We start from the raw sequence: 72,089 nt of genomic DNA on the forward strand, positions 1-72,089 counted from the left end.
AATATTTCCAAGGAAAATGGGATTTACATGGTCTATTCCAAAAGTAATAAGAATGATTTTTTTGTGCAGTGCTGAAGGTCCAGGAAAGGGAAGTGGGGGTGGAGGCAGGTGGAGTGGGAACCCTGGCATGCAGTTTGACATTCCTCATTTGAGTCCAAGCTTTTTTAGAATTTGTCAAAGTGCATAGTGATCTTTGTGTCTTGTCACAGATGGAAATGTTAAAGAGTTTGGAGCAGGATCCTTCAACTTCAAGACTTGAGAATAATGTGGCTGTTTGTATGAAGGCTGCTCTGAGTGCTTCCCCAGAAATCATATAGCCCTGACTTGGTTTCATGTGATTTCTTTTCCCAAGCTCAAAACCCACCACAAAGGGCATAATTTTGAGACAGTTGAAAACATCCAAGTAGCTGTGACAAGGGCTTTAAACAACATCACAGGTGAAGTCTTCCTCCACTGCTATGAAGAGTGGCAGAAACACTAAAATTGCTGAACAGTATTTGATCCCAAGAGTATAGACTCTAATTGCATGTGAATAAAACTTTTAAAAATCATTCTCATTAATTTTGGGACAGATCACATATGTTCATTTAAGCATTAACAGCATTTTCTATAAATATCCTATTTGCAATGCATTTAAGCCATGATAGATTTTGAAATGAATCTGGAAAGTATATAAACTTCAACACATGTTTGGGAATGGAAAGAATTTGGCCAGCAATCTGTTTTCGTAATGCCTATGTGGTTCTGAAATGGATGTGATAGAACATTGAAGTATTATGTAAACAATAAGGGCTAGTAAGGGCAAGTTAGTAGTCAGTGTATCAATGGTGAAGGATTGTAAAATATCTGGTTTAATAAACAGTGCAGCAAAAAGGAATGACACTCAGAAAACTAACTGAGAAAGAAGGGCAAATTATTCAATTGTATGTATGTGCAAGAAAGAGGGAGCGACTAAAATGGGAAAGGTAAATGATGACATTAAAATGGGAAAGGTAGGTGGTGACATGTCACATATGTTTACAAAAACATGCATATCAAAGTCTTCCAATGTACATTTGATTGTGCCTGTCTTTTCGGCATTTGTCATGGTAGTTTTCTAGTAAATACCTCTATCCTGTTCTAGTAAACACCCCTATACTAAGCTTGTTACCAGCATGCCATTTTTAAGATGCATGAATTTAGACGCTGTTTACAACTTTGCATGAGCTAAAGCTACTAAAAAGAGAACGGTGTGCCTCTTTTTCATATGATAATATATGAATTTGGCTCTAGCTCTGGCTGCCACAGTTATTTATGGCAGGAAGTTTATGATAATAAAACCTTCAGATGCTTACAAATGGACTAGTATTCATATGATAGACTTTGAGAACCAGTAGGCATTTGCAATGCAATTTTTCAGTATTAAGGATACAGTCATCCAGAGTCTATGCTTTTGGAAACTGCTAAAATTCCAAAAGTTTTCTAGAACTATGGTGTTACTTCATAATTGGTAGCAGCAATGAGCTGAATATGATTGGATATGAAAGTGATGACCCAAGCCCTAGTATATGGCAAAATCAAGAACCACCATGTCTATTGCTAATGGTCAATTCACCTGAAGATACTGTAATACTACAATTCAGTCCAGTTGGATAGAAGACATTTAGGATGAGACCAGAGTTGCGATCCAGAACCTTAAAGAAATAACTACTACTAAAGCCTCATTGGGCCATTTGGCTATCTTTTTACAACTCCAGTCTAAGCATATTTTTAAGTAGGTCTTTGTGAGTTCAATGAGATTTTGTCCAAATATGGACAGAACAACCCTATGCATAACAGAGGAAGTAGACTTATAGTATAGAATTAATACATCATTTTAATTGCTATGGCAAAATGCTATGCTGCAGTTGGAGACCACTGCAACATGGAAGTGTGTGTGTGTGTGTGGGGGGGGGGCATTTAGGGTGGACACAGTTCAGTGCCACTGGATGGTAAGGACCTTCCAGTCATCATGGTGGCTGGGAGAGTCGCTCTGTGAACTCTTCTCAGACCTGATTTGGCCCAAATTAAGGGTGAGTGTAAATATGCATGAGAGTATTACAAATCCTCCCCTCTGCATGGAGCAACAGCATTTATAACAATGAGGATGATTCACAGAACAACACACCACATTCTTCATTTCCAGTTCTACATTCACAGAAAAAAATAGAACTGTAAGGTAACTGTTAAAACGTAGGTACACCACAAAATTAGTGAAGTTACTCTTTGTTAAGTTGTACTGTAATTCAATTAACAATTTCTTCTTGAAAAAGAAAAACCACTGCCCTTCGGGCAGAGAGTTTCATCTATGCTGACGAACGTGCGATCACCACTCAAGCAAGGAGCTTTGAAATGGTTGAACAGAAGCCCTCTGAAGCTTTAGGTGCTCTTACTATCTATTACAGGGGAAGCCAGCTGATTTCTAATCAATTTAAACTGCAGATGTGTGCTTTTCATCTTAAGAACAGGCAAGCAACTCGAGTTAGAAATAAGATCATACAAAAGCTGACTGGCACAACCAGAGGCAGGCGAATGGTGTGGGCCACATGAAGCGGCTGCTTGTGGAGCAGACCAACAGGGGGCACCATCACCGCCTGGATTGTTCTTCACCCTGCTGGCACTCTTCTATGCCCTGCTGGCATGGGCGATGGGACAGGAAGTATGCACGCACACCACACAGCAGAGCTTAGAAGATCGATCGCACAGGCTTCTGAGGCAGCAGGCAGACGTCCGCGCGAGCTTGCCCTGCTGCACGTGCACACAGGAGCGCTTCCCGTGTGGGCACGTGCAAGCCTCACCTGCCTATGGCCTGGCTGACTGATCACTCTGAGCCCACCATCTGGTAAGTAAACTGGAAAAAGAACTGATGGTGATACCCAAAAACATGTAAAGTATGGGCAGAGCAGGCGAAGGACATGCAGCGAAGCAGAGCCAGGGAAGGAAGGAAGGAAGGAAGGAAGGAAGGAAGGAAGGAAGGAAGGAAGGAAGGAGGAAGCAAGCCCAGTGTTTCAAAGTTGACTTCCCACTTTGGAGTTGTTTTGGTGAGGGATTGGGAGGGTGGAGGGGGAGAGAGGGGAGGTTTAGCCTTAGCCGGTATGTTTGTTTTGTAATATCAAGGCAGAATAACCCAAAATATCTGCTTTGAACTGGGTTATCTGAGACCACACTGCCATATAATCCAGTTCAAAGCAGATAATGTGCATTATCTGCCTTGATATTCTGGGTTATATGGCACACAGCCATATAATCCAGAATATCAAGGCAGAAAATCTCACAATATCTGCTTTGAACTGGGTTATCTAGGGTCCTCTCTCTGGCCCCTTCCACACATAGATGAATAAAATCCCACATTTTCTGCTTTGAGCTGGAATATCTGGAAATGTAGACTCAGATAATCCAGTTCAAAGCAGATATTCTGGTATACAGGGCTCTGGAAGGGTCCTCCCTCTGGCCGCTTCCACACATAGCGGAATAAAATCCCACATTTTCAGCTTTGAGCTGGAATATCTGGCAGTGTGGACTCAGTTCAAAGCAGATATTGTGGGTTATATGGCTGTGTGCAAGGGCGCTCTCTGCCTCCTTGTCATGTTGCTCAACTGACCCATGATTTGCATTTCTGCCTGCTGTAGCATGCAGAAGGAATGCCCAGCTTGCCAAAGTTTATATGCCACTTAGGGCCCTTCCAGACAGGACCTATATCCCAGGATCCAATCACAAATTTTGTGTTTATCCCAGATTAGCTGGCAGTGCGGACTCATATAATCCAGTTTAACATCAAAAGCCTGGGATGGGATCCTGGAATGTGAACTATTTTCACACCCTGCTCCTTTGGATCTTTAATAATAATAATAATAATAATAATAATAATAATAATAATAATAATAATAATAATAATAATTTGTGTGTTGTCATGACCAGAATCAACGCTTTTATTTTTCAGTGATTGGTTTGGGGGGGGGGGGGCAAAATTTCTGTTCGCCTACACTTGAAAATTACCTTGGACCTCCTCTGGGCACAACCTGGGGATCACAACCAGATACAGTGAAGAAATCTGCCCTTGGGCTTTGCTACTCTGCTGCTGAGTACACATGCCCAGTTAGGAATACATCTCACCATGTCAAAATAATGGATGTGGTTTTTAATGAAACATGCCACATTATCACAGGATGTCTACATCCTACACCGGTATTTTAGCTGGCATTGCACTACCTGACATCCGTCAGGAAGCAGCAGCCAGCAATGAAAGGACCAAGGCATCACTATCTCCTGCCCAACCTCTGTTCAGATAACAGCCAGCATGCCAACAACTTAAATCAAGAAACAGCTTCCTAAGATCTACAGAGATACTGGTAAGAACACCTCAGCAAGCAAAAGTCTAAAAGTGGCAGGTAAAAATCTGGAACCTCAATCAGTGGCTGATACTAGATTAGAAACTCTCCCCTGGGCACACAGAAGATTGGGTGACTTGGAAGGTGCTGAACAGACTATGCTTTGGCACTATGAGATCCAGAGTGAATCTTAAGAAATGGGGCTATAAAGTGGAGTCCACAACATGCAAGTGTGGAGAAAAGCAAACCACGGACCACTTGCTACAATGCAATCTGAACCCTGCCACATGCACAATGGAGGACCTTCTTACAGTGACACCAGAGGCACTTGAAGTGGCCAGCTTCTGGTTAAAGGAAATATAGCATAATGCCAAGTTTTTAACTTTGTGGGTTTTTTATACATTATAGGTGTATTCTCAGTTTGCTTTTGACATGATAAATACCTAAATATTGTAAAAGGAATTAATCATAAATTGCTTGCTATTTGTAATTTATAATTGTATTTCTAATCTCTACCCTCAAAAAATGAAGTTAGGTTAACTTCTTAGGCAGCTGGATAGATAGGCCAATTGGCTGTTCTGGAGAGCACTGTGCATCTAATGTGCTCTGACTGACAGGTTTTTTTTTACTAGTGGTATTATTGTTGTTCTTATCAATATGATTTTTTCTGTACTTAAAAAATTGGAATTATCATTCAACAGATGGCAAGTGCCATTTTTCATGATTTGCCATGCTTCAGGATATGTTGAATGTGTATAGTTGTGAAATAAATTCTGCCAATATTTTGGACCGGTCCCAGTAAGTAGGAGGAACAATGGTTGGAGTTTTGTGCCCCAGTATAATGCAGTAGTAGGGGATGGGGGGTTAGGGTCACTGTTGAAATGAGCTCCTCTGCATTAGTAAAATACACCAGGGATAGGAGTCTGTGTGGCTTGCCTCTTTTATTCTGGGTACGATAATACAACTGATGCTATGAAGCTATTGGTTCTTTCATTGACATTTTATATTAAGCATGCCTCCAATAATAATTGCATAAGAAATGAATGCTCTGTAAAGTGAATCTTCTTTTGCCCAGTGAACCAAATTTCATATTTAGCTAGGGTAAATTGTTTAGCAATATTTTTCCAGCCCAAATAGTGCAGTTTGCATACTTGTATTTATCCATAAACACCAAATGCACAAATATTTAGATTACTTTACTTGGAGAGAGTGTTTGGGGTGCTGTTTCTAACATTACCATGACTTTATGAAAAATTTGCAATTGTTTCAGTGACAAATGTAACTCAGGAGTGGAGAAAGAAGGGGAGAGCAAATGAACAATCCCTTTAGAATAAGACTGTTTTATGAATCTGGAAAATAACAAGTAATCATTGCTTGTTATAGTTTTTTGACAGCTTAAGTATAAAAAAAATCAATTACTGTGAAACTAGTATCCAGATTAATGCTGAAAATAAACTTGCTTCTAAGGGTACTTTCTAAAAAGAACATTGATTTTTTATTGTTGGAGGGAGGCTTGCTATATTTAATTTCTTTTATTGATTTTCCCCCTTAAGCCCTATATTCAATGCATGTGAGATACAATGCAATTTCTTATACGGAAGCTATGCCTGGTTCCAGACTTGTGAATTAATTTTACATGAGTGAGAGCAGTGCTTAGTAATTTGCTGAGTATTTCAGAGCAAAGCTAGTAATTTTCCCCTTTATTATTTATAAATATCAAGAGGTCCAGAATTGGCCAGGCTGGTGTGGGTTCAAATGAGAGGGCCTTGCAGTAATTTCTAATACCATGACACTTCAGCACCTCATGTCTTATTCCTCATGTACTTTGAATGCCAATGACTGGAAGGAAAATTAGCAATGCAGAAGAAAGTAGCCTGCTATTCTTTTCAAACTCTGAGGTTCTGAACAATACTATTTAAACACACACACACACATACATTTGCGCACACAAGCATTAAAAATTTAACAGAACATTGCAATTAAAACCACAAATACTTAATGCTAGGGTCTGAAGACCATATTGTTCTTGGAAAGAAATTACATGAAATGATCTGCATCTAGCTGCAGCTATGAGTGGAATTTTAATGACTCCTGTGTCAGCAAAATGAAAGCAATGTCCTTGTGGTAAGAGAAATGCAAAGGTTTTCCATCAAACAAATTTAAAATACATTAATGCTGTGACAAAGCAGGGAGGGAATGAAATGTCTGAAGCACTCTGCCTAATGGTCTGGCTTTTTAAATGTTGCTCATATTAGGTAGGGGGATTTATAACCGGCCGATATCACTCTCCTTGTCTAACTAAAGCTAACTGTGGAGGGTGTACTTTGCACCGTTGCTGCCTTGTTTCCATATGTAACTCAGGTGATGGGGTTGTTCAACAGTTAACCACTAACCCGACACTGCTGAAATGGGATGCCTGGAGGCAGAAAAGCAAAATCTCACATCTGAACGAACTGGATGGTTGGAGCCAATTTACTCCAGAAAGCAAACATCATACTCCATCTCGCTCAAACTGAAGCCAGGCTTTACCATTTCAGAAGCGATTTGGGGGCTTAATAAAGATGTCACCACTGTGTCTGGGATGGCCTGATTACTTTGGAGCTGTGATCTAATCACTTAACTGGCTCAAAATGGGGCAGTGGGTGGCAGTGTTTTCCTGTCTTCCCAAAATGGCAAGTGAAGAAATAGAGGAATCTGTGCAGGAAAAAATATCTTAAATAGTAACAGTGTTTATTAGTAGAGTAGCCTTCCTTAATATTGGAGTGTGTTACTCAAAGAGAGCAGGGATGTTCTTTCTATGGCTTTGAATGACAGAAATGTGAAAAATTGTGATTCACAACAAACAAAGGGTAGTCTTTTAGCCAGCCTTATATAGAAAACAGACTGGGTAGTACCATATTACATTTTTTTTTTTGCTATATGATTTTTTTCTTCTATAAAACCATTACAATCGTCAGCATGTTTATGCTTTAATAAAGCCTATTAAGTCCTAATTAACAGTACAAATCCTAAGCATGTCTACTGAGAAAAAGCCCTATTGAGTTTAAGGAGGCCCCATATACACTACCATATAATGTGTTCCGTCCCCCAGGACGATGGTTTGCCTTACCTATTGGTCGTTTGTTTGTTTTCCCTCCTTTACATTTTGTTTGAGCCTCTGGCTGCAAAGGCCTAGGAAAAGTGGCTTGGAATCTGCAAGAGCTGGCTGCAGTTTTCTTTGCAGTGATTGGTCAAAGAGTGCAACATCTTAGGACCGCCCTTTTTACCAGGGTCTAGTCTCCATTTTAGAGCTTCATTCTGGCTATAGTCTTCCAACGTGCTGGAGCTGTGCAAGGCTAACTGGGACAAATCATCCTCAAAACCAGGCCAATCTAAGCCTATCCAAATTAGATAAGTATTGAATTATATTGATCTGGAATAGGAAATCTAGTTAGAGGAGCAAAGTTATTCCATCGCTTCTAGAACTAATCTTTGCTGTAAAGATAGGGAAGGAAAGAGTTTCTCCTTCTAATATAGGCAGCGTGATTAGGGTATAGTGGTTTTATAATCACTTTTGCCTTCTGGAACCAGGGATAATTCTGCAACTAAAACCTATGGAAATTTGTTTCATTTTCTGCAACTTTAAGATCTGTGCCAGGTTTACAACCTTGTATGAATAAACATCCTTTTTTGAAGTTATCCAGACTCAGTCGTTCAATATCTATAGGACAGCTTATAGGGATTTGCAGTTCGCCCGGATAAAGGACAGCACGTTTCAGTTTTATAGCTTTTTATTGTCCGGCGGACGGCACAGTTTTGAGGTCGATCAGCGGTTTTTCCGCTTCAGCTAGCTTGCACGGCTTTATAGTTTTTTATAGTTTAGGAAGTTTTAGTATAGGCTGCGGCTTTTCCGCCTGAGCTCAGTCTGCATACCTAAAGACTCTACCAGCGTCTGAGGCAGTGGAGCCCGCTCTCAGACCTGAAGGAGTCAAATAGTGGGGCTCTATTTCCTTGCTATTTGGCTCGCGTGTGCGCACGTAGCCCAGTGGCTTTCTGGGTTTGCACAGGCTGTGCAGTTCCCAGCAACGTCCAGGGCTCCCTCGGCGGTAGACCTCGAGCCGCGGAGCACCAGCGACAGTTCTTTGGCTGGCTCTGAGGCGTGGAGCCCACCAGAACCAGGCTAGAACCTGGACAGGCCTGGCAACGCTGCTGTGAGTTCGGCCGGAGCACTCAACCGGCTTTGACAGCCTCTTCATCAGGAGTTCGGCCGGAGCACTCGGCCGGCTTTGACCTGCCTCATGGTCCGGCGGTGGTGACCTGCCTCATCGTCCTGCGGTGGTGACCTGCCTCATTGACCTGCGGCGGTGACCTGCCTCATCGTCCTGCGGTGGTGACCTGCCTCATCGTCCTGCGGTGGTGACCTGCCTCATCGTCCTGCGGTGGTGACCTGCCTCATCGTCCTGCGGTGGTGACCTGCTTCATCGACCTGCGGTGGTGACCTCCCTTCACAGCGGGGAGGAGGCGTCTCTTCTCTCCTCCTTTCCAAAGCCAGCCTCGGTGCTCCTTCGGCGGCAGGCCTCGAGCCGCAGAGCACGAGGTGCTTGAAAATTTGGCGAAGTCGCCATTTTGGCAGTTTACGTCACTCGGGCAAGGGAGGTATCAAGTGGCAAGTTGCTGTCAGTTGACATTTTGCAGCTTGCCCACCAAAGTCTGGCGCCAAAGGTCACAATCTTTGTAAAGTATAGTTACTTAGTGATATATATTGCTATGGTTAAGTGCTGTGAATTGTATTATATATTGAATTTGCTTTTATTGTAAATTTACTTGCAGGTATATTGCATTTGCCTTTGTTGTAAATTTACTTGCTATTAAGAATACATAATGTCTATGCAATTTCAAGATGATACAGATGGTATACCTCCTTCTGAGGCTGAAAGTAGGAATGAAAGGCCCCAAAGGATAAAGCACCCTTCAGCCAAGATGCTAGCCCATCTAATAGATGAAAAGGAGCTCCTCCATGTGAGGTTAGGTTCGGCATGGGAGCGAATTGTAACATTAATGGACAGAATAGAGAGCTTGGGTATCACAAGGGTGCCAGCCATATTACAGACAGACCTCGAAGAAGCCTTCGGTCTTTGGAGGGGTTTAGTGTCTAAGATAGTCCAGGTCCTCGAGCGCATTAACGCCAAGGATTCAGAGTTAGAAATAGGGAGTGTTTTAGCTGACACTAATGAGAAAGAAAATAGGGTGAGGGCAATCCTAGCTTCCTTATGCAGCCATGAGACCAATCTTTTGAAATCACCTGCTGTGGCACTTAGTCTTAAGTCCAACCGCTCTAGCCAGGTATCTAAACTAAGGGAGCGTGCATCGTCTAAACACAGCCACTCTAGCAAGTCTCCTGCTGCTGGGAGTGCCATCTCTTCCCTAGCTGCCTTGCACATTAAGGAGGCTGCACGTCTGGAGCTAAAGAGCAAGGTAGCGGGGGCGGAGGCTGATGCTAAGGCAGCTGATCTCACCCTTCCCTTTAAAGAAGAAGAGCAACGACTGCAAATAGAACAGGCCCGTAGACAAAGCGAAATGCAAATGGAACAGGCCCGTAGACAAAGCGAAATGCAAATAGAACAGGCTCGTATAGAGATGCTTAGAATAAAGATGGATGCCGCAGCCAAAAGGGTAAGGGCTGAGACTTTGGCCAAGGCCCTAATTGAGCCACTCACAGAAGAAAATGTAAGCCAGTTACCAATACAGGATCCTTCTGCCAAAGTGTTTGCGCACCTTGGCAGCATGAACAGCCAGTTTTCGGATGAGGAACAGGGAGACTTCTCTCCTTACCCAGAGCAGGGCCCCAAAGTCACTTTTGAATTTCCTGCAGAGCAGACCGTCATAGCGGGGAGCTCACCCTTGCTCGAGCTACCTGTGCCTCCTGCTAAAACCCTAGGTCAGTCAATCAGGGCCTCAAGGCCGAGTGCTAGTTGGCCCCTACAGACAGCTGCACAGGGAACCATCGATTCGTCAGTGGTCGATGTCATCCCTCCAAGAGGCCAAAGGTTGACGCAAGGTACACGGTGGGAGTCCACTCCACAACAGCAAACTCCTCAATTGTTCCCTTCGACGCCGGAGTCCCAGCTTGTCTCCATCATCAGAAGCCCCAGAAGAGATCTTAAGGACAAGGGTGTCGAAAAGTTTTCGGACAAGCCTGAGGAATTTCTTCTCTGGAAGGCCACCTTCCAGAGAGCAATCAGAGACTTAAAGTTATTGCCTGAGGAAGAACTGACTCTTCTGGCTGCATGGTTGGGCCCAGCCTCATCCTCACAAGTTAAGAAGATCTACGCAGCCCACGTAGCCGATCCCGACAAAGCCCTGGAAAAGGCCTGGGCCAGGTTGCAGCAGAGGTATGGGGCCAGTACAGAGATTGAAGCATCTCTTATGGACAAGCTCCAAAGGTTCCCAGCTTTAAAACTCAAAGACTTCAAACTCTTGTGGGACCTCAGCGATCTCCTTGCGGAATTAGAGTCGGCCAAGGAGAATCCAGAACTGCCCGGTTTGAAGTGCCTCGATCAGCACCTGTCCCAGAGGCAGATCTTGACCAAGCTGCCCTTCACTTTGCAAGAACGCTGGGGACAGGAGGTCTTCAACTACAAGGAGGCCCACTCCCAGGCATACCCTCCATTTTCTCATTTGGTCCAGTTCATCACCAGGGCAGCCAGAGAAAGGAATGATCCACAGACGGGCCTCCCCACCTTATACCAAGGGACCCAGCCAGAGAAGGCACCTGAAGTGGACAAGAAACCACCTAGAGAGGCCAATAGACCTGTCAGCGTAAAGGCAGTCGAAACTCAACACAAGACTGACGAACCCAGGTCGGAGGTAAAAGAGTTGCTTTGCCCTATTCACCAAAAGCCTCACAGCTTGGCCAACTGCAGGGAGTTTAGTAGAAAGACATACAAAGAAAGGCAACAGCTAGTTCAAAAGCAGGGAATCTGCTTTAGATGCTGCGGAGCAACTCCACACTTTGCATCCAACTGCAAAGAAAACATCAAGTGTGAGAAATGCAACAGCCTCAAGCATTGCACCGCAATGCACAACTCCAATATCATCTCCCACCCCAAAGAGAACGCTTCACCAAAAGAAAAGTCAGCAGTCGAAGACACCGACAAGCCAGCCGTACCAGAGATGCAGGTGGAGGTTTCAGCAGTCGCCTGCACAGAACTATGCTCTGACTCGCACCAGTACAGAGTTTGTCATCCTATCTGCCTAGCGGATGTATATTCAGCCAAGAGCCCTTGGCTTAGAAAGAGACTCTATGTGGCCCTGGATTCACAGAGCGACGCCTCCCTGGCTACTCCAGAGTTCTTCCGCATGTTTGACCTTAAAACCAAGATGGTCGATTACACCATGACTACATGTGCAGGAAAAAAGAAGTTGCAGGGTCGCATAGCATCTGGCTTTGTTGTCTCCTCTTGCGACCAGAAGAGACAGTTCAGGTTGCCAGACCTGATTGAGTGTTCCTCCATCCCTCGGAACAAAAAACAAATTGTAACTAGAGAAGTTGTGGAGGCTCATCCACATTTGCGACGGTTAAAGAATGCTATACCAGCCTTTCGGCCAGATGTGGACATTGCCCTTTTGCTTGGCTCGGACTGCCCGAGCTTGTTCTGTGTGAACGACCAAGTTAAAGGACCTCCAGGTGCACCTATCGCGCAACAATTGCCATTAGGCTGGACAGTCATAGGCCCAGTGTGCATAAACAAGATGCACCCACCATCGTCGTTGGACTCCAAGCAAGCACAGGTGCTTAAAGGTGGACGTCCTACACTTGTGCGCAGTTGCCTAAGTCACATCTCAGTCTACTGCCAAGCAATAACTCCAGAGTATTCCTCCATCTTCAAAGTCTCTAAGAGAGACGAAGCCACAGCGCTCTCGAAAGATGAGCAAAGGTTTTCGGACATTATGAATGCTCAAGTCTCACGAAGTGCAGAGGTGAAAGTTTGCAAGATGACCACAGAAATCAAGATGGGCCAAAGATCTTGCCTGGAACCACACCGTTTTGAACGTTTTTCGGAGTGGCACAGTCTTCTTAGAGCAGTTGCTAGGCTTATACATCGCTTAGTCTGCAAAGATAGTCAGCCTTTGCAAGTTCAGGACATGTTGAAGGCTAAGGGAGTAATATTCAGGTCAGTTCAGAGGCATGAGTTTAGTCTAGAAATAGCCAGGTTAGAACAAGGGATTGATACCCCCAGCCGGAGTTTCTTGCGTGAGCTGAACCCATTTCTGGATAAAGAGGGCATTTTAAGAGTGGGAGGGAGGTTAGCTAAGGCTAAACTCAAAGTGTGTATAAAGAACCCCATCATTGTACCCCCCAATAGCCATATTGCTTTGTTGTTGGTTCGTCACTACCATGAGAAAATCCATCATCAAGGTAGAACTCTGACTGAGGCGACCCTTAGAAATGAAGGCCTGTGGGTGGTAAATGCTAAAAGTTTGGTCAGCAGTGTTATTTTTAAGTGTGTCAAATGTCGGCGACTCAGACGTAACTGTCAGAGTCAGCTGATGGCTGAGTTACCTCAGGACAGGACTTTGACAGACCCCCCCTTTCCCATGTGGGAATCGATGTGTTTGGTCCTTGGGAGGTTGTCACTAGGAAAACCAGGGGTGGTGTTGTAAATAACAAAAGATGTGCGGTTTTGTTTACTTGTTTGTCAGTACGAGCTGTCCATATAGAAGTCATAGAAGGGATGGACACTTCATCATTTTTAAATGCATTGAAAAGGTTCATAGCCCTCAGAGGGCCAATTAAGTCAATTCGATCGGACTGTGGCACCAATTTTGCATGTGCAGACCTTAGCCAACCACTTCTGGAAGAGGTGGAAGGCCGAATACTTAAGCCAGCTTCCAACCAGAAGACTCTGGCAAACCCCAGAGGACAATTTCAAGGTGGGAAACCTTGTGTTGCTAAAGGACAAAGACTTGCCCCGCTATGCCTGGCCTATGGGCATTACACTAAAGACCTTTCCTTGCCCTGACGGTAAGGTTAGAAAAGTTCAGGTAAAGACTCATAGTAAGGACAAAATGTCTGTCCTGGACAGACCAACCAGCAATCTCGTGTTGCCTGTCCAAAGTGTGTAAGTTTTATACTGTTTTATTGTTGTGTATACAAAGGTGTTTGTATGTTTTTGATTGGTAAATTCCCACATCCTGGGAATTTAGCGGGGAGTGTTCCGTCCCCCAGGACGATGGTTTGCCTTACCTATTGGTCGTTTGTTTGTTTTCCCTCCTTTACATTTTGTTTGAGCCTCTGGCTGCAAAGGCCTAGGAAAAGTGGCTTGGAATCTGCAAGAGCTGGCTGCAGTTTTCTTTGCAGTGATTGGTCAAAGAGTGCAACATCTTAGGACCGCCCTTTTTACCAGGGTCTAGTCTCCATTTTAGAGCTTCATTCTGGCTATAGTCTTCCAACGTGCTGGAGCTGTGCAAGGCTAACTGGGACAAATCATCCTCAAAACCAGGCCAATCTAAGCCTATCCAAATTAGATAAGTATTGAATTATATTGATCTGGAATAGGAAATCTAGTTAGAGGAGCAAAGTTATTCCATCGCTTCTAGAACTAATCTTTGCTGTAAAGATAGGGAAGGAAAGAGTTTCTCCTTCTAATATAGGCAGCGTGATTAGGGTATAGTGGTTTTATAATCACTTTTGCCTTCTGGAACCAGGGATAATTCTGCAACTAAAACCTATGGAAATTTGTTTCATTTTCTGCAACTTTAAGATCTGTGCCAGGTTTACAACCTTGTATGAATAAACATCCTTTTTTGAAGTTATCCAGACTCAGTCGTTCAATATCTATAGGACAGCTTATAGGGATTTGCAGTTCGCCCGGATAAAGGACAGCACGTTTCAGTTTTATAGCTTTTTATTGTCCGGCGGACGGCACATAATGCAATTTCAAACTGCATTATATAACAGTGTGGTTGCGGCCTGAGACTAATTTCCATGTTCACAGTGGTGAGCTGTGACATAGAACCATAGAGTTGGAAGAGACCTCATGGGCCATCCAGTCCAGCCTGCTGCTAAGAAGCAGGAAAATCCCATTCAAAGCACCCCTGACAGATGGCCATCCAACCTCTGCTTAAAAGCCTCCAAAGAAGGAGCCTCCACCACACTCTAGTGCTGAACAGCTCTCACAGTGAGGAAGTTCTTTCTAATGTTCAGGTGGAATCTCCTTTCCATCATGGGTTTATATTTGGAAATGTTGTTTAATTAATTGGAATATGAGGTGAGTAGATGTTGGGAGAGGAGAGAGAATGGAGTGTTGAAGTGAATGCTGATTGGTGGAATGTTAAAGGAGATTTGCTTAAGGTGGGTGAATAAGATTTGGTGACTGTTGATTGGGAGTTCAGTTTGAGTGGAGAGTTCCACTTGCCTAGGGTAAGTAAGGAAGTAATTGGAAAAAAAGTTTGACAGTGGGTTCAGGTAGACTATTTTTTTCATGTAAGAAGAGACTTGAGAAACTGCAAGTTGCTTTTGGTGTGAGAGAATTGGCCATCTACAAGGACGTTGCCCAGGGGATGTCTGGATGTTTTGCCATCTGGAGGGAGGCTTCTCTTGTGTCTCCACATAGGAAGCTGGTGCTGAGAGATGGAAGCTCAGTCCAATCCCTGGATCTGAACTGCCGACCTTTCAGCCAGCAGTCCTGCCAGCACAAGCATTTAACCCATTGCGCTACCAGGGTCTTCTAGACTAGAGTTGAACTGACAGATCAACGGTTCAAAGTTAGCTTGAATGAAGTGTGTGAGAAAGTTTGTGGTGCTGTAAACATAACAAATAATTTATTTCATGTCAGGAATGACTTGAGAAACTGCAAGTCACTTCTGGTGTAAGAGAATTGGACATCCAGATGTTTTGATGTTTTTACCATCCTGGGAGGCTTCTCTCATAACCCCGCATGGAGCTGGAACTTATAGAGGGAGCTCATCTACACTCTTCCCAGGGTGGATTCGAATCAGCAACCTTCAGGTCGGCAACCTAACTTTCAAGTCATAATTCCACTTAGACATGTTTACCTTCTGTAAACAAAGATTTGTTTTTGATTGAAGTCTGTGATGGTAGCATTGACCAGGCATGCTGTTTCTTAGGGACTGGAGTTGCATACATCTGGAAATGTACCTCAAAGGAATTTTGGTTGTCCCCATAGTTGGTGCCACAGAGATGAAACATGAGGTGACTGAAGTGAGCACCAAGGAAGTCTTTAGATTTGGTGAGTTAAAGGGTAGAAACCCCACATTGGGTCACAGTGGAGAATTTGCCTGAGAGGAAACCTCACAGTTGGTGGGTTATAAATTGAAGCTCCCATCTGGTCAACTTCAAACTGTATTGAGGACTCACTTTTTCCAAGGCAATCCTTTTAAAATGGAAGCTGGGGGGGGGGGGGGGGGATCATAGCTTGTTTTTCAGACCAATTCTGTTTCCAGGAGATCTAGATTTGCTGAGTTAAACAATTATTTGAAACTTAGAGTATATCAGCTGTTACAAACCCATCCTCTGAAATTCTGGGATTTGTAGTTTGGTGACTTTCTACATGTGAGCTTAAATGCTGTAGCTCTACAATGTTTAAAGTATCTTAAAAATTCCAGGTAACGGTTCCCATGGAAATGAACCATGGCAGTCAAATATGTTTGAATTTGCTATAATTGTGTATAATTTAAAGTAATTTTGGTTGCAAGTCTATGCTCATTTATTTCATAATAACACAAGGATATTTACTTCTGAGTAGACCTTAGAAAGGTAATAGTTAGTTTTCAGAGTACTCACATTTTCTGTAGTATTGTTTTTACTGTGGTATTGTTTTATGTATTGATGATGTGAAATATGTTTGCCCTTGATACTGATGTATCTTCATTTATTGTACAATATATATTGTTACATTCCAAGTGCTTTGCAAGCCACTCCAAGTCCCTTTTGGGAGATGGTGGTGGGGTACAAATAAAGCTTTATTTATTATTATGATTATAAAACAGAAAAGGGGAGAGGAGGAAGAGGAAGAAATGATTTTGTCTGCATAGAAAAATACTATTTCTTATGCAGACAATGACTGTATTAGAAGAGGGAATTAAGTAAATTTTGTGAAGATTAAATTCCAACGTGACAATCTCAATCCAGGATTCCCCTCACATTTCTCAACAATTAAAAAAAATCATTTTCCAAACATTTTTAATATTTTAGAATATTCTTTCCATCCCTAGTAGACATACATGGCATTGAGTGGGCAGTGTCTTTATAAATGTTTGATTACATAATCTTAGACATGTCTACACTGATTTCAGTCCAACCAAGCAAATGAAAATGTATCTCTATCCCTAGGTAAATGTACATAGGAGTGAAACTATAAATGCTAGTTACAAATATTTAAATGAAATGGCAATCTCCATGCAAAATAAACTTGTCAATAATTCTAAAGTATTTTGTAAACTGATATATTTCCTAGATTATAAACAAGTAAATATTGGCTATATATTCAGGAATAGTATCATAATTGCACACATGAAATTTTAAAAAATAAATCTGTCATATGCTACTATTACAGATATAGGCAGTTGTAAATAATCACATTAACTTGGTTTAATTGGAGTCTAAGTAATGAGATTACAGTGTTCTTTTGAAAAAATAGAAAGAACTAAATATGGAAGAAACTGATAGAAATTAATGGTTCAAATTATAAATGGAGCACGCTGTTGTAAATCAGAGCATTTAAGTTCGATATAAAACCCTTTGCTTTGCCAAAAAATACTTTCTAAATATTATCCTTGCATTCTTTCAAGAACACCTCAACTCTCCCAAGGTTGTTGGATGTTTTCAAGGTGCTCCCATCATATTTTAACCTCCTTTGGTCAAAATATTCATATGAGGAACTCTTTTGGCCTTGTGATAAGTTCCTTATATGCTAGTGCTTTACCAAATATCAGAATTGAACTATATTTCTACTAGGGCATTTTTACATCTGTTATCCCCTCAGACACTGAAAGCATTTTCATATGACTCCTTAACATACATGCAGAAACTCTGGTGGATTCTGGGTTGATGGGATGGCTATGTGTTTATTTTGAATTTGAAAAAAAAAGATATTCATGATAATGAAACCATTTGGGGAATACAATTCCACTTCATGGAAAACTTCATTAAAGGTCAGGAGAAAAGGTAGAACAGATTCATTATCAGGGTTGTTGTATGTCTTTCGGGCTGTGTGGCCATGTTCCAGAAGCATTCTCTCCTGGCATTTCACCCACATCTATGGCAGGCATCCTCAGAGGTTGTGAGGTATGGATAAACTAAGTAAGGAAAGGAAAGAATATATATAACTGTGTAGAGTCTGGGGTGTGGCAAGGGTCCTTTGTCACTGGGAGCCAGCATTAATGTTTCCTTTCCTTACTTAGTTTATCCATACCTCACAACCTCTGAGGATGCCTGCCATAGATGTGGGCAAAACGTCAGGAGAGAATGCTTCTGGAACATGGCCACACAGCCCGAAAGACATACAACAACCCTGTGATCCCGGCCATGAAAGCCTTCGACAACACAGATTCATTATCCTCTGACATGAAAGCTATGAACATTACCAGACACCATTGCCCTTATGGATCCAGATGGATTCCTGATGTCTCTTGGGGATGTCACTTTCTACAATGGGGAGATGGCCAGGGCAATAGACATGATCTCTCCGGAGTGGCCCCTCGCAATGCACAGAGCCAAACTAGCGCCCTGGTTCTCCAGGGAGTTGGCAGAGAAAAAATAGTCAGAGAAAAAAATTCAGAGGTCAAGGTGGCTCTGAATGAGATTGAGAGATCAGCAGCTCAAAAATTAGACAACTGTTAATGGGATACTGCACAAACTGGTTTTATAGAAGAATGCTGAGAAGAAAGCCATTGCAGAAACTAATTCACACCAAGGGCCAGTCAGAGTTTGCAAATAAAGGATGCAGGAGAAACAGAAAACATGTGAACAAAAGATCTATGGTCTGACAAGACCAAAAAATTAACTTTTTGGACTTACCACAAAGTGATATGTTCAATAGTAGCAGCCTTCATACCATTGTCTGTAAATACAATCTTGAGCAATAAATGTATTAATGATAACTCAACTAATTAAACTATTTCAATTATTAGTTTTCATTAAACATTTCCCAATGTTTAATGTTTAATATTAGCAAATTAATTCCCAAACATTCCAAGCGCTGTGTTTGTGTCATAATGTTGGACCTCCACACTCCTGACTATCTTGTGTACATTACATTTTAACAATTGCAATTAAATCCATTTCAGTTTCAGGGCTTCTGATGTGGAAGTATGGCTCTCAATCAGTCCAACCTGAGAGTGCATCCATACAGCCTCCAAAATGCACGCCCTCTTGTGTTTTCACCTGGGGAGTCCAAACGAGGCCTCAGGTAAAAACGAATTCCTTTGATATAAAGCAGAAAAACCCTGCTTTGTCCCAAAGTAATTTGCAACTGTGATCTTTCCAGCTGTGGGCAATGTCTGGACTGCCCCCTCAGGCAGGCAGTCTGCACAGCCCTCTCGCATTTCCTGGACTTCATGAGCCTGGAATACCTGAGAGAGCTCTAACGCCCTCCCCAACCCCCCCCCCCCCCCCCAGAAAAGACTTTAAAAAGAAAATAACGTAACTGGCCGGCATTTCCCTGCTGCTGGCCCTCTCCTGGCATGCAGAAATGGTGTGCCAGGAGAAGGGGAGAGGTGGAAAATCTCTTCTGACCCCTTCTCCTGGTACATCATTTCTATGTGCCAGGAGAGCTCCAGCAGCACAGTAATGCTGGCCAGGTAAGTTATTTTCTTTTTTTAAGGCTTTTTTTTTGGGGGGGGGGGGGGTTCTTTTGTGTCCAGATACCCTGCTGGAAGGTTGAGCTTTCTGGGGCATGTGCAGACTGCAATGTGGGCCCAATCGGGTTTTTAAAACTCGATTGGGCCTACATTAAAGTGCTGTCTGGAACTGCCCTGAGATACGGAATACTTTAAAAAAAAGTCTAATACAAAACTTGTACTCACTACACATCTTAAGAGATAGATTGGCTTTTCATTCAGGAAAAACCACACGATGGATGAAGTGCTCAACATTGCCATTCCATTGCCTTTTTGCATGAGTCAGTTTTGAATGTGAGGAAAGTCAACTTCGAGAAACAATGTCTATAGAGTGAAAATGCTTTATTTCTCAGTAGGTATCTATGTGCTGATGAGAGGCACAAAGCACAGAAATATTGTTAAGATACATCTATTTTACTATCTCAAAGACAAAACATATTTCATTTTATGAAATAGTGCATACATTATCCAAGAAAAATATAAAAAATAAGAAATTATGGCAAAAGTACATCTGCCTCTCAAGTATGGTGGCCATACTTAACCATTTATTTCTGTATAATAGAAGGTATACACATATGCATACAATCATATCCCTATATGTGTCCATTTATTCAACAATCAACTCAGAAGACTTTAACCTCTCTGAAATCCATTTCCATGCATTCATTCCACTAAAATAGAGGAATTTCTAAGATTGATGTCTTTGGGTGCAATCTATCACATGCCACTGTTTCATAGCCTTCGTTATTGAAATGAATGGATACAGCAAAGCTTCAGCGCCCTGTGGATTAAATCCCTTCACACTTCAGTCTGAAAAGTCATTGAGATCAGATCAGATCCACCTTAGGAAACAAATGTATTCGTGCCTTTCTCTCTTGGCATGAAGACAAACTACAACAGGGTTTTGTTTTGTTTTGTTTAAAAGATCCACAAAGATTAGTAAGACAAAGTTGATTAAGCCAAAGAAAGAACAAACCTGAAGAGCAAGTTCTTTAAAGCCAACAATGACAATGGCAAAAGACTGTTAACAGTCTTTGAAGCTGCAGTCAACAATCTCTGAAATCTCGTTTCCCACACCTGCTTTAAAGTCAGGACAGCAGCACGAAACAGCCTGACATGCTGGCTACAATCTTACATTCATTTGCCGGAGAGCAAACCTGATTCAGCTCTATGGGATTTCATTCTATATAGTCATGGATAGTACTGCTAGATGTCAAAGTGTGGCTAGAGTAATGAGAAGAAACAGGGATTCCAGAGTGGGATGGCATCTATGAACCTCCAATTGTTCTGCCCCACTGTTCTCAGCCAGCAATGATGAGGAGTTATGAGAGTTAGTCCAAAAAGATCCAGCAGGTGAGATTTGTATATCCCGTTATGAGTGAAATAAATTGTTTGAATCAGTCTCATTGTGCTACCAGTACGCTGATGACACTCAGCTTATGTTGAAGATGGAAGGCCGACCGGACTCTGTACCCAATAACTTTCATCAATGCCTTGAGGCTGTTACTGGATGGCTGCATGCCAGTAGATTGAGGGTGAATCCAGCAAAAATGGAGATCTTATGGCTGGGTCAACCGGGCAGTGGGATATCCAGTTGCCTACCCTGGATGGCGAGGCGCTATGCCCGTCATCATTGCTAAAGAGTCTGGGAGTCCTTTTGGACCCTCTGCTGATGATGGAAGCCCAGGTCTCCGCCATTAGTAGAACCGCCTTCTTTCACCTGCGGCAGGCTAGACAGCTGGCCCTCTATCTGTCAAGGGATGACCTGGCTACAGTGATCCAGGCCACAGTCACCTCAAGACTGGACTACTGTAATGCCCTCTACATTAGCCTTCCTTTGTTGGTGATCCGGAAGCTCAAATTGGTACAAAATGCAGCTGCTCGACTTCTTGCAGGAGTCCCAATGAGATGTCATATAACACCAATCCTACTACAGCTGCACTGGTTACCAATTGAGCACTGAATCATTTGCAAAGTGATGGTGCTTACCTTTAAGGCCTTACATGGTCTAGAGCCAATGTACCTGAGGGTCTGCCTCACCCCCTACCAACCCCAGAGATCCCTCCGTTCGGAGGACCTAGATCTATTGGAAGTTCCCAGTTTTAAGACCTTGCGTCTAACAGCATCTAGATGTAGAGCTTTTACATCAGTGGCGCCATCACTCTGGAACACTCTGCCGCCTGAAATTTGTGCCTTGTGGGACTTATCAGTCTTCCGCAGGGCATGTAAGACACACCTGTTTTGGCAGGCTTTTGATCTCTGCTATTGCTGTTTTTAAATTGCTTAGTTTTTAGCTGTTTATGTAAGCCACTCCAAACCCTGGGGGAGTGTTTTTAAGATTTTTTTAAAAGGTATTTTAAAGATGTTTTTGAATGGTTAGATTTTAGCCTTTCTTGTAAGCCGCCCTGAGCCCTAGGGGAGTGGCGGCATATAAGTTTAAATAATAAATAAATAAATAAATTGTGGGATGTCTGAAGATGCTCTGCTAAAATGGGCATTAGAGCTAATTGATGAAATGTAAAATCTTTTAAATTGATTACAGCTAGCATAATCTCATTGAATTGGAGTCCACCATATATGTGTTCAGAAAACAATTACTTTGGTCGTTTAAGTAATGCTAGCAGGGGCAAAAGAGGCACCAAATCCTATCTGACAGTAAGAGCTGTTTGGCAGTGGAATATGCTGCCTCAGAGAGTGGTGGAGTCTCCTTCTCTGGAGACTTTTAGGAGTGCTGTCAGGAGTGCTTTGATTGTGTGTTCCTCCATAGAAGGGAGTTGGATTGGATAGCCCTTGTGGTCTCTTCCAACTCTGTGATCCTATGATTCTATTGTTAGCACTGGTTAATACCAGGCTGGGAGTCCACCAATGAATACCAGGTTATACAGTATTTCAGAGACAGGTACTGGCAAACAAACTCTGAGAATTTCTTGTCTAAGAGATTCCTATAAAATTCATGGTGCAACCATATGTTAACAGGTAAACTTGGAGACACATACTCTTCATCACAGCAGTGTTGTAAGATACCTCTACATATGCACAAGGAAAAGCTTAGTTTGGTTTGCATTTTAATATAACCAAGCTCAAATGGCACATCTCACAAAACAAGTAAAGCACAACACAGTAATATTTCATTTTTGTGCTTCTGGACATTGTGATGTCATTCTCCACACTGCACAAAAATCAGTACAAAAAATATCCATTAGGAAAAGTTATATGCAAAAATGTGTACATTGAGGTAAAACCATACAAAACATGTGCGCACACACACACACATATATGGAATCCACTTGCAAAAAGAGGAGTATTAATGGAAATACCTGCATAATCTCTCACATTTCACCCAGAGATCTGGTATATACCCATGAAGAGATTAATGTTCTGCCAGTGGTCTTATTGGATCTGGCTATTTATTGGTTATTTGTGCAGCATAACTCAATTTTCAAATATCTGATTTCAATAGATTCAGCATTCTTTCTGAATGTATGCTTGTTGCCCCTGCACAAACTTATTAGGAGACAAAACACACTCTGCCTCAGAAATTTGCAAATTGGTATGGCTTATGGTATATCTGATTTGCAAAAGTACCATAGTTGATCTGCATATACACACATACATACAAAACTATGTACAGTGATACCTTGAGCGAAATTTGTTCTGTCCCTGAGCTCTTAACTCAAATTGCTCAAAGGGTTAGAAGGCCTGATCATCAAGTTTGCAGATGACACCAAACTGGGAGGGATAGCTAAAACTCCAGAAGACCGGAACAAAATCCAAAACGATCTTGACAGATTAGAGAGATGGGCCGAAACTAACAAAATGAAGTTCAGCAGGCACAAATACAAGATACTTCGCTTAGGCAGAAAAAATGAAATGTAAAGATACAGAATGGGGGACGCCTGGCTCGACAGCAGTATGTGTGAAAAGGATCTTGGAGTCCTCGTGGACAACAAGTTAAACATGAGCCTACAATGTGATGAGGCGGTGAAAAAAGGCAATGGGATTTTGACCTGCATAAATAGGAGTATAGCGTCTAGATCCAGTGAAGTCATGCTACCCCTCTATTCTGCCTTGGTCAGACCACACCTGGAATACTGTGTCCAATTCTGGGCACCGCAGTTGAAGGGAGATTTTGACAAGTTAGAAAGTGTCCAGAGGAGGGCGACTAAAATGGTTAAGGGTCTGGAGAAAAAGCCCTATGAGGAACGGCTGAAAGAACTGAGCGTGTTTAGCCTGCAGAAGAAAAGGCTGCTCTGTTCCCATGAGAATGCCAGAGTTTTCTCCTAAGAGGAATGGGGGGGGGGGGGGGTAGGAGCCAGTTATACATTGGAGCATCTACAACTTCACTGCAAGAATGTGAAAGAAAGACAGATTTTCTTTTCCCAGAGGCTTCAATATAAGCAGAGGAAAAGCAAGTGAATGAGGAATGATGTCATGGGAGGGAATTGAGATTTTTAAGTGGGCTTCAAACATACAGTTTTTTGTGAGAAAAACATTGCATCCGAGTGGATATAACTGCTAAGTGTTGGGGGGATGGGGGGACGGGGGGGGGGGGGTGTTGGTGGCCCAGAATTGATTAATTGCATTTCAGTGGAAAAATTCACCTTGCACCAAGTGTCAAAGTTTCTGGATTGTGTGTCTTCATGCTTTCTTGGTTAAGTTTCATGTTTCTGGATTATAATTCCTTTTTAGGTCTTCATGTTTGCTTTTTTTGGTCTGTATTGTGCTCTGTTTTGTTCTCAAATTCTAGAAATTATTTCAATCAAGTGTATGGATTTTGCCTTGTTTCCTGTATTGCCTCAAAGTGCAGCTCCAAGTTTTTGCATTCCTATGATTTGATTCATGAAACTGAATGCCAATTATACTCAGCAGCTATGGAGTTTCTAAATTTGTCTTTTGGAATCTGGACTATATTTTTGTTGTGCTTTTTCTTATCTTTTATATTTTTTCTTAATAAACTTCACTTAGTGGATTCTCTTGTCCCTGCATGGTGTCTGGGTGAAATGGTGTCCCACGGCTGGGGTGAACCCCCCCCCCCATTTTTGTTACATGCTTTTCAATAAGAAAATGGACTTTATCAATAACAAATAATGGCACAATAACAAGATCAACTTTAAAATGACAGAAGCACAAAGCAAAGAAGCAGAATTATCCTTTTCTTCATACTGTACTCATTTCAATTTCCTTCTCTCTTGCTTTCCCTCCCTCCCTCTCTTCATGAAGTCAAACATACCAGGAATAAAAACTACACAAAATCAACAAACCTAAAGTTCCTCAAAGTAGACAACGACAAAGCAGACAGCAATCTCCCAAAGTGAACAAAAACATGAGGCACTAAGCCATGAGGCATAGAGGCTGCTCCCGTGAAGCCCTAAAGTCCTGTACATTCACACTAGTGCTCCCTCTGGAACTAGCTCTTAACTCACAATGCTGCTCTTATGTCAAAGCTTACTTACTTACTTAGGCGATCCCTCGTTGTTCGAGGACGATAGTCTTCCAACCTTGGTATCTTGGGTGTGTGTTCTTAGGTGGCTGAAGAGACCGATTCTTGACCCGCATATTCTCCCGCAGTGAGGACATCGGTTTCCAGGTGGAAGGCGGTCCCGGTTGGGGTTAGCTTGACGCTCCTTCCTCTTGGCACGTTTTTCCCTTAAGCTCTCCGTTCGTGCCTCTTCGAACTCCGCAGCACTGCTGGTCACAGCTGACCTCCAATTGGAGTGCTCAAGGGCCAGGGCTTCCCAGTTCTCAGTGTCTATGCCACAGTTTTTTAAGGTCGGCTTTGAGCCCATCTTTAAATCTCTTTTCCTGCCCACCAACATTCCGTTTCCCATTCTTGAGTTTGGAGTAGAGGAGCTGCTTTGGGAGACGGTGATCGGGCATTCGGACAACGTGGCCAGTCCAGCGGAGTTGATGGTGTAGGAGCATCGCTTCAATGCTGGTGGTCTTTGCTTCCTCAAGCACGCTAGCATTTGTCCGCCTGTCTTCCCAAGAGATTTGCAGGATTTTCCTGAGGCAATGCTGATGAAGATGGAAAATAAGGTGGGGGCAATAACACATCCCTGCTTGACACCTGATTCCACCTTAAATGGGTCACTTTGGGAGCCGTTGCTGTCCAAGACTGTTGCCATCATGTCATCATGGAGGAGCCGCAGGATGTTCACAAATTTGTCAGGGCACCCGATTTTTTGGAGGATGGTCCAGAGAGCGCTGCGGTTCACTGTGTCGACTGCCTTTGCAAGGTCAATGAATGCCATGTACAGAGGTTGGTTTTGTTCCCTGCATTTTTCTTGGAGCTGTCGAGCAGTGAAGATCATGTCCACTGTTCCTCTGGAGGGGCGGAAGCCATTCTGGGATTCTGGGAGGGTGTCTTCTGAGACAGGGAGAAGGCGGTTTGCAAGGATTCTTGCAAGGATTTTCCCGGCAGAGGTTAGAAGGGAGATACCACGATAGTTCCCGCAGTGTGTTCTGTCCCCCTTCTTGAAAAGGGTGATGATGGTTGCATCCTTGAAGTCTGCTGGGATTTTCTCGGTCATCCACACCTTTTCAATGAGCTGGTGGAGTTGTTGTATCAGCTCAGGTCCACCCTCTTTGAAGATTTCAGCAGGAATCCCATCAGGTCCGCTGGCTTTGTTGTTTTTTTGTTGGCTGATGGCATTGCTGACTTCTTCCAAACTAGGCAGTGCTGCAAGCTCATCCCTGGTTTGTTGTTGCGGGATTTGTGAGAGGGTCTCTTTGGCCACATTGGAGCTGTGATTCAGCAGGTTCTGGTAGTGCACTTTCCAACGTAGTGCAATTGATGTTTTGTCCTTCAGAATTTTGGTTCCATCTGATGAGCGTAGGGGCTGTATGCCATGGTTTCTTGGTCCATAAATGATCTTTGTGGCTTTGAAAAATCCCTGAGCGTCATGGGTATCTGCAAGGTGTTGGATTTCTTCAGCCTTCTTTGTCCACCAGATGTTCTTGAGTTCTCTGGTCCTTCTTTGGACCCCAGCTTTTGCACTGGCATAGATCTTTTTCTTGGCAGCACAGTTGGTGTCTCTCTGCCATGTTTGGAAGGCTTTCCTTTTGTTATCAATCAGTTGTTGGATCTCTTTGTCGTTATCATCAAACCAGTCTTGATGTTTCTTAGTTAGGTATCCAATGCTTTCTTCGCAGGCTGTGATGATGGAGGTCTTCAGTTTGTTCCAATGTTCCTCAACATTTTCGGGGTGTTCTGTGGGTAGATGATCTTTGAGTGTTGTTTGGAGAAGGGCTCGTTTGGAGGGCTCCTGAAGGGCTTGGGTGTTCATTTTGCGCCTTGTTTTTCTTCCTTGGAGTCTGCGTTTGGGGACGATCTTGATAGCCATCGTGGATCGGATTAACCTGTGGTCTGTCCAGCAGTCATCAGTACCGGTCATGGCTCTTGTGAGAAGCACATCGCAGCGGTCTCTGGCACGTGTGATAACATAGTCCAAGAGGTGCCAATGCTTTGACCGAGGGTGCTTCCATGATGTCTTGAGCTTGTTTTTCTGGCGGAAGAGCGTGTTGGTGATGACAAGGTTGTGCTCTCCGCATTTGGTGAGAAGCACGATGCCATTCGAGTTGCTGTTTCTAACCCCGTCTTTTCCTATGATCCCTGGCCACAGGTCAGAGTCCTTTCTGACTCTTGCATTAAAGTCCCCCAGGAGAATGATTTTGTCCTCCTTAGGTATCTCCGATAGGATGGTGTCCAGCTGACAGTAAAAATTTTCCTTGATGTCTTCGTCAGCATCTCGAGTTGGTGCATAGGCGCATATGATGGTTGCCTGTTGGTTTTTGGCAAGGTTAATTCGGAGGGTTGAAAGTCGTTCATTGATTCCAGTGGGTGCTTCAGTCAGGTGCTTCACCAGGTCGTTTCTGATCGCAAAGCCAACTCCGTGTATTCTTCACTCTTCTTCAGGCAGTCCCTTCCAGAAGAAGGTGTAGCCTCCCTTTTCTTCTTTCAGCTGTCCCTCTCCTGTTCTCCGGGTCTCCTGAAGGGCTGCTATGTCAATCTTAAAGCGTCCCAGCTCCCTTGCAATGATAGCAGTCCTGCGTTCGGGATGTTCGCTGTCAGTGTTATCTAACAATGTCCGTACGTTCCATGTTCCAAAGTTCATTTTTCTTTTTTGGCCGCAGAGTGGTGACCCCTCTGGACGCGGCAGTCCAGTCAGGGTAGGAGAGGCAGACTATGTTTAGGGCACCTTTTCTAGTCACTTCCCCGTGTGGGGTGAGCAGAGCGGATCCTAAAAAGAGCTTCTCAGTCATGGATACAGCTGCCGGACTACTCAACTGCCTCGGTCCTTGAGGTAGAACGACTGAGTCCATATCCACTGCCCATGTGCCAGTCTGTGACTAGGGGCTTCCAGATTTCACAGTCCTGCCCCCGTCGCCACTCGCTGATCACCATGGGACTTTTGTAGGTTTGTTTTTATTTTTGTTGGAAGACGCTTGTGCGTGATTTTTTTTAATGTGTGGAGATCGGTGCACAGCCAGTCAACACACAGTCTTCACAGAGTGAGGTTCCAGCAGTGGTGTGGTTAACACAACGAAGAGTGGCTTCTCAGTCTGTTGCAGCCTTCTTCCGCCTTCACAGCCGTTGTAACATGTACCATGTTATCCTCCGCCTGCTGAGGTCTTTGGGTCTTCGGATTGTGCTTGGTCTGGAACCTCCCCTGCGGCCACTCCTGGGAGTGCATCACTCCAGTGGTTGTGCCCATAGGTTCACCGGAACACGCAAGCCCCCTCACCACGGCAAGGTGACAATCCATCGAGGGGGTATGTCAAAGCAAAAACCAGATCAAGCAAAAGGGTCTTAACTCAAAATGCTCTTAAGTTGGGGTGGTCTTAAGTAGAGGTTCCACTATCCACGTGTAAACATTTAAATGACTAAAAAATTCTACTTTCAAAAATATCCACAAACATATTTTAGTGTACAAAAATACATCTTCTGTGCAATAGTTACGGGATGTGTATATAAATAAAAGTGAAAATCATAAAAAATATGCACAGAAAATGCATATGAATTTCCAGGAGAGGAGAAAAATGTGAGTACAAAATGATATGAATAAAGGATGAGAACGGTGGGATTAGCAATATAATTCAAACTATGTGTTTTTCACATATGTAGATGGACAGAATATTTTGGAGAAGGCTGACTAAGATATGAGAGATTCTGAACAGAAAAAGTATGAAAGAGAGTTGGAATCAAGCCTGCTGTTCCACTCACTGAGTCCTCCTTTAAATCCAACCACCCCCAGCTCTTAATGTTATTTATTTATTTAATTACTTTATTTATAACCCACCCTTCTCACCCCAAGGTGTACTCACAAGTGGGCTTACAAATAGGCAAGAATTCAATGCTGCATATACAAACACAGAATAAAAATATAAACATGTGCTTTAAAAACCATAAAATTAAAACATTAAAACCAATTATTAAAACAACACAGTCCAAAATCAGCAGCAGAATTATGGCTAGGTATACAAATGAATGAGTTATGAATATGGCTGGATATATAAATGGAAATTATGTTTACCAACATCTGGCAAGTGACAGAAATGGAAGTAAAAAGATGCATGGGAGACAGTTGCTGTTGTATCCACTGTTTTCTTTGAATAACAGGCCATTATAAGATGCTTAAGTACAAAATATGGTAGCTCTCTGTTCCTAAACATATTTGTAATATTATCTAGATCTCTTCCTGTTCTTTTCTGTATTTAATGGCATATTTATCTGTAGGAGGTGGGTATTATTGAAAACTGAATATATAATATACAATTTTAAAAAGAATACCAGATATACTGATAAGAGGGGTTATAAAGGACTGGCAAGGCAAAGATAAGCTCCCAATCTATCAGCCTCTGCAAATCGGTATATCATAAGCTTGTTTTAAAATCTTGTTTCTGAAGCTTTCAATGGAAACTTTGTTCTAAATGACATATCTTAAAAGGAAAGGTAAGCTACAAATCTCACAGTCTTATGGTTTTTACAGACTGTATATTGATAATTACTATATGGTGAAGTATTCTGAAAAAAATGCAATAACTGTAATACATATTTTTAAATCATAAAATTATAAAGTTGGGAGAGACCACATGGGTCATCCAGTCTAACCTCCTGACATGCAATGCACCCCCAACAGATGGCCATTCAGCTTCTGTTTAAAGGTCTCCAGAGAAAGAGCTTCCACCACACTCCAAGGCAGAAAGTTCCACTGTTGAACAGCTCTTCTTACGGTTGGGAAGTTCTTCCTAATGTCCAGGTGGAATCTCTTTTCCTGTAATTTGAACCCCTTGCTTAGAGTCAAATTGCAGTTTTTGGCTTGCACCGTAATGCCATACTCATCCAATCAAAAATAAGTTCAGTGAGACTAACTTCCAAAATAAGTGGCTGCTGTTGTAACTTTAAACATTTTAACTACCATTAATTAGCACCCACACAAGCAACTGCCCAGGATTAAGTATCTTCATTGCCTTCCACTCAGTAGGGGTGGAAAAATATTTGGGGGGTGGGGGAGAGAATTCTGAGAGACAGCAATGGCTAAGTTCTATGAAGAATTCACTAAGTTCTATGAGAGAAAAGCCTAGGTAGCGATAAGCATCAGCATGGAGGCAAGTTACAGCTGGTGGAGCTCTCCCCAGGTGAAGGAGTAAATAGAAAGTAATCCACAAGAGATAGGGTCAAAAAAGGAAAGGCTTTAAAATGCCAGAGATTGTGGCAAAATGGCCCAGGGACCCAAACGTATTGTTGTTCTTGTTGTATGCCTTCAAGTCATTTCTGATTTATGATAACCTAATGCAAATCTTAGGGGTTTTCCTGGCACAATTTTTTCAGAGAATGAAAAAGTGTGGCTTGCCTAAGGTCACCCAGTAGGTTTCCTGGGTAAGTGGGGATTCAAACTCTGGTCTCCAGAATAATAATCTAATGTTCAGACGGCTACACCATCCTGGTCCTCCTCAAACAATTTGGCATTTTAGTTCAGTTCTATTTTTCACTGGAAAAATGGGGAGGGTGGGATCTAGATGCACATTGTGAGGATTGCAATGGAATATGCGGGCACACATATGGTCTGAGGTTCTGCATTGTTTTTGTAAATAAGCTCCATCATTATAGTGACAACTGCCAATGCTTTCCCTGAAACTAATCCTATCTTCTCGGCCTTGCAATGCCCTGATCAAAGCATTTCTGAAATGCTGGCGGGCCCTTCAAACTCTATTATTCTATGAATATAGGTGGAACTAAAGTTTTTCATTGCAGCATTATTAACTATTGCTGGAATTCAAGATCAGACTTACAGAAGTGTAATTGGGAATCCATGATACATATTCATTACTATGAAACTCTTGCCATAATCATAACCAACCCTCCCAAAAAACCTATTTTACTGAGTGGTAATTGTACGGTAATTGAGTGGTAATTGGAGCCCTTGTGGCGAAGTGCATTAAAGCACTAAGCTGGAGACCAAAATGTCCCAGGTTCAAACCTCGGGAGCGGCATGAGCGGCCACTGTTAGCTCCAGCTCCTGCCAACATAGCAGTTCGAAAACATGCCAATGTGAGTAGATCAATAGGTACCGCTCCGGCGGGAAGGTAACGGCGCTCCATGCAGTCATGCTGGCCACATGACCTTGGAGGTGTCTACGGACAACGCTGGCTCTTCGGCTTAGAAATGGAGATGAGCACCAACCCCCAGAGTCAGATATGACTGGACTTAACGTCAGGGGAAACCTTTACCTTTAATTGCACGGAAACAAGGAGGTCCACCATTCTGCTAGTGATTAGAGCATAAAAAGAGGGCATTTCCACTCTTGTGATGCCTCCTAGTAAGTCGGTGACAGGAATCTTGCTTCTGTTTGTCAACATAATGTTTTTGCTAGTTGATGGAAGGGTTGGAAACACCTTTTTGCTGCAACAAAATTACCAGCAAAACACACTTCCACCACACAGAGTGGATACTTGGTGTTATGGTGGGTTTAGAGGGCATTTACAAGTACAGAAATAATGCCACAATTGTGAATATGTAGAATTGTCGAATATGAAGCAGTTATGGATCTATAAGTCTTGACTACAAATCCATAATTTCAATACAGGATGCCAGCAGTGAATTCTAACGTTATGAAATTTTACAAAAGAGAACTTATCTAAATGCAAGCTTAACAGTTTTTGAAAATAAATTGCAATGCCTTCTTCTTCTATGGGTTTTCCCTGTTATTTCCACTTGAACTGCTAGTTTGGCCACACTGATATTTATAAGGGCTTTGTGATTAATGAAAAAAAAACTTTTCAATACTCATTACTAAATTAGAGGTGGCAGCAAATCATTTCTAAAGTGTTTCTAAAATATTGTAAGTGGTCCGTATCGTACTGTAACTGTAACAAAATAACACATTTATCGTTACTGTTTTGTTATGTAATTGTGCAAGTAGAAAGACTTCCAGGGATCCTTTCTTTCTCATTTTTAGAGCTATTGGGATGAAACCTGCTACAATGGTAGAACACATTTGCCACTGTTACCCACCCACCCAGTTTTCAGATTTTTGGGATTTGGGGGGATTTTAAAGCTTTTATGAACAATATTAAAAAATACAAGAGCTATCTTATTTCAATGATACAACATAACCATAATTCCCCCCAAGTTTCAGAAAGAGTTGCACATTCACTGAATTTTGGAGAATTTTAACCAACATAAACTTAAAGGTACTATTTCACTGGAAGACCCAAGCCAACCCCCTTCTGCAAGGCAGGAAAAGCACAGTCAAAGGACCTCCAATGGATCCCCATCCAGCCTTTGAAAGAATAGTAGTAGTAATAGCAGTAGTATAATAATAATAATAATAATAATAATAATAATAATAATAATAATAATAATAATAATTAATAATTGGAAATTTACTAGTAAAACTTTGAAGTTACTGCCTCTCAATTTTGCCTACCTCACAGGATTGATTCAACTCCCAACAATCCTTTTTTATCTCAAAATCTCTTTAGAGAATGAACATCAAAGCTTCCAGGGAGGAATTCTGAGAAATGTAGTTTGGGACAACAAGAACACCTGGGCCAGAGAATTCAAAAGGCCCCACCCTAAACTATATTTCCCAAAATTGTGCTCCCTTCCTGCATTAAAACCTCAATGTAAGTGTGGTCTCTGCCTATTTAGCTCTGGGTTGGCCATGTGCTGGAGGGGCTTCTTCCTTGCCTGGCAATACAGCCAGGAATCCCTCCCTCCTGCCCATCCCAGACCCTTCTCGCCCCCACTTCTTTCTTGATTCTGGCCCTCACCATCCTCCTTGGTGCCCTTCAGGGGAATCAAACTCAGCCCATTTGGGGGGAGAAGTAGCACCCATGACAGAGACTTAGGGCCTTTCCACATAGCCATATAACCCAGAATATCAAGGCAGAAAATCTCACAATATCTGCTTTGAATTGGATTATCTGAGTTCACATTGCCATATATTCCAATTCAAAGCACAACATGTGGGATCCCCTTCAGCTGTGGGGAAGGGGCCTTATGTAACTCTTCTGAAAAGTCATAGGTCAGTGTTTTGAATCTCAAGTTTTTTGCATGAGTGCCCCTTGTGTTTCCTATATTGCATCTTATGCACAAATTTTACAAAATAGATGCAACAAATGAGGCACAAATGAAATTTTGCACAGCCCTAATATTTATTGTTGCAGCAACAACAGAAGTTGATTCTTGAAGTTCACATGAAATGACTGATTGCATTTGAAAAGCAAGTGGCATACAGATGTAACAAAGACTGTTGTGAATGCGCCTTCGGAGACTGTGAATGATAGTGGTGGGATCAGGAGAGCAAGGAAAAACCCTCATGAGGAGGGCTCGTTGGAGGATTTGTTTAGGAAAAGGGTCAGGGAGACTGACTGAGAGTCTTCTGAGGAGGATTCATGTGGGGATCCTGAGTTGGAAATGGATGCTGGGGAACATGTTAACGGAGGAATTGGGCACAGACTGGGCACGGGCACCGGAGATGCTTGGGGACGAATTGGGGCCCATGAATACTGCTGATGCTGGGGAAGCTTGGGTGTCTTCAGAAGCAGATCCCACTTGGTCTGCTTGGAGGAGTGAGAGGGGGTCCACAGGTGTGGATAGAGTTGGACATGGGCAGGATGATTGGAACTCTGATAAGGAATTCGGAACATCTGACCCAAGGGCATTGGCTGTGTGGAGTTCTGATTCAGATTAAGAAGTTGAAACACCTGCTCTTTGGTCGTGGATAGTTTGGAAGCCCAGGGAGACCTGGATATATTGGGGTTGTGTTGTCGAAGGCTTTCATGGCCGGGATCATAGGGTTGTTGTATGTCTTTCGGGCTGTGTGGCCATGTTCCAGAAGTATTCTCTCCTGACGTTTCGCCCACATCTATGGCAGGCATCCTCAGAGGTTGTGAGGTATGGATAAACTAAGTAAGGAAAGGAAAGAATTTATATCTGTGTAGAGTCCAGGGTGTGGCAAGAGTCCTTTGTCACTGGGAAGCCAGCATTAATGTTTCAGTTAATCACCCTAATTAGCATTGGAAAGATTTTGTCTCTTGTTCAGTCATTAGCTGTCCTCTGCCCTCAGAGTGTTGGTTCCCATCTATTGTTTTGATTTTAGAGTTTTTTAATACTGGTAGCCAGATTTTGTTCATTTTCATGGTATCTTCCATTCTGTTGAAGTTGTCCACATGCTTGTGGATTTCAATGGCTTCTCTGTGCAGTCTGACATGATAGTTGTTGGAATGGTCCAGCATTTCTGTGTTCTCAAATAATATCCTGTGTCCAGGCTGGTTCATCAAGTGCTCTGCTATGGCTGATTTCTCTGGTTGAATTAGTCTGCAGTGCCTTTCATGTTCTTTGACTCTTGTTTGGGCGCTGCGTTTGGTGGTCCCTATGTATACTTGTCCACAGCTGCATGGTATCCGGTAGACTCCTGCAGGGGAGAGAGGATCCCTCTTGTCCTTCGCTGACCGTAGCATTTGTTGGATTTTCTTTGTGGGTCTGTAGATAGTTTGTAGGTTGTGCTTCTTCATCAGCTTCCCTGTGCAGTCAGTGGTTCCCTTGATGTATGGTAAGAACACCTTTCCTCTGGGTGGATCTTTGTCTTGACTCTCATGGCTTGTTTTTGGCCTTGCAGCTCTTCTGATGTCTGTGGTGGAGTATCCATTGGCCTGTAGAGCCCAGTTTAGGTGGTTTAGTTCACCTTGTAGGAGGTGAGGTTCGCAGATTCTTTGTGCACGGTCTGTCAGGGCTTTGATTGTGCTCCTTTTTTGACTTGGGTGATGATTGGAGTTTTTATGAAGATATCTATCTGTGTGTGTAGGTTTTCTGTAAACTGTGTGGCCCAATTGTTGATTGGGTTTGCAGATGACCAGAACATCTAGAAATGGCAGTTTTCCTTCCTTTTCTTTTTCCATTGTGAATTGGATGTTTGGGTGGATGCTGTTAAGATGGTCCAGGAACTTGCTGAGTTCTTCCTCTCCATGGCTCTAAATTGTGTGGGTTTTCCTGGACTTCACTGTTATTACTATTTTGTATTAGCTGCTGTTCGCCCTCGTTGCTTTGGCTCTCTGTGACATTTCGTGTTGAGACCTTCTTGGATGACTTCAACCTTTCGGACCTTGGACCTTGGACTGGAACTTGACTCGGCTTTGCTCTTCGCTCTCAATCCGTGGCTTGGCGTCATTCTCTATTCCGTGGCTGTCTGCTGTTGCTGACTACTACCTTCACTCCTGATAATGACGCTGTCTGCTTATCCTGACTTTGGAACGGCTTGACGACGTTCTCCTGTTCTGCTCCTTTAACTCCTGGCCTGGCGTTTGCTTCTGCAGCAGCTTGGCGCTGCTGGTTTATCCTGACTTCTGACCGGCTTGACGACGCTTTCCCGCTCTGCTCCTTTAACTCTTGGTTTGGTGTATGTTCCAGCAGCGGTTGCTGTGAGCTCACCAGCGTCTCGCTGTTTCGCTGGCTTTGCTGCTCTCAACTGGGAGTTCCCTAGCTCAGTTTGGGTGTTTGTTTGTTTTGAACTTCTTTTGTACTTTTGAGTTTTGGGAAAGATTTGTGGGCTTCAATACTGCTTGCTTTAGTTCATACCTCTGTTTTTCGGCCCATTGTGAACTTTTGGGTCAAGTTCTAGAACTTTAAATTTAATCCGGATTGTATCTCTGGCTAATCCGGATTATTTGCCAGTTCTTGTTTTTTGGGGTTTTACCCACTTGTACTTAATAACACTGAAAGCTAAGTGTTTTAAGTCTTTTTAGTTTGTTGAGCTATTTTTTGGACTGTTGCTTTAATAAACTCTATTTTGCTCTCTAATTGGCATCTGACTTTTGACAAAGACATTCCATTTCTTCCGGTTCATCTTGGAACAGTGGAGCTTTACGTTTGGTAGAGACATTCTATTGTGAAATAACAAAGAAATAATTTGCATATGGACTTGCGGAATGGAGTGAGAGAAGCAAGAGCTACCCTTTTTAGGACTGTGCGATTCCTTTTATTAAGACATCACATCTTGGAACTTCTAATCAAGGCAATGTAAAGAGGCTTGAAATCATTTTATCCTCCTAAGCCAAGGCAGCCTGTTCAATTATCATCATAAAAGGAAATGGCTTTTGTTCTGCAGTTCTGTACAATTGGTTTTCAATAATTACCTTTATGTCTTTCACTATCTAGTTTACAGAAAAGATCATAGTACATGTACTGTGTATGTGTTTGAAATATCCACATATATATATATATATATATATATATATATATATATATATATAGAGAGAGAGAGAGAGAGAGAGAGAGAGAGAGAGAGAGCGCACCCCCATACCATTATAACTGCTGGCTAATGCTTTAGCTCTTATGTTTGCTGCATATGTTATGGCTTTTGTGAACACCCTCTGCCTTTGACTGACACAGTCAATGGTTCATCACATTTGCACCTCAGAGGCAATTGTTGCTCATTCATGTGTGAAAGTAGTAAAGTCTATTTAGATTAAATTACTCAGGATCATAATCAGGTTCATAAGGGACAAATCACAACATTTCTGATAAAAAGACTCTTGTTGTTTTCTACTGCACGTATACTTTAAAAATGCCATCCACAGACCATTTTGAGCACCATAAAAGTACTCTTAACAATATTTTCCAGGATTACATGAAAGTGGTTACCATCTAGGAGAAGAGCACAACAAAAGCCCAAACAAAGGTAAGGAATTATGTTCAATGACTGACCACCAAAGTGAAGTAATAAAAGAAAAGGATATACCATACTGTATTTGCATTAAATGCATTTGCCAATGAGAGAAAGAAAATGGGAGGGGGGGGGGGAGTTATTGCAAATAATCACTATCCTAGCTGTTAACCAAAAACAAAAAGTACACATTACTTTAAGGAGAAAAATAAGAAAATGAGTTAATTACTTTTTCAAAATCACTCTTCAATATGCTTTATATTTTTAATAAAAGCTGACAATCTTAGGACTGGTGCTATGCTATTGAGTGATTACATATCATCAAGGAATAAAAATCTGTACACATCTAATTTGAAGTGCTGGAACAGTTGTAAATGTTATAAATATCTCTCATGCACAACTAACACTAACCCCTAAACAATTTGCTATCATTTTTTAAATTTCATTTTAGAAACAGAAGGAAAAAAATATTCATGTGATTTTCTTCTTTAATGTGCCCTTTACAAATAAAATAAAATAAAAAGGTGCTTTTAAAAATGCTATTTAATAAATGTGTTATTGTTTTTTTCTTGCAACAGTAAATTTGTAGGTCTAATGCAATAAGGATATGAATATAAGCAAACACTATGAAGTAAAGGGGAAGGGGGGTATTATCATTCAGAAGTGCAGAAATATAGATACAGACACCAGTTATTGCCAAATACAGTAGAGTCTCACTTATCCAACATAAACGGGCCGGCAGAACGTTGGATAAGTGAATATGTTGGATAATAAGGAGGCATTAAGGAAAAGCCTATTAAACATCAAATTAGGTTATGATTTTACAAATTAAGCACCAAAACATCATGTTATACAACAAATTTGACAGAAAAAGTAGTTCAATACGCAGTAATGCTATGTAGTAATTACTGTATTTATGAATTTAGCACCAAAATATTACAATGTTTTGAAAACATTGACTACAAAAATGTGTTGGATAATCCAGAACGTTGGATAAGCGAGTGTTGGATAAGTGAGACTCTACTGTACTCTAAAATAGCTGTGTGGTATCTCAAAAAAGGAAATCTGGCACAATGGTTTGAGCATTGAGCAATGATCTGGAGACCGTGGTTCAAATCCCTGTTTGAAAATCCACTGGATTACTTTCAGCAAGTCACACTCTCTCAGCCATCACAGATGGAAAAAACAAAACCTTCAATAAATTAATCAATGAATAAATGATGAGTTGACATTATAGATTTAGTAACATGCTCTACATAGGACTATCAGTAGAATTTTGGCCAGTGTCCACCACAATACCCTATAAGGCTTGTATATCAGTGATTCCCCAAGACAAGGTGCATTTCTTCTTGCTACAAGGGGCAGATCTGCACTGATCCATTATCCCAAGGCTGATTGAGTGTGGCATATACTGGATTGACCTTGGGATGGTTCACACACAAAGGTGCATTTCTTCTTGCTAGAAGGGGCAGATCTGCATTGATCCATTATTCCAGGACTGATTGAGTGTGGCATACACTGGATTGGCCCTGGGATGATTTAAACAGCCACACACCCACCCTGGCCACTGCAGAGGTAGGAGGGAATTCTGATCACTCAACAGCACTAAATCTTGGTTGATTGTGCGAGATGGCCCACCTTACCATCAACTCTCATTCACTGTGTTGTTGTGGTCTCCAGGCACAACAGCAGTACTGCTGGTCAGCCGTCACTTGCAATAAATACAGCCAGGATAAGGCGCAACAAAGGAGGAGAAAGATGAGAAGTTGCTTCCTCTTCTCCCCCTCCCTTCACTTATCACCCCATTCCTCTGGTTGATTTTAATACAGGCAATGACTGACTAGCAAGAACCATGTTGTACCTGGAGACAGCCTTGATAATAGAGAACAGTAGGGGACATTAAGTGTCATCTGAGTATCCTGCAAATTTTGTTAAGGTGTGTTAAGGTGGTCTTGTCCCACTGGATCAGCTCCATGCATAGTTTAACAACTACTGAATGTATTTGAGTGCCCTTGTCACTAAATGAAAATATGACCAAGGTTAACTGAGACCATTGAGTCTAGCAGAATTATTTTCCATCTCTAGTATAAGGTACTTAAATCCTTCATCAGTCTGAATGGTAAACTGTCTTTTACAAACTGGATCCCATCCATTTTATGACAGTCTGTGTACATTTTAAAAAAGAAAAAGAAAATCAGTCTGATGACTAATTGTAATTGCAGTACACTGAGAAATGGATGCATGCCCACAATCCCACTTTGCATAGGTTTCCACCATCCCCTGTTTTGCTTTATTTTGTCAAAACACTTTTCATAATCATCCATATGCAGGATAGAGATGGTGTAATGTTGCCAAGGAGAAAAGTGTGTGAGTCTGGTGGTGGGAGACTGATGAGATGGGAAACTTCAATGCACAGCAACAAACACTCCCGGAGGAACAATTACATCTGCTGGGTTGTTGTGTGTTTTCAGCCTGGACGGCCATGTTCCAGAAGTATTCTCTCTTGACGTTTCACCCACATCTATGGCAGGCATCCTCAGAGGTTGCCTGCCATAGATGTCAGCAAAACATCAGGAAAGAATACTTCTGGAACATGGCCATACAGCCTGGAAAACACACAACAACTCTGAGATTCCAGCCATGAAAGCCTTCGATAACACAATTACATCTGCTGATGGGAAGGACCTTGCAATTGTTCAACCTGACATGTCAAGGAAGGGAAAATGTCTCACTCTCTGAACCAGTTTTTCATCACCCCCCCCCATCAGAAATAATTCTTTGCTCATAATCTTCTGAGGGAAGCAAAGAACAATTTCAGCAATAATGTTCCCATTGTGAGACATCTGTAATCATAGGATTAACAGGTTGGAACTGGGAGTCCACATCTACTTAACAGGCAACAGCTACACTGAAAGCAGGAGATCAATTCTCATAAAAATCAGGGCATGGATGGAAGATGTTTCCACCTCCCTCCTGTAGCAGCAAGGTTGCAACAAAGTGCAACAAAGACCTTTTTCTGATTTTCACAACCCCACTTTCCTGGTGATGTATATACTATTTATCCACTCCCCAATCACCAACAGAATGGGCCTCTTTCTTCTAGTGTGGCTAATGCATAGTAAGGTGGTAATAATAATACTTTATTTATATCCGACCACCATCTCCCAGAGGGACTCGGGGCAGCTCACAAAACACTCAAGGTGTAACACAAAATACACAATACATCAAGTGCAGAACAAAACATAGGCAATAAACAGTCAACACAACATCATAAATACACAGTATCCCCTAATAAAAACAATAAAATACAAAAATTGCTGAAGATAAATCAGCAATATTCGGTCTCAGAAATGTAAAGCGCTAAAAAAGAGTCAACGGTCCTCATATGTGTTATAAGACAATCTAAACATGACTGAAGGCTTGTCAGAAAGGCCAGGTCTTTAATTGTGTGTAGAAGGTTTGGAGGGTAGGGACTAGCCTGATCTCCCTCGGGAGGGCATTCCAGAACCGAGGGGCTGCCACTGAGAAGGCCCTCTCCCTCATCCCCACCAACCACACTTGAGAAGGAGGTGGGACTGAGAGGAGGGCCTCCCCGGTAGATCTTAAAGTCCATGCTGGTTCATAGAAAGAGATTTAGACTCAAAAATAGGTGGGAACCGAAGTGTAAAGGGCTTTATGGGTAATTACGTGCACTTTGAATTGAATCCGGAGACTCATTGGTAGCCAGTGGAGCTGCTTTAATAGGGGCATGATGTGCTCCCTGTAACCAGCTCTAGTTAGTAATCTGGCCACCGACCTTTGCACTAACTGCAGTTTCCAAGCTGTCTTCAAAGGCAGCCCCACCTAAAGTGCATTGCAGTACCCCATTCTAGATGTAACTAAGGCGTGGACCACCGTGGCCAAGTCAGGCATTTCGAGGTATAGTCGCAGCTGGCACGCAATTTTTAATTGTGCAAAGGCCCTCTCAGCCATCGCCAACACCTGGGCACCAAGAGTCAGTGCTGAATCCAGGAGGACCCCCAGACTGCGGACCTGTGCCTTCAGGGGGAGTGTGACCCTGTCGAGCACAGCTTGCCACCTTATATCCCGATTAGCCCTATGACTGACCAGGACAACTTCTGTCTTGTCTGGATTAAGCTTCAGCTTGTTGGCCCTCATCCAGTCAGTCATGGCTGTCAGACACTGGTCCAGGATCCAGGGAGCTTCCTTGGAGTGTGGTGGAAAAGAGTAGTAGAGCTGAGTGTCATCTGCATAGAGGTGAGGGGTCAGGCCAGGAAACATTTCTTAGTTACACAAATGTAACTAAGTAGTCCATGTGGAATTCTGGCCATGAATTCCACATGGAATGACCTGTAAAATAACAAATAAACCTACTTGAGTCTGGTGTAATCCAAGCTGAAGTAGTTTCATATTGTCCAATAGAATATTTTAGCAAATGTTTTATTTCAGTTTCAACCAAATGTTTCTTTCATAAGAAATGGAGGATAATGAAAAAATGGGATGCTATGTTCAAACAAAATCTCTTCCATTTGAGTTTAGTCTGTTAATATACCTCTGTGAATTTTCTGTATTTTCCTCTTGGGAATAATATACTACTATTTGTTTCCTGATCAGAGTAAAATTAAGTAAGCTATCTTCATTGAACATCATGGAATAAATCAACGAGGAAAGAACATCTACCTACAAATGACTCCCCTGAGTTAATTGTGGATGTTTTCTACAAAACTGAATCCTGACATCAAGATGGATACACATTGTAACTCTTTGTTCCATATTCAGAATGGTTTTCAGAATGATTATTCTGAACATAATTATTTGGAGTTCTAAATGACTCATGTAAATTCCATTTCATGCTATATGCTCCCATTGCCAAATGTTATATTGCAGATCAAAAAAGAACACATAATCTTGGGTGTGAAGTGAATACACCAGCCCCATCCATGTTGTTTCTCCCAGTTCAATTGAAGCATATTTTGGTGTGGTAAAGAGAGAAAATTTATCATTTTGTTTGTCCTTTTTCTTTCTCCTTAGAATTGTCAGATTTAACCTTTAAAAATTTATTTCATTGTGTGGTTATTAAAGCATGTCTTATTTTTCCCAGAAGCTTAAAATATCTCTTATCCAAAATGTTTGCGACCAGGAATTTTGTGTTTTTTTAAAAAAAAACAGAATTCCTATATTTGCATATATGTACATAATGAAATATTTTAGAGATGGAATTCAACTCTAAATATAAAATTAATTTATGTTTCATATATATTTGATACATTTAGCTTGGAGGTAAATCTATACACAATAGACACAGCAGACCTGGTGGCGATGGTGATGATGAATCATTTACTTTGTTCCCCCAGTCCCCCCACCCATCATGTTTTAAGGGAAAAAAGAGTGGGCAGATCCGGGTCATGTTCAAGCCAGAGATTAGCTTTCCATATTATATTATGTTATATTATATTATATTATATTATTATAATGTCTGTTAGCAGAAGTTTTAGACTGCCCCAGCTGATTGGTCAAGTGCATTATCTGTACCAATGACTCATACATTCCACTGAAGGAATCTACTACACCTCATCTGAAACATTTTCTTCAATACTCTAAGTATGCCTGCAGTCATAAACATATTAATGAGATACCATTTATACCTACCTATAAGAATTAACCCTTACAACTGCTATGGACTATGAAAAGATCTTCCAAGAACAGGTCATATGTCTGAACCCAGATTTCTGCTCAACTGAAGCCTGATTTAAACAAAAGTTTCTTTAATGAGACAAAGCATTTTTCATCCCATTGTCTGAAGAGGGTGTTTGGGGAGGCGGAGCTTTTAAGATAATATCAGCAGGAGCTCTCAAATGTATTGCGGAAAATCTATAATACATATTTCTTCATTATCTTCAAGTATCATGCTCCCATTATTGAACAGGTGAAGCATTCTACTTTCCAAAGCTACATTTGTTTGCTTCAAGGACTGTTCTGATTTTTTTCTCTCGTATAGCTAATGGAAAACATAAGATCTAGAATTAAATTTGACTAAATTTGAGGAAGGGACAAAATAAGGTATTTAATACTCAGTTAATATCTCACCAATGCAGTAAGTTCACTACAGAGAAATCTAGATTTAAAAAAAAAAAAACCTTGGAGAAATGTTATTGTTTGCATGTATAATTCTAGAACTCTCATGTAATTGAGGCAAATGACACATGGTGGCTGGCACTGTGTTTGGGCCCCAGCATCTCACCCTAGTGGCTCAAATGTAGACTAAAACCAAACAGGAGGCTCAACCAGAGTGGGAGCCAGATTTAAAGTTTTTGTTGGGTTATCTAGCAATCATGCATGCATTTTCAGTGTGGGATGGTTTATGTAGTTAGTTTTGTTTGTTGCTTAATAGCCTGAAGCCAAAGCTGCATTCCAGAGTTGATGGCACCATTTTGGGGTTTTCCATGTGATGTGGGAAATGGGAGTATACTTGCTGGAAACTTACAGGAAGTGACATATGCCTTTAGAATTTGGGGCATAAAAGGAGAGACTTTCTTTTGTTCTTTCTCTTTGGCTCTCTTTGGCTCTTCACACTCTTCTAGGTCCTGCCATGCTGATGTTATTACTTGTTAAGAGATATGTAGTATCTTGAACTGTATTCTTTTGGAACTAAGATGTTTTTACCTGTATGACCATCATCATACAAGATTGTGAGTAAACATATTTTTACTATTTTACTTTTGATGTCTCTGATGCTTATTTTATGCGCATGACTCTTTAAAGGGAAAGGGAGGCTGGCTATTTTGCTTTTTCTCACCTCTGCTCACATAAACCCCTAGTCTTCTGTGTTTTTGCTACTCTGCACCAATATCTAACCATATTGGTGTCATAATCCTAACAGGTTATGAATATATTCCTAATAGTTTTTGGGGTTACCTAGGGAGCTGCAGGAGGAGGCCCAAACAGATCCACGGCTAATGGAGTATAAAGAATCAATGGTAGAAAGGGATAGACCATACAGGAGTGTCCAAACTTTTTTAGGATGAGGGCCAGTTCATGGTCTCTCAGCCTGTTGGGGGGTAGGACTATAGTTTGGGGGGGGGGGATGAACTCAATCCTTTGCATACTGCACACACCTTATTTGTAGTCCCAAAAAAACCCAATGAAAGAACAATACAATATATAAAATGAAGAACAATTTTAACCAATGTAAATATAGCAGTCTTTCAATGGAAGGTGTGGCTGATGAGAAGAGTCAAGTTAATTAGGATGCCTTCAAGTTGTTTCAGAAGGAAAGAAAAAAGAGAAGAAGGAAGTCAAAAAAGAGATGGAGGGAAGGAGGAATGGAGGAAGGAAAGAAGCAAGGGAAGGAGTCCTGGAAATTTGAACAGAGGCCACAATTGGACATGCCTAGACTATGTTACTGTGGTGACAAGTTATATGTGCCTCCAAAGTTGAGAGGTAAAGTACTGGAAAGAACCCATGACCACAAGGTAGATTGGCATTTTGGCTGCACTAAAACTCTCTAATTGCCTAATTGCCAATCCTGGTGGCTGGAGGTATGCAGGGATATTAAGAGTTATGTCCAGGAATACACAACCTGTGCATAGTCAAAACAAAACATAGGGAAATCTCCAGTAGTCCTACAACCAGTGACTAATACCCAACTGCTCTGGAAGCAGATTGCTTTCAAAGAAGGAGGTTTCAAAGAAGGAGATGAGATTCAGGGGGTGCTGTGGTTTAAACTTTGAATATGCATTGAATATGTTTGAACAGTTTTAACAGTGCATTTTTAATACTGTTTATATTTAATTTTGTTTGAAGGTTTGTATATTTGTATATTTTAAATTGTGTACTAATGCTTTTATGTTAAGCTGCTTTGAGTTCCCTTCGGGAAAGATAAAGCAGGGTTAATAATAATAACAACAAACAACAACAACAATAGGGATTACAACACAATATAGACTATTTTTAACCTATTCTCAAAGCAGGCCCACTTTATCCCCCCCCCCCCAGTCAGTTGCCAACCACACCAGAACTGGCTATAGGTTGTAGGGGTGCCCAGACTGCCTAATTTTGGATAGGGGCCCTCAATTTACAACTAAGTATTAGAAGGTTTTCCTTAAGCTGTTGTGATCAGAGTAGGCCCTTAGTGCTGCCTTCCATTATATGATGGATAGGGCCACCGAGAGGGTCCAAAAATTGCTACAATAATTTTTAAGGTGCTTCATTAACTACCAGCAGGACGATTGGATTGATTATTAGAGCTTTGCAGAAATTTCTTATAATATTCCAACACATTTCTCCATAGGGATGTCACCCTTCAAAGAGGTGTATGAGTATAATTTTCCTCCTATCTCTGAACTGCAGGGGAAAGGGGAAACCAGTACTACACCCAGCAGAAAAACTGGCTGCCTCATGGCCAAAGATTCAGCAGGCACTGAGGCTGCTAGAGAGGATTATAAACATTTTGCTGACAAGAAAAGAGCAAAGCAGTAGCAGTTCTTCGTGGGAAAATTAGTGTAACTATCCACAGTGTTCCTTAAAATGACTTTCTAGCTAACTTGTATGACTTAGAAATAAAGACTCTGTGGTCCAGTTCCTGTCTGTGAGTGGATTCCTGTTTCTTAAGGATTTGCAGCTCCTGGCACGAACATAGACCATGCATTTCGACTTTTAGATTAGAATTTGTGCACTGGGCAGGAAAACATTTCTCACCCCAGGGAAGACAGGTGGTGAGCTGCTGAACCCCATTTCTGACACACTTTTATTAGTTAAAATGTGCTCTATGCTGCTTTGTTCCCCTGCATAGGAAATTACACTGATTTCATGGATTGTTCTGAATGTGGAAAGCAACGTGGATTTTTAGGACATCATTTGCAATAGAAAAAAAACACATTTGAAGGGTACAGGCTTTGCATTCTTTTTAGTCTTTGTCTTCAATTAAAGTTTCACTAAAGCAAAAAGTTCCTTTTTTGGACTACAGCTTCCAGAAACTTCGAGTTGTCAATAAATATGTAACTATACATAGTTATGAAAGTTAGATAGTGAAGATAGTTGACAGAAAGAAAAGAAATTCATTTAAAATGTAATGCTGGGCCATAGTTTCTCCGTGGACTGCTAAAAAGACAAATACTTTATTGTTTATGGGAGGATATCTATGAAAACAATAGATTCTTCTCTCTGTGTGCATATGTGCACATATGCCTAGATAGATAAACATATCCCCTGTGTAAATTCAACCAGAAGATTTCAAACAATAATAATAATAATAATGCCTGCCTACTACATCTGTCTATCTGTTTAGGGAGGAGGGAGCAAGCTTGTTTGCTGCTGCCCTGCAGACTAAGACGCGGAACAATGGCTTCAAACTACAGGAAAGGAGATTCCACCTGAACATCAGGAAGAACTTCCTCACTGTGAGAGCTGTTCGGCAGTGGAACTCTCTTCCCCGTACTGTGGTGGAGGCTCCTTCTTTGGAGGCTTTTAAGCAGAGGCTGGACGGCCATCTGTCAGGGGTGCTTTGAATGCAATTTCCTGCTTCTTGGCAGCAGGTTGGACTGGATGGCCCATGAGGTCTCTTCCAACTCTACTATTCTATGATTCTATGATTCCTGGATAAGCTCAACTACCAAATATGTCTAAAAATATGAGCCCGCTCAGGAATAAAAACAATATTTGATAGATAGTTTCTGAGGGAACTTAACCACATAGGAGTCTTGGGGAATCATCTTTGGTTCACCATTAGGTAGAGACAGTCTTGAAGTGTTAAGGTACAGATACCACGAAGTCAGTCCCAAGTACAAAGTAACAATAGTTTAATGAAGAAACAGCTCAAAAGAATAAAAAATGCTTAACAGCAGCAAAATAGTATTCAAAAACAAACACAGACCAATCGGTCAAAAAGGAGGTAAAACAAAGTGTCCCAAAGTCCTAAAAAATCTCAACCCACTAACCAAAATACCCAGCAGAGGTATTCGCTATCATTTCAGCGAACATGTTCCAAGATGAAGTAAAGTCGTCGTCAAGTCGCTCCAGGGGTCATCCACAGCAAACAGGATACAGCAGCAACGTCAACGTCCAATCCAAAGTCAGGGCACAAGAGCGAACACTATGTCCAGAAGCGATCCGAGGTCCAAACCAAGAACAATAGCAAATCACAAAGAATCCACAAAGTTCTGGAATCACAGGGCTCACAGGAGTCACGACCCAGCATAACATGCAACCAGCATACACTTTGCCAGTCGCAAGGTCCCTATTGCAACCAGCCCTCCTTTTATTACAAACCTTCCTCTGAGTTGCAATCAGGCAACGCCACACGCTCAGCTGCTTCAGCATTCTCCTCCCAAACTAGAATCAGACAACACCCCACACTCAGCTGCCAGTTGTGCTATCCGAGCTGCTCTTTGCCTTGCCTGCCAAGCGGCCCTTCTCTTGCTTCTACTTACATCCTCCCAAACAGCAGACAAATCATCTTCCCTCCAAGTTTCATTCCCAACAGATCTTCTGAATGTGCCACTACTTGTAGGCTCCTCACCCACTTCTGCTACTTTTGTCCAATCCATCTCATCCACAATCTCATCAGTGTCACTCCCAGCACTTCTCATAGAAACTGCTTCATTGTCAAACCCAGCATCCCCATTAAACCCTTCAAAAGACTCTTCATCAGTGGGTTCAGTAAGTATTTGCCAAATCCTCTCCTGCTGTTGCTCTTCTATAGGATCTTGTTCCCAAGTAGACCTTTCTGCCTGCCTACTTTCCAACTCTCTGTTGTTACTACTACTCAGAGACTCATCCACAACATGAAGCCTAGTCCTACACATTTCATGGTGCTCCCAAGTTTTCCCCATTACAGAATCCATTCTAAAGAGACAATATATGCAACCCAATATGAACAAATCTATGTAAGTAAACCGTTCACTGGTAAGGAGGGGATACAAAAGCAGTGTAAATAAATGGTTCAATGGGAGAAGGAAATCCTCAGCTTATATTTCAGTGTGTGTGTGTGTGTCAGGAGCAACTTGAGAAACTGCAAGTCACTTCTGGTGTGAGAGAATTGGCCATCTGTAAGGACATTGCCCAGGGGACACCTGGATGTCTGATGTTTTACCTTCCTGTGGGAAGCTTCTCTTACGTCCCCTCACGGAGAGCTAGAGCTGACAGATGAGAGCTCACTCCACTCCCCAGATTCAAACCGCCGACCTTTCAGTCGGCAGTCCTGCCATCACAAGGGTTTAACCCATTGTCCCACTGGTGGTTCCTATTTTTCAGTTATATTTGGGTTTTTCCATTATTGATATATCTTGGGCACATAGGATCCATCTGACTTCTTCATTTATGGCCCTAAAAGAGGGACTTTAATAGCATATTTCAGTTTTTAAAAAAGCACATTGTCCCGAATTGTTAGATGATGATGATGATGATGATGATGATAGCACTTTTTATTGCAGTGGTACCATTTAGAGTAGACTTCACTAGCTACATAGTGAGTCAACACATCTGTAAAAGTAATAAATTCAATGGGTTTAATTTAGTTAGAACTAACAATAGAATTCAGGTCCCTGAGATTATAGTAAGAGAGGAGGAAACAAACATTTGTTTGGAAACTTGTCATGTTTCACTCACATGGCCTGCAAATGACTATTCAGATATCAGAAAAAGCAGCCTTTTGTGGTTTTAACTATATCTACTCCCACTGCCCATCCAACAATTCTTCACTCAATCTTCTTTTAAGATTAAAAGGAAAAGAAACTGCACCATTAAAAATAAAAAGGAGACATCAACTACATTTTTATTGCAGTGACACTTTTTACTTTAATCCCCTACAACTCCACGCAATTGGAATACTTCTGTACCCAATCTTTGCCATCCCCAGATCTCCTCAGGCATATGACTGCAATCTTTTGGTACACCTTATATACCTTCAAACATTACTTTTTTTCTGGATGGTCTTGAGGGAAATATTCTTTTTCTTATTCCACTTCAATCCAAATTGTCAGCAGTGCCATATCGATTACAGACATCACAAAGACTAACCATGCAGTGAAATAAGGTAAGTGCCATAGGAATACCTTTCTGGCATGCTGTATTTACTGCTTCATAGCCGAGTCATCAGGAGAAGCGAACTAAAACCTCATGGTGAAACATTCAGAGATGATTCAAGATACTTACAAGTTTTCAACTCAGCAAGCTGGAAAAAAAGAAAGAACAATTTCATTGTACATGTGCAATCTTGTTGCTTTTCAAGCTTACAATTTGTTACATGAAAATCAGTACTGAAGGTTCTACACGATATTTTGTCATGTAAAAATTAAATTTATTCAATGATTATAGCCCGTTGTATTTGTATATGAGTATTTCCCATCCCTTTTGTATAGTATGGTTGATTTAAGTGAACCGCAGTGATGCTCAGATTATACTTTTTATATTGCTGGGCTTGCTTCATTCTCATTATGCATTAGATTAGTAACATTTACTCTTTATAAGCCATTATATTTTATACAGTTTTACATGCATATTCCAGATGTACTTTTGGAATATGCAAATATACAACTGCCTGAAGACATTGTAAAACTACATTAGTGATTTCATAGCACTGACCCTTGCCAGATAAAGTGGTGTCCAACTGCATTAATTCTACAGTGTAGATTAACCACAAGAAAGGAAAGTTTCACAAATGTAGCACAATGTAACAATTTGCAGGTGTTCGTCCTAACTTTATGAGTTTAAAAAGTGAGGTAGAAATGTAGTTTTATATGCAGGCCCTCCTCTCAGTCTCTGTCTCCATTGGTAACATTCCCAATATTTTGCTGATTCAGAGGTAGCTAAAAGGGGCTTCCAATTCATGGGCTCTTGAATATGAGCACTCACCTCTGTGCAATTGTGAATCCTTCTTTAGCCAAATAGAAGTCACAGCATCATGTGGATATTTCTGCTATATGGCTGTCCTATTCAGAAAGAAACTATAAGTGTGTAAGAGGCAGAAAGACTGAGTGGCAGGGATTGGGAGATGAGGAAAGAGAGTGATATAATTAGAGTGAATGAATGAATGAAAACAAAATGTGGGTTCTAAACTCTGTTCAAAAGTAGGGGGCACCGGCGCTTCATTTCTAAAGTCATTTCCAAATTTTTAAGGCTAAAAGTTTGAAACTTTCCGAAACTTCCGAATAGTTGTAATTACTTTGTTAATGGTGGACATGTATGTGCAATAGGGAAAAAACAGCATTGACCGGGGGGGGGGGACTTTAGGGGATTCTCCCACCCTCATTTTTTGAGCTATCCTGATGAAACTGATGAAACTTGCTACAGTGGTAGAACACATTTACCAGCTGGTGGCCAAACACACACAACATGCTGAAGGCTTGAACCCAGAGAAGGATCAGTAACATTGCTGTGCTCTCCAGATGATGGGAGAACAGCGTTCTCTTTATTTACACAGAGAGGGGTCCAGGAATGATGGGAGATGCAGTACTTTGGTGCAGCTGGGGGCCAAACACACACAACAGGCTGAGGACTTGAACACAGAGAATGAGATGCAGTACTTTGCCATGCAGGCACAAGCAGCGCTTGTGGCCAAACGTTGCTGTACTCCCCAAAATGGAGGGAGATAACAGCCTTCTCTTTATACAGAAAATGGGAGATGCAGTACTACTTTGCCAGGCAAGCAGCATGAGGCTTGCCTGTAGTCTGGCCAGGCCACTGGCAGAGCAAAGAAACCACATCAGATTTTAAAAACAAAACAACCCCTTTCCCCAAAAAATCCCACCTCGCACTTTTGTCTCCCAAACTAAATGCCTTCTCTTTGTTTCACTCCTTTATTCTTTCTTTTTGCAAAGGCTCACTCCTCTCTAACCCATGCATGCAGAAGTAGCAGCAGCAAAAAACTGACCAACCACCCTTGTCCCTTCCCCGGCTGGAATGAGACTCAAAGCATGAAGGAGGGATTTTAAGCAGGACGTCCAACCCCCCCCCCCCCTTTACATAAATGTCAGCACTGATTCGGCAGGGAGGCAAGCCCGGGCCAGGCTGCTTTTCCCTGCCAACAAAGTTTGGTTGCATTAAAAATGCTTTATCATATATCCGAAGTACTTCCGAGCCTACTCAATGGGCTCAAATGCTTTGAATTTGAAAGTTATTCTAAGGCGCCAAATTGTGTCGGAACCCCATTCGGAACCCAAAAAAGATTTCTCCCTCCCTTCAATTGTTTATTCAAGCTCTGTTTAATATTATAAAGTTTAAAATAAAGAGCCTCAGAGAGTTCTAATTGCTCTCCATTCGTGCTTCCTCTAAATCAGCTGTGCGTCCTCTTGGCAGCTCTATCAGTGGATCAATTGTTTCAGGCTTTTAAAAGGTGGACATGTGCTGGAGTAGTTTTCACATGGGGGAGGGGAGGGAAGGTAATCACATATTTTTTGCGAGGGATATACAGTGATACAAATATGCACATTTTCTGGATAGAATTAGGATAAAAGGGGACCTTTTACCCTGTGTTTTTGTCCGGTCCAGTGCATCGTGTGGCATTAATGCTAGTGTCATGTAGCCATGCCCCTTTGAACCCAGTACCTTCTTTCTTTTTGGGCTTTGTAGATGGGCCCTTGGAAAACTTAGCCATAAAAATAGAGGCCTATTTAATTCATTCTGCATATTAATTCTTCTAGTGATATCAATGGTATTACTCACTCATTATTTAGTAAAACAGAAAGATTTACTTATTAACAATTACATATATTTCATTAATTTAGGTGCCCCCAGAGCATGTTTTTACTCTATGTGTTTCTTACTATGTGTTTCTTACTATGTTGATTGGGTGATCATTGAATTTCTAAATATTAATTATGAAACATTTAATACAATTCAAAACAACATGTTGGAATTATATGACATATTTGGTAATATAATAATAATGGGAGGGGTCAAGGAAAGATGTGAGGGAGAAGCAGAACCATTTCATGCATATTTCTTTTACTGCAATGAAAAAGACACGTCCCTCTCTTTCTATCACACACACAGTGAATGTTATATTGTATCTTGTGAACAGTAACCATTTTGCAACTAAATAGTCACTCAGAACTATGAACACATTTACTTATAAGTAATTGGTGTTTAGATCTTAGCAAGCAGCTTTAATCAGTAGTTGGATTAAACAAATGCTTTAATTAACCAATCACTGGAATTTCAAGTTAAAGTTCCTTTTTTTAAATGAATAGTAAACTATTGTAAAGTGTTGTAAGTTGGATCATTTTCATAAGTTTTGTATTTGCAATGCTGTTTACAAAGCACAGGATCTCCCCCTTCCCAAAACATAAGAATCAAAACTTCCCTCATACTTTTTTTGTTTTAGTTTTGTAAATTTCTGAAGGCTTCCAAAGTCAGTTTCATATTCAGTGCAAGGCAAAGCCAAAAAGGATGCCTTTCCACTGTAAATTAATGGCCTCTCACCATTTGAAGAAGGAAAGGAGGGAGAAAGCAGAGTTCCCTGGGAAGAAGCACAGAACTCTAGGAAATATTGTTTGTAGGCATGAGCGATCCATAAAAAAATGGTTCTAAACTTGTTTCTAAAGTAGGGGGCACTGGCGCTTCCTTTCTGAAACTACTTTTGAAATTTGGCCCAAAAAAGTTTCAAAATTTAAGAATATTCGTAATATTAAAAATTAATTCGTTAATGGTGGGCGCGCATGCGCAGTGGCCAAAAACAGCACTGGGGGAAATTTACAGGACTCTCCTGCCCTCATTTTTTGAGATACTTTCTTCAAACTTGGTACAGTGGTAGAACACATTCAACACTGCTAGCTCACCAAAAATCAGAACGTTTCCCTTATCTTCTGATTTTTGAAGAATTTTATAGCTTTTATAATAAACCATTTTTTAATAATTGCAGAAATCTGTTCCTGGTTTGAAAGTCTTATTTCCTGTTTAATTGAGTTGTCTTTATTTTGAAAGTAATTGTTCTACTTCAGAAACTTTGTTTTTGTGGCTGAAACTTTGTTAAATTGGTGGACAGTGTCCCAGGAAGCCATAATGTGCTCCATGCCCCCTGCGCAAAGACAAAGTTCAGGCAGTGTCATAAATTTTGCCATGTTTCTATGACAGAACCAATTAGGAAATGACATTTATCACCCAGGAACAGAAATCATAGTACACCATCAAATCATTCCTGACAGATGGCCATCAGCCTCTGAATAAGGAAATCAGTTCCTGGTTTGAAATTGCTATTTCCTGTTTCATTGGCTTTTCTGGGGCTGAGAGTGTGTGACTTGCCCAAGTGGGTGGCTGAGTGGGGAATCAAGCCACAATCGGAGTCCAACAGTCAAACCTCTCCCTCCTTCTCTCTCTCTCTAAACTTCTCATACCTTCCAAGAATTCACATACCTTATGAAAGTTTGGTCAAGATGGTCAGAGGAGAGCAACTAAAATGAATTAGGGTCTGGAGAACAAGCCCTATGAGGAGCGGCTTAAAGAACTGGGCATGTTTAGCCTGCAGAAGAGAAGGCGGAGAGAGAGAAGACATGAGGAGGGCCATGTATAAATATGTGAGGGGAGGTCATAGGGAGGAGAAAACAAGCTTGTTTTCTGTTGCCCTGGAGATGAGGACGCAATGGAACAATGGCTGCAAACTACAGGAAAGGAGATTTCACCTGAACATGAGGAGGAACTTCCTCACTGTGAGAGCTGTTCAGCAGTAGAACTCTCTGCCCTGGAGTGTGGTGGAGGCTCCTTCTTTGGAGGCTTTTAAGCAGAGGCTGGATGGCCATCTGTCGGGGTGCTTTGAATACGATTTCCTGCTTCTTGGCAGAATGGGGTTGGACTGGATGGCCCACAAGGTCACTTCCAACTCTATTATTCTATGATTCTAAGTGAGGACGAAAGGGGGTGGGGAATGTTAAGAGGAGAGAGGGCCTGGGACATCTGGGAATTGTAGTTTTAAAGCGGGCATAGTCAGGGCCATAGCCAGAAAAATTTTTGGGAGGGGTTTTGAAAATTTGGGGGGGGGATTGAACCCCTGACCCACCCACCCCCTGGGTTCAGACCTGTCAATATCTGCTTGAGATAGTGCCTGGAGGGACTCTTAATGTTTTACGTCTCATAGACTTAGCATGGGGATTTGGTTAACCATGTCATGAAGACTTTTACAACAAAAGTTAAAATATCCTGCTCAGACTGAACAGAATATCCCACTTCTGACACCAAAAATGTTATGAATAACTTTTCAATAACTTTAAAGCATAGGTTCTTTTTATTGCAGTTTCAGTCTGAGAGGTACAACAACAAAGAACAACTTTTAGACATACAGACATACAGATTCTATGCAACTACATTGGATTCACAAACAACCTACAGTTACATTGGCTAAGAAACAAACAAGGGGGGGGGGGTTACATTTTCATTCTTCATTCACACACAACATGCATCCATCTTCATGCACACAAATATTACCATATTCTTTCTCCCTCCTTGGAGAAGCACCTGCTTAGGCCAGACCCAGCTTCCACTGCTGTCTGCCAAGACATAGTTCCAAAACGCCAAAACGCCAAAACTTCAAAAAGACCATGACTTCAAAATGCACTTCAAAATGGAGGCCCCATTTTGTTTAACAAAACAAAACAATGCTAATGTTAAGATAAAGATTTAATTGACCTGACACTCATGCCAAATAGAGGGAGAAGACGAGTCCGGTCTATTATTATAAGATGATCAATTAGGGAAGGTACAAACTATAAAGACATCAGACATTTGATGGAAGTCATGTTTTTATTTTTATGTTTACACAACTGGTCTGAAGTTTGGATTTTGTTTTTGTTAATGATGCAACATATATGTGTGCGTATGTGTATATATATGCATAGATGTATTAATATATATGTGTGTAAGTATGTTTATATATACATGCATATCTGTGAGGGAGAATAATGTTATAGGTAATTCAATATTATCTTATTTTATGTATATCCTTTTCCATTTTCCCCCTTTTTTAATTCTTATTTTATTTTTATTTTGTTTTGCTCCCCTCTTCTCCCCCTTCTATCTTTTCTTCTCTTCTCCTCCTTCTTTCTTCCACTGGGGGACTCACAGGGGTGTTGGTTTTGGTTTTTGTTTTTTTTGTCTGTTTGTTTGTTTTTTCTTTTGTAAAATCTTACCATGTGTCTATATTGTTTTTGTTTATTATAATCTTCTTGGAAAGCACTAATAAAAATATTATAAAAAAAGGAGGCCCCAAACAGTGAACAGAATCCTGCTTTCCCATAGCAGATCTGCCACTCCCAAGTACACCATCTCCACTGAGCATGGCGGGTGAACAGCGTCGCTGTCTGTCACACCTTCTGGACTGTCATAAGGTCACTTATATAGCAATATTTTGCTGATGATGTTGTCCCAAAGTTGTAAATGAATGATAGATGTCTTCCATCCTGGAATATCCTCAGTTTCCTGGACCAGATGTTGATTCCTCTTGATTGGTGTTAGCACAAGCAGCTCTTCCCCAAAAGTTCATCAAGTTAGCAAATGTTGACAGATGTTAACAGATTTAAACGTTTCTCTTATCAGTCACAGTTCTTATCACAGTTTGCTGGGCAGATCAACTATTTCAGGTCTCGTTAGCAGGTTTTAATTACAATTCCTGAGCAGGTAGTTAATGGTTTGCAGGCATTACAGGCGGGTGTCTTCAAATTTCTAACTCATTCATTCCTCTCATTCATACCACATATCATAAATTCATATTTCATTTGAGCTTGTTACAACCAGTTAAAATTCATGAGTAAACCAGTTTTTTAAAAAAAACCTGAAAAATTTCGGGTGGGGGGGAGTTTGAACCCCTAACCCCCCCCCCCCTCCTCGCTACAGGCCTGGGCATAGTACTAATGGAGAAAAGTCTGCTTCAGCCCAATGCTTTTATAAATTGGAAAAATTCAGAAGCTTCATTCTGCTTAATTTTTAAAGCTATTGAGATGAAATTTGCCAGAATGGAAGCAAATATTCATAACTCTGTGCCTATCAAGTTTCATAATGTTTGACCCATCCACTAATTTTTTGGGGAATTTTCAAACAACATTTTTTAAAAACGCTACCAGAATGATGGCCCCGCCTCTCCGCCCCTCTTCCTTCTGCCCTGATTGGCTTAGCCCAAGGCTTTTGGAAAATGGAGTTTTGTCCAGATAATGGCTTCTTGCTTCACTTGCACTTAAATAAATGGGGAAAATTCAGAGGCTTTGTTCTGCTTAATTTTTAAAGCTATTGAGATGAAATTTGCCAGAATAGAAGCAAATATTCATAACTCTTTGCCTATCAAGTTTGACCCATCCACTGATTTTTTTTTGGGAATTTTCAAACAACATTTTTTTAAAACGCTACCAGAATGATGGCCCCGTCTCGCTGTCCCTCTTACTTCCGCCCTGATTGGCTGAGAGGCATGCCAACATGGCTTCACCTCTCAGAGGGGCTACAGCTACATCCGAAGACATCAGAGTCTGTCAGGACCCAGGCTGCAGAGCACCAATAACCATACACAGAGGCCAGAATCTATCTAATATCTTTATTGAGGAAATATATAAAGTTAATAAAAGCAAGTGTAGAAAATAGTTCAGAAGTAGACCTTTCAGGAAAGGTCAAAATTAGTCCAAGGAAACAATGTCCAATATGAAATATTAAGGTCCAAAGTTGTAATCCAATAACCGAAACACTCACTTTGCCAAGCAAAGTGAGGGGAGATGACAAGGTCCTTTAGTCCATGGAGCTTAATGCAAGGCTAGGAAGCAAACTAGATTCTTGGCAAACAAGGCTTGATTCAAGGCAACAAGAAGCGAGGAGCAAGAACAGGGTCCGTGGCGAAATCCGTGGCGAGGTCCGGGGAACAAGGCAGGGCTGGAACGAGAACAAGGTCCTGGAAACTGGAGTAGCGTAGTCCACACACAATCTACTCCCGAAGCTGACGAATTGACTCCGCAAGGAATCCTTTGTGGCCAAGCATCTATATAGGATCTTGTTTTCCCGCCAAAGCACACTTCCTCTGGGGAACAAGAACCGAAACCTATACTGTCCAGATGCAGGACTCCTTAAACTTTCCCAAGGGAACAGACTTAATCATCTAATTGTCTGGCAGCTATCCGGGCGCTTCGGCGAGTCGCCTCCCGCGCGTGTCTATCTTGATTATAATAAAGACGGCGAGAAAATGGGGGAGATTTCTCCTCAAGGCTTGTTTGTCTGACTTCTTGTGGGCAAACATCCTGCAGCTGCAAGGGCTCCAAATCTGGCAGAAACGGTGGGAAACCCAAGTTTTCCTCTTCATCTGTCACAACAGTGCTAGGAACGGGACTACATGGCCCATAAGTCATCACAGAGTCAGAGAAAAAAGTGCTTTTTGATTCAAATTCTTAATATTAGGAAGGCAGTGAGCAGATGTTTCAAAACTCGCTTCAAAGGTGCTTTCGAACCAAATTTGAAATGAATTTAACGGACTAACGAAAAATCTGCCCAACCTTAATAGTTTGGGAAGGTGAGAAGCCCTAGGCCAGAGAATTCAAAAGGCCCTACCCTAAACTACATTTCCCAGAATGCATTGCTCAGAATCAGAAATCCCCAATCAGAATAGGGGGAGAGAGGTTTGCCCCCTCTGTAGCCAGCCAGAGTTTCAATAAATTGGTTAATATTTTACACTATGATTTTTGTACATGGGTTATAAATGTCATTTTCTAATTGGTTCTATCATAAAAACATGGGGAAAGTTAATTAAACTGCAATAACTTTGTCTTTGTGGGAGGGACATCAACTCCCTCTTCTGACAAGGGTTGCAGCACATTTTGCTCTAGTAACTTGTAGAGTTTCCACCAATTTAATATAGGTTTTGGAGTAGAGCAACTACTTTCAAAGTAAGAACTACACAATTAAACAAGAAATAACACTTTCAAACTAGGAACATATAACATTTTCTATTATTATTATTATTATTATTATTATTATTATTATTATTATTATTATTATTATTATTATTATTATTCAGAGGCTGTATGGCAATCAATCAATCAAAATTTATTTATATTTCACCCCATCTCCCCATGGGGACACAGAATGGCTTACAATATGAAGGCAGCCATTTGATGCCTTAAAAATAATAAACAATAAATTGAACAATAAATAAACAATATAATCATTCTATCATAAAACAAATCATAATAAAACCCAATAAAACACTTTCCACAACAACAATAAAATGTTGTTCTAATCTCTTTCAGGAGAGAGTTCCAAAGGTAAAGGCAATTGCAGAGAAGGCATTCTCTCCTGTCCCCACCAGCCAGGTTTGGGGTGGGGGTGGGACCGAGAGGAAGGTCTCCCCTAGGCAGATTTGTATGAGGAGAGGCAATTGGTCAGGTAGTCTGGGCCAAAACTATTTACCACGTTTTTGTTCTCTTTCGGAAAGACAGGAGGGAGGGAGCCTGCCTGACTTCAATGGGGAGGGTGTTCCATAGGCGGGGAGCCACTATTGAAAAGGCCCTGTCTCTCGTCCCTGCCAGCCGCACCTGTGAGGCTGACAGGACCGCGAGCAGGGCCTCACCTGATGATCTTAAGCTTCGAGGTGGGTCGTAGCAAGAGACATGTTCGGACAGATAAGCTGGGCCAGAACCGTTTAGTCCAGTTCAAAGCAGACAATGTGGGATTTTATTCAGCTGTATAAAAAGGGCCTCAGTCATTCTTCTCAGCTCACTTAGCTCCTTTAAAAAGGAATGGCAGGTTCTTTGGCTTACTTATGCTGAAAATGAAACTGATTTAGGGAGGCTTTCATTTTCAGAATTTGAACAAAATGTATTGAGCAAGTGTTTTGATTCTTAAGTTTTTGCATAGCCAAGACCTGAGGAACCCATAGACCAACAGTCAAAAATTAAACATTTTGTAGAAAGACCTGTGTTCACCCCTTAAGGAAGGAATGAAGTGACAGAAAAAACAATCTGGTGTAGCTAATTCACCAAGGCAACCAAAGCAATTTTTGTCCTTTAATTAGGCCTGAAAACAGATTAAAATTAATCTCTATCTTAAAGGATAATGAACCGAACCTATAAAATGTGATGTTATGTCCTACCTCTTCAGATGAGAAAAGGAAAGGGGTGAGTCCATTTGTCAGAGCCAGAAAAGAATAGCAGTTCTGCCCTGGAAGCACCTCTAGATTAAGTTTCAATTAGTTTGCCATCATCCAGTTGATTACTGGTGACAAACTTTTAAGCAAAGTCAAATTACATTGACAGAGGGTTATGTTGCACCCAAATAAACTTTTCTCCAGTTCTTGGAGGTGTTCAGAAATCTCCATAAAATGTTTCTACATTGTTGAATTAAGGTGGAAATCCCAAGTGAAACATGGTAAATGAGGAAGGCCAGCAAACTACCAATGTTCAATTTACTACTAGTGCAGATATCTGTCACTTGCAAAGCTGGGAGAAATCTACATTCATTCTGAATTGAGGTACCCTGTATAATCATAATTATATATAAATCTAGAAGTTGTAGTGAAAAAAAATCAACTAAAAATGTGAGTTAATTTACACATGATCAATATGAGTAGCCTTAGGACTCTTATTAAAAAAGGAACCATTCTCATCTCTGAGTAGTGCAGCAGAAGGTAAAAGCTTAGTTCATCCTGGAAGGACTGAAAGAAGCAATGGCCCTTAAATTCTTTCCACTATAGCATCACTTCTGACCTTTTTGAATGTAGGGTGAGGCAATGGCAGTGGCAGCATTGGTGCTTTCCCCTCTCTATGGAATGACCCTCAACTTCTCCAAGGGTCATATCAAAATCCTCAATTTTAGTCCCAAAATCTACCCTTAACTTATTCATGAATTAAACCTGTACACGAGTATATATAGTATATGTTTGAAGCTCTGTCTAGAAGCTCTGTTTGAAGGGAAAGAGCCATGGGAAATATACTAAGGGGGATATGATAGTATAAAGCACCACTAATTATGACTGTGTTCATTAAAGGTACTGATGAAAAGACTAAATGTGATAAAAAGTAATTTCTTTTTTTTTTTTTAAATCTTTTGTTAATGACAATCTGCCAAATATTTCTATACCACAGCTGCCCAGCAAGTATAACAAGGAGAATATTAGCAATGTCCAGATGCACATAAATCTACAGGGATGCCTCTTGCCAACAGCAAAAAAATTAAAGGGATGAGAGTGTCAATCACATCCAATAGACTATGTTAATGCTTTTCAGACAGGTCTTTTACACTCAGAAATGGTGCTCATTAATAATGTATGGTCCAACAGGAAAGCGAAGGGATGTTGTCTTCAAAATGGATAGACCGTATTGTTCCTAATCCAGGCTCTTCCTAACAATACAATGCCATTTTTGAAGGACAATTTTTCTTTTGTCTTTAGGACTGTGCTGAAACGATTTCAAACCTATTATACTAATTGGCCCTTTAGTTTAGAGGCGCATGTTGCAAATGTTGCACTTTTAAGAGCTATTCTTCCCCTGTCCTCTTCCTCCTCCCTCTCTGACAGGCATTTGCTTCCACACCATATGAGTAACTTATCAAGCTTTCAAAATTGCTGTGTGGGTGATAATGTGGAAGGTAATTCTCTTTTCCCCTCTCCATCACCACCTCTGTATTGTTTGAGCAGCTGTCATGAAGGTGGACAGTGGGTTTGGAGGTATATATTTCAAGGTTAGCTGATTGGAAGCTCACTTATGAGTACTGGAGAGAGAGGAGAGCTCAAAACTTCAAAGGTTATTCCCCTTACTGCTGAGAATAATTTGTGATATTTTTTGTCAAAAACACCTAATTGCATCAAACAAGTCCATTAGTGTTGTTGCTTAGAAGACCATCTGGATGCTGAAATAGCTGTGCTTAAAAATCATCTTTCCTTCATCTGTACATATAATGAAATATGCTCTTGTTTACCTTAGCCAGGTGCCAGTGAAGAAGGGTAGAATTATTTCTTGTCTATAACAAGAATAAAGTGCTTGTTGGTCTGACTCCACTATAGCACTGATACTGTGAAGCCCATACCTTCTGAAAATTATTATGCTATGGGGACCTCAAAGTTTTGCATTGTGGGGTTGTTTTAACTGTATAATTCCACTAAATTTATAAGTGTCTGTAGTCTTCAGTCTAACTTGAATTCACTGGGTGCCACTGACTCAATGGGCCATTACATTGCAGAAAATGGACTCTTCATAGTAGGAAGAGTATGGAGCCTGCTCAGGTTTTGGGATCCTGTTGGTCTGATCCCAAGGTGCCAATGATGGAGTGTAGTGCTGAAAGATTAAGCCATGAAAACCTTCATTTTGTTTTTTCCATAGTTATGACAACCGAAAACCTAATGCATCTGATTCTGAATATGTCTTTGTTTATATACTTACACACATACACAATAAGACAGAATGGGAATTTCTTCTCTCTTCTGGAGTTCCTGTCTTCTCTTCTACAACCTCATGGTGGATTTTGACAATTTGTAACTTTGTTTCATAGGGGAGCATACTTTATTGTGGGCACACAGAAGCAGAAGGAGGAATAGAGGGATGGAGTGAAAGAGAGAGAAACAGAATGGGGATATAAGTTTCCTCTCAAAGACACTTTGTCTTCCAAGGTATCATATCTCCTAGATCTAATTATGAACTGACTGAATGCAGTGCTGCTCAGACAGGTCAGTATGATCCTTCTCATTTTATTGGCAAAGGAGAGATATCATTTTGGTTACAAAACCTGATGTCATTACTGCAGAAAAAAATCTGAAGATCATCTAGCTTTGATACCTGAAACACATTCACCTTGATCTTCTGTTTCACCTATTTGAAGGGTCATGTGATTGCCATTCCTACATGAGGAATGTAGGAATAAAACACAACACTGGGTGTCTTCTTGAATTCTTTGCTATGTATACATTTTGGATGAAAAAAAGGAGAAAGCTATCTTAGAAAGGCCAGGGTGGGCTTCTTTTTCTTCAGTCAAACCTAGGGAAGAGTCAAATGACACCTGAAAGACATCTTAACACTATCACATGAGCATTCTTAGTGAAAGAGATACTAAATGTGAGTTGATAAAGTGCAGTAAAGGAGATTTGATCTCTAGGGGTCAGGCTTGCCCATATATCTGCCCAAGCACTGAGGAAACCAAACAGAATTTAGCTCGACTTCAGAAATGATATTCACCCCAAGTGTGTAGATGTGCCCATGAGTGCAGTGGATTCAGGAAAGCCTACCCTTTCCAGATATTACTCAGTTTGAATGCCATCACATAAGTGATAATTTATATTTGTAGTTATGTAATTTATCCAAATAAGAAGTACAATAGTTTTGGTAACAGCCATTTCATGATTATTTTTATATCTAAGTTAATAAAGTCATAAATATCATTTGTATCATCAGTCTCAGCATTTCATCTTCTACAAATATACCCTATGGAAATAAAAGACAATTTTAAAAATATTAGAATAATCAATTCTATAAACAGAATAGGTACAATAAACAACACAACAATTTAAATTTGGAGCCCACGCAGGTGTTAATCTTAAACTGTGAACAGCAACTTTAGGTAGTTCAGGGCTCAACCATCTGTCCTCTGCAGACCATGTAAACTATGCCAAATTTCAAGTAAAAGGAAGACGAAACAACCAGAATCTGAAAATTTATTTCTGATGTTGAAGAATCATAATCTTTTGATGTTAAATAATGGGCAGTGGGTTGATGTTCTATTGTCAGATGAATAGTCAATTCTGGATGCTTCCAGTAAAGGCAGCTGCTATTGTTGTATCAGATAATGGGAGAGAGGAGTATTGGGAACATGTTTTAGTAGTTTAAGGATTGTATTAGGACTATAGGAGATGGAAGTATAAAACCCTGCTCAGGTATGGGCACCCATTGAGTGACTCTGGGCAAGTCATAATCTCCTAACAACATAACAATAGCAAACCTTCTCTGCACAGATTTTGCAAAGAAAAACCTCTAGCAAGATTTTCGTAGGCCAAAGTTCATTTGAAAGCACATAACAACAACAAGAAGAATAACAAGAACGGGAACAACAACAACAACAACATGGTGGTGCAGTTATTATGCTACATAATAACAACCTGGGTGTCTGCACTATGTCCATGCTACTTTAGGGAATCTTTCATACTCAGAAAGCAATTCCAAGAATGGCAAAATAATGATGTATAAAAAATTCATGCTGGCTATCAATTATATCATTAAGCTTGAAAGATAAAAATAATAAAATGAATATTATATGGTTATTTTATGGACATAGAACATTTTCTGCATCATAATTAATGGCTGTACATAAATGGATTCAGAAGATTCATTTGGTTTTGTTGTTATTATTGTTGTTGTTATGTTTATTATACCCCACTTTTTCTCTCCACAAGGAGACACAAAGTGGCTTTCATTTAAACATTTCAATACAATTTAAAAACTACAAATATACAAACATTAAAACAGAATTAAACATGAACAGCATTAAAAATTCACAGTTAAAATCCATAAAAACATATTCAAAGCTAAAAACCACAGCACCCCCTGACTTAATCTTAAATACCTTAAAAACCTTCTTCTGTTTTGTTTTACCCTCACTATATAAAACAAGTCTTACTAAGAAATTAGAAGTAGTTTCAACTGGTTTTAATAGAACTGCTTGAGAGAGAGGGTTTCCCCCTCCCCTAAAAAAAGAGTAGAGTTGAGAAAAGCAAGTTAAACAAAGATGTATTAACAATTCTAGTTTAGATATTTCAACTATAAAAGTTTGAAGCCCATTTAGGAGGTTTCAGCACTAGCAGAATGGAATCCCCCGTGGCACAATGGGTTAAAGCCTTGTGCCAACAGGACTGCTGTCTTGAAGGTTGGGTTGCTGACCTGAAGGTTGCCAGTTCGAATCCGGGAAGAGCGCGGATGAGCTCCCTCTGTTAGCTCCAGCTCCCCATGTGAGAAACCTCTCATAAGGATGGTAAAAACATCAAACATCCAGGCATCCCCTGGGCAATGTCCTTGCAGATGGCCAATTCTCTTACACCAGAAGCGACTTGCAGTTTCTCAAGTTGCTCCTGACATGAAAAAAGCATTAGCAGAAGGAAGGTTTGTACCCACACTTGGTATCAGTGAAACCATGATAAAAGCAGACTAATCAGCTTCTGCTGCAAATACTAATGAGAACAGGCTGGTGTGCAAGGAGGCTATGTGTGCGCACACATGCATCTTTGCCACAGTGGTCCACACTCTTGTTACATCCTGAATAGACTACTGCAACATGCTCTACATGGGGTTGCATTTAATGGCTGTTTGGAAGCTTCAAGTGGTCCAATGGGTGGCAGCCAGACTGCTTACTGGAGCGGCGTACAGGGAGCATATGACCCCCCTGTATCAGCTCTACTGGCTACCACTCTGCTACCAAACACAATTCAAAGTGCTGATTTTAGCCTATAAAGCTCTATAGGTGGCTCCTTGTCTATGGAACTCCCTCCCCAGTGAAATTAAACCAATCCCCTCTCTCCTGACCTTTAGGAAAAAAACTTAAGACATGGCTTTAGGACCAAGCCTTTGACCAGTAATGGGAGCAATGCAATAAGTGGCCACAAATTAATGTGTTTCACAGATGGAACAACCCTGGATTATGATTTAGATTGCATGATTTTAATTGATATTTTAATAATTGATATTTAACAGCTGGATTTTAATTGCATTTATTTATTTTATGGATGCATATCTGTATGTCATTGAATTGTTGTCTGTTGTAAGGCCATCCTGAGTCCCCTTCAGAGTGAGAAAGGCAGGGTAAAAATGTGGTAAATAAATAAACAAATAACCTGTAAACATATGGAAACTTCATCAATTTCAATTTCACTGGATTTTCTTAGGCAAGGAAAACCCTGAAGTACTTTGTCATTGCCTTCCTCTGGAATATATTCTGTATCCCTTAGTACTCCTTAATGGCATTCCATCCAATTATTAACCATGTCTAATCCTGCTCAGTTTCCAAGCTCTGATGGTGCCTACAAGTTATTTTTAAACAAATGTTATAGGTCAGAAAGCAAGAGTAGCCAAAACTGATCCTTCAGCTCCAAGAGAAGACACAATTGGTTCCAATTAATGATAACTGCTGATTATAGTCCATAGCTTATTTACCACATCTGGGCTTTAGGTGGGTTTTTTTTACAGAAACTAAATCTGAGTTAGGAAGTGGATTAAACTGAACAAGTTATGTTGGAGAGTGCCTACAAAAACACTCCAAGAACAGATTCGAGGTGAGATGGTGGCCACAGTATCTGCTGGTTGTGGATGGGAACAGAGCCTAGGAATGTTTTGTTTCTTACCCTGTCTGTTCAGATGCACTGATGTGCATATCCACGTCCATTCAGGGTCAGCACCAGACCATGAAAAGGCACAGGAAATGAGAAAAGTGTGTGTTTTCATGTGGAATTATGCGGTTTACTCTCTGAGGGGAGAACTTGTTTATCTTCTGGTCACCTGTTGTTTTTAAAGTGTATCAACACTAACAGTGTCCTGCCAAGCACTCTTTTGGTCTCAGATTTGTGTTTTGCATGGGATATACTCTGATAAGCTGCAGTGGATTTTCTAGCTTATTCCAGACTTTCTGGTGAGTTTTTAATGCTCTGTTTCTGTTTTAATAAGTGCTGCATTGGGTGGATATGTTTTGTGGACATTTTACCCTCAAACCAGCTTCAAACTACATTATAGTGCCTGTGTAGATTGATAATGCAGATTCTTATCAAATCTATTCTCAGTCCGGTGGTTTCAGGATCCATCAGCTTTCTCTCCATATAAACTTATGATATTATGAGATAGCAAACACATTTTGTACATGAAGACATTAAAGGTAAGGATCTACAACATGCCATCCCCACTCCAACTGAAAAGCAGTACAAGTCCCGAGATACAGCATGAATAAAATACCCCAAGTTTCTCCTAAAGCTAAGGGCCCTTCTAGATAGGCCCAAATCCCAAGAGGAACTGGGATTTTAAATCCCAGTTCCTCTTGGTATTGAGGCTCCGCAACAGCCCCAAACCACAGGATTCTGTTGGGGGGGGGAAGTGGGGTGGCTACATGTCCTCAGTTTTCCCTCTAAACTTATTGGAGGGGCCTGACTGCATCATCAGGCCCCTTGGAAAAAGCTTGATGTGTCAAAATGATGTGTCGGGAGCTTTGGAAAGGGATGGGCCAGGCCCCTCTGGTAAGTTTCTAGGGAAAATGCAGGACTGGAAGAGGAGGGTGGGCATGCCATCCTGTTTCTTCAAGCTCTTAAGGGCTGCGGAACCAAAATGACCCCAGGATCACTGAAGGTAGCCCGAGAGTGAATCCCTTGCAGTAAGGTCTGGATCTTTACCAATGTTTTTTCAATCTGGAGTAAACTGGGAATTCTCAGTTTACTCCAGATTAATCTGGTTTAACCTGAGGTACCTCAGGCTAATTTCCCAAAAACCCTTTAGCAGTATTTGAAGCCTCTGGCTTTTCAGAAATGGATCACCCATACTCCATATGATTGAGAAGACATGTGTGTTTGCAATGGTTCATTTCCTCTGGGAAGCAATTTTCATCAGCTTGTGGACTCCGACCTCAATTGAGAACTAATATTCTATAGTGCAATGTTACAATTCTTCTATTTTCTTCATGGTGGGTTTAGCTCACTTTAGATTTTTAATATGTCCAGTTCCTGTCAGTTGTTTTCAAGTCCAGGATATTTTCTAATATATCAGCCACAATAGTATAGACGCTCGAGTACTGCCAGAGGCCCTATTCTATTTTTTTTAAAAAGTGCTGTTTATCTTGGGACTCTGGAGTAACTGAGTGCAGTCAAAATAAGAAGGTGTTATTTGCTTTTCTATAATAATTTCTGAAAGTTTCCCCATATTTGATGTAGTGCTATTATCTAACAGTCATCTATAACAAAGACAAATAGCTTTTGAAAATAGTGGGAAACATTACAATTTGCCAGCAGGCACTTTAAAGGTTAATTGTTAAGATCCAATAACAAATCACATTTGAGTTATAATCTTGAATATATCCCCAGCAATATATACCTCACAACCTCTGAGGATGCCTGCCATAGATGTGAGTGAAATGTCAGGAGATAATACTTCTGGAACATGGCCATACAGCCCGGAAAACACACAACAACCCTGTGATCCTGGCCATGAAAGCCTTTGACAACACATTTCAGAAACCTCTATAAAAGGTCTTTTCTGCTACCAGAACTCCTATGCTAGATTTGGGGGTGGGGGGAGAGATGATAAATTTTCTGAGCAGTGTCCAAGAGTTGTAATGGACTCTAGTTACCCTCTGAACAAACTGCTGATCTGTGTAGTCTTGGAGCGGACATAGCTGTAGTTCAATCCATTGATAATACATATGGAAGAGAAGAATATGTATGTTGGTGTGTATTTTTGAAATGTCGTGAAAACCTAAAAAGAGGATCTGGGACTGACAAGAATCTTCACAGTTCAGCAAAAATCACCTATGGTTGTTTTGTACAGAAAACTGCATTTACCACACAGAAAATTGTATTTCTGCATTGACATTTTATTTCCTGCACATAAAATATTTTCTTTGCAGGAATGAATATCCTTTTGGAGATGTATTATGTATAAAATTCACGCATGGCTTATTGTCACATAAAACATCATCTTCAGCACAGAAAGCAGCATATTTTTTTCAAAGAATAAATAGTTTAGCATTCAAATATTATTTTCTATGCATAAAATGCTGTATTGTGTGTTAATGTTTTATCACCAGGAAATATTTTATGTCCAAAATAATCATGTGCAAAGTTTATGCTTGATAAAATCCTGAACTGCAAATGGCCTTTTAAAACTGTATAGCTTTAAAAACTTTTCTTATAGTGAAAGAGAATGGCTATAATTTGCTGAAAACTTGTTTCTACTTTTGAGAATAAATATAGTGAAGAATCACATCAGATTTGTCAGATAGGGACTTATGATCAGGCTGACATCTTCCCAAATACAATAAGACATTTCAGCAAAGAACTTTCAAGGCCCACAAGATTTTTCACCTCCAGAGGAAGAATGCGACAAGCAATTGAAACAGTTTTTTCATCGCTGTCTCTGCAATATTATTATTATTATTATTATTATTAAACATAAAAGTTGTGTCCTTACTTTTAAAAAAGAAATCAAAGAAAGCAAGCACAGAATAATTGACTGATTTTTCCGAAACACACACACATATGTCACTGGCCTCAGAAAGAAGAAAGAGTAATCTGCTGGATACAATCTTTTCCCCCACTGCCATTGTCTTTTCCCTCATTTCATGTCTTTTTAGGTTATAATCCTTAGGGAAGGAAACTGCCAAATTAATAATCTTAAACTGTCCATGTAAAGTTTAATGTACACTGATGATGCTATAATAACAAGAACAAGAACAACAACTGTTTACCAATCTTGTAATCTTTAGCAATCCATACTAAAGAGTCAACTACAATCCAGTTTTAGGGAAAATGTTCACCGATGCAATTATTCTTGCCTTTACAAGACATGGGAGGGGGGATTAAGTGCTAGGGTGAAAAAAGCATCTTTATTGTTTGTATGAATAGTTTTCTAACTGTAGTTTGTTTTAAAAGCTTGTGAACCACCTTGAATTCTATGCTGGGAGAAAGGTAGGATATCCATTAAATAAACTGATATACAACCAAACAAGCAAGGATTTCCATCTCCAGATGAAGTTGAGCAAACTCAAGAACTTCTGCAAATTCGAGAATGAATGACAGCTTCCAAAAAAGGAGTTAATGATTTTGAACCAAGTAAGCAATTGTTTTGGACACTTTTTTCTCAAAATGACATCTCTATACTTTCCAAATTTGGTTAAAATTCACAGTACATAAGTGTTCAAATTCACAACAGGTGCTTGAAGTGGGCAGTGCATATATATCAAGATAGCCAGCAGGAACACCTACAGTGTGGCATTTCTCCTCTTTACGTGTGCTTTTATATCTATAGGTGTCATGAATGGTAGGAGGGGACAATGTTCTAGAACAGATGCTTACTGATATCACTGAGAAAATGTGTTAGATCTATAACACTGTGCTGAGTATTGAATGCTTTGGAAAGGGAACAGTGTGAAACAGCTGAGAAGGACTGAAATCTTTAGATAATACCTGTGACCTGAATCATCACAATGTGGCCCACATATACCCACCCACACATCATCATTAAGCCTGATGTCTGAACTAGAACAGATGAAGATATTATGTGTTAATTTAACTACAAGTGTACTTGGAAAAGGAATCAAAGTAGGCTGTGGAGGGGGGAATATATATTCCTTAAGATTAAAACATATCATTTCACAACAAGGGTGAGAGAAATGTTTTGTGAAACAAACTTGCAAATGAACTCCTTGTTTCCTTCAAATGACCACTTACAAAACAGAGTGCATTAAATACAAAATGTGCAGTTGGAAACAACTGTATGCTATGACAATGCAATCTCTTATCTGCTGGTGATCACTGCTTCTAAATACATGCTAAATATACCATCTCATTTAGAACAATTTGCAGTGTTGTCATCAAGCTAGGGCTTATATGTCATTTATATATGGTCAAGAGTGACTGTTGTTCAATAAAACTTTTAAGAACTTAGGGTGTGCTTCTTTTTTGTTGGATCTGTTCTATTCCAATTGGTTTCTCCTGAATTATTTCAACTACTGGCTTGTCACAGATTCCCTTTCATGACACAGAGATAAAACTCAGTCAGATAACCGCTAAAATGAGCAGAGAAAAATTTTGAATGACTGGATGCTCCTCCCACTAGGTATTCTCTTTTTGTGAACAGAGAACAATAGGTGACAGTAGGAATGCTGGGCAAGAATATTTTTCTTTGATGTCTGATCTTCTCTGCACACAGATGTCTGAAGGAAGGAATGCTTGAGGAATTCAATATTTTGAATTTTAATCTGACTTGACCTGAGCTGTACTTCCTAGACTAAAATGTAGAATTTGCTACATTATCCACTTACATTTCTCAACATGTGCTTCTACTTAAAAATATCAGAATTGTGTGAAAATAAATAATTAGAGTGAGAACATGCTTTAAAATGTTGAAATATATTCTTTCATGTGGATTAAACTGGCAGCAACAAAATAGAGCAGGTCCAAAAGTTAACATAGGCAAAATATACTCACATAATTATTTTGTGAGGCATCTTCAGTCCCATATTCAGAGAAAGGCAGGATATAAATGAAACAAAAAAAACAACAATGAAACAAAGTTACAGAGAAGATGTATCATGATCAGAATTGCTGGATGATGAAGGGAAAAGTGGGATTTATTTTTCTTCTGCAGTGATGCCCATTATTTTTTGTAGCAAGAAAAAGAGTGATCTTCATGAGAATATATGAGAGAATATTAATACTACAGTGTGTCAAGATTCCCCATTTTCTTTCACTATAAAAGATGATTTTGTGTGTGTGTGTGTGTGTGTGTGTGTGTGTGTGTGTGTGTGTGTATGTACAAATATACTCACAGACAGACATGGCCTTAGACTCCTATTTCAGAAGCTTTGCACATATTCCCATTCTCTTACCCTATTGTTTACAGCTTGGCCATGTTTACATTAATCGCCATTGATGGATGAGTGCTGCTTTAATCTGAGTTTTATGTTTTTGTTTATATGCTTATATGTTTTACTCAATTGTATCTTATATTGTGTTTTTTTATGTTCTGCTTTTTAGGCACCTTCTGCCTTGTGTAAGCTGCCCCAAGAATAAAGTTGTTGTTGTTGTTGTTGTTGTTGTTATTGTATGACACAGCAAACAAGATAGATATGCTGAATTTTGTATCACAAAATCACAAGTCGAACACTTCCCAAGTGTCTAGGACTGTGTGATGTATTTTCGGATGATGCGCGCAGATCCCAGTAGGGTGGCCTTTTGCAGCTGGCAGATCGTGATTTTGTCAATGTCTATTGTTTCCCAATGCCGGCTGAGATCTTTTGGCATGGCACCCAATGTGCCGATCACCACTGGGACCACCTGCACTGGTTTCTGCCAGAGTCTTTGCAGTTCAATCCTGAGGTCCTGATAGCGGGCAGAGTTTTTCCTGTTGTTTTTCGTCAATGCGACTGTCACCTGGGATGGCGACATCAATGATCCAAATCTTTTTCTTTTCCACAACTGTGATGTCTGGTGTGTTGTGTTCCAGAACTTTGTCAGTCTGGATTCAGAAGTCCCACAGTATCTTTGTGTGCTCATTTTCCACTACTTTTGCAGGTTTGTGATCCCACCAGTACTTTACTGCTGGGAGGTGGTACTTGAGGCATAAGTTCCAATGAATCATTTGGGCCACATAGTTGTGCCTCTGTTTGTAGTTTGTCTGTGCAATTTTCTTACAGCAGCTGAGGATATGATCAATGGTTTCATCGGTTTCCTTGCACAGTCTGCAGTTTAGGTCATCAGCTGATTTTTCGATCTTGGCCTTAATTGCATTTGTTCTGATGGCTTGCTCCTGGGCTGCAAGGATCATGTCTTCTGTCTCCTTCTTCAGGGTCCCATTCGTGAGCCATAGCCAGGTCTTCTTATCAGCTTTTCCTTCAATTTTGTCAAGGAACTTTCCATGCAATGTTTTGTTGTGCCAGCTGTCAGCTTTAGTTTGTTTTCTTGTACTGGTTTTTTGTCTACTGTGCTTTGAGGAGTTTCTGATTTTTGACTGATTGTTGTTGTTGTTGTTGTTGTTATTATTATGGAAAATCTGGATTGTATTTCAAATGTGGATTCTCTTGAATATAAATAGGCACAGGTCCAAAAATGGCTTATAATTCTTTCTTTCTTTCTTTCTTTCTTTCTTTCTTTTCTTGGTGAAATTATATTTCACCTGTCTCCCAAAATGGGATTCAAGGTGGCTTACAATAATTTAATAAGATCCTATTTTGAAGCATTCATTGAAATCAATGAACAACAATAAAAATATATATATTAAAACCAAGTGCTGGGTTAAAACAGATTTTAAAAAATTGGAAACATAATGAGAATGGGCAGAACATGTACAACCCTTCTGCCCATTAAAAGACCCTTTAATCCTAGAACAGTTTTCACTCAATACAACATTTTATTCACAGTGTTGTTAGGTAAGAAGAGTCCTGCCACTCCTCTTACTCCTCTGAGAGAAGAGCTTTCACATGATGTTCTATTTCCCATAGATAGATGTTTTTTCCAGCATGAAATTGTGATGTTTCAAGGTAATCACTAATCAAAGTGATGTCCAGCAACAGTCAAAGTATAAAATCCTAGCTATTATCTCCTGCTGTTCTTTCCAAGAAGCAGCTTTTATTTTGCTGTGGCAGAGTGGACTGTTTGCTATAAAAGGTAAAGTGAGTATAGCAGTTTGACTTCAGCTAAGGAAATGCTGCCTGACAAATTGTTAGAAGTATTCTGGGAGAGACAAATGGATCATGGCAGACTCCTTGAAAACCTATGTTGAGAAACTTGAATCCTGTCAAATCCATGAAAAGACATCCAGCTTGCCTGATCACCCCACAATACCTTCCAGATATTGAAGTCTTTCTCCATAGGAGGCCTAAAGCACAGTACATCTGGCAGTATAATACCACTTCCAGATACTGATTTCACTTTCTTCACTCTCCTTTGATGAAAGTAAAAAAATTTCATTGTCAAGTGCAATGGACCTAACATTTCCCAACATGTTTGGATCTGAAATTCTCACCAGTTGTTTCTCCAGTTGAGTTGCAAACATTTTAACTGCATCTGATATCATCTTTTACAGACACAAGTACTCATTTGTATATCAATTCATGCAAG

This window comes from Anolis carolinensis, chromosome 1 (genome assembly GCF_035594765.1).
Source record: "Anolis carolinensis isolate JA03-04 chromosome 1, rAnoCar3.1.pri, whole genome shotgun sequence".
In the NCBI taxonomy this organism is placed as follows: Eukaryota; Metazoa; Chordata; class Lepidosauria; order Squamata; family Dactyloidae; genus Anolis; species Anolis carolinensis.